We start from the raw sequence: 72,089 nt of genomic DNA on the forward strand, positions 1-72,089 counted from the left end.
TAAGAAAACATTGCACGAGCTCACTAGAACTTCCAAAACAAAGTGCCACACATTGAGTATCTAAAACCAAAGAAAATTATGTTCTGACCACTCTGGAGACTAGACATCTAAGACCAAGGTAGCCCTAGTGATGGGTCCTTTTAAGGGTCAGAGGGAAGCAAGGCCTCCCTCATTGGCTTGCTGATGGTTGCTCTGTCATAGTTTCTTTTCTCCTGTCAGTGACAAAAGCCACCTAAGGAAGGGTTCATTCTGACTCACGGTTCCAAGGTACACAGTCCCTCGTGACCAGGAAACTATAGCTTCAGTAGCTCGACGCAGCTGGTCATGTGACATTCACAACCAGAGAGCCGAAGGGAGTGCATGCTTTCACTCAACTCAGTCTCTCTTTTCTATGCATTATAGGACCAAAACTCACGGACTCACGGAAAGGTTGCATCTTCCTACCTCTCCAAGAGATTTTTCTCCAAGGTAATTTTAGACTTCCAAGTTGAGAATCAATAGAAACCATCACACTATAATCACACTGTCATGTGACACTGTTTTGTACTGCTGTACAAATGTCCTTTCATTCAAAAACTAAAGATATATTGGCCTGCAGGGCCGCATGCTTGCAAGATTCATATCTTAATAACACCCACAAAGACCCCATCTCCAAATACAATCAAATGTGAGAGTGAGGATTTTATCATATAAAGTGGCAGGTAGCAACACAGTTCATCATGTAACAGATGTATTTCTTGTTTCAGAATGCTCGTATTTGATAATCCACTGAAATGCTCCCAGAAGGACTAGGAAGGCAGATATTCTGCTGTTATGCAGCACTTGCCTTTACCAAGTCCTAGCTCCCACTCAGGAGCTCATATTTTATACTTAAACTGCATCCACAGTAAATTCTCTGTGATGAGAATTCTAAGTTCTTGATAGCTCCTCGGCCAGAGAATTACAAAAACCTGGTTGTGTCAAAAATCCTGTAGAATCGGAAATCACTGTGGCTAAATTTTGCTAAAAGATATACATATGTGAGAGAGAAAAAAATCTTAGTGAAGTAACCAGACGGGCCCATTCCTGAGAACGAAGTGGCTAGTTGTGCATATACTGTCTGCACTCCTATTAGATCTGAATAATTCTCACAAAAGAAGTGCATCCTTACAGGACTCTGCTCTCTGTTTCTAACTTTCATTGAGTTCTCATGGCCCAGACTAAGAACAGGAAGCCTCCATGCAAATAAAATCTTCAGCTTAAGTAATATTATTAAATATTAAATAAGAAGCGTAGCATCATAAAGCAAACTGTTCACAGTATGCTAATTGAGTGAATATTTGCACAATGTTATTAAGGGCCATTTGATTATCCAAAACCCACTTGTATATGGCATTCCATTTCAAGCAAGCTCTTTTGCTGTTGATCAATTGCCCCTAAACTTTAGGGTTTTTATTTATTTATTATATGTATGTGTATCTCCTTCATACGTTTCTATGCTTCCCATGTATGCAATTGTCCACAGATTCAAGAGGAATACATCAGTCAGATCCCTTGAAATGGGAATTAACGCCTGTTGTTAGTAACATTGGATGCTTCAAACAGAATCAAGGTCCTCTGAGAGCAGTAAGAACCCTTAACCATTGTGCCAACTTTTCAGCCCCTAAGGGTCAATTTTTTACCTCTTCCAAAACAATGTCAAGAAAGTAATGGAAAAAACCCAGAGTCTGAACAATCAAGTCAGCCCCATTCAGGTTTTTATGTTTGCAGATGCATGTGTTACAGTTAAAGTTAAGATCTATTAATTATAATAGATAATAATAATATATAATTGTAAAGGCTGTTGAGCCTTTCTATCATGTTTTTGTCCACAGATACTGAATTTCTCTTTTTTCTGTGAGACATGTAAGGTATACAGCTGTTTGAGAGCACTGTTTCCCGGTCATCTTATATTCAACATGAGCAAATCAAATTCATCAGTTTTTCTTTACTCAGCATTTGAACTCTCGAGTATCCTTTTCCAGTCCATAAATCAAAGTTCTTCCAAGAAGTCTCCTTAAACACAGGGGATGTCTCTGGGAACCATCTTCTAAACTTTTCTCCCCTTTACTGTTCATAGCCACCCAATTCTCAAGTTCTTCTCATGCTACCCCGTTCATTTAACTTAGTAGCTTGCTGTGATATGCCAGGAACTGAGGAAATCAATAGGGAAATAACAAATAAGAAAGGTCTCTTCCACCAAATGACTCATAGTCAATTTTGAAAAGAATGTCAACTATCAATCAAAGTAACAGAACCTATGTTAGAACTAGACTCTGTTTGGGGAGTTCAGAATCAATGTTCTTCAGGAAAGTTTGGAAGAGCAGAATCATTAAGGGGCTGAGGTGAATCATGAAAAAGAGATGGGGCAGGATAGAGAATTCAACAAAGAATGGAAAAAGGCAGACACAGGAAGCTGCATGGTAAAACTGGGCAAGAACCAAATAGCAGGGTACCTGGAGCACAGTGTATGAAGGGTTTGCAAGATATAAAACTACATAACAAAACAGAGGCCAGATCATGAAGGATCTGGTGTTTAAAGCTAGTAGTGATTCACTAAAGGCGTCCAAGAACGGACACAATCAGACATCTTTTCTAGAAAGCCAGCCCTTCCTGCACACAGTAGATTACAGTGAGTGGATACATGCAGGAATATTGAGGGAGAAAAATCAGATTGGCACTATTGGAAAGATATGGGAGAAAGAAAAAACTACCTTTGTCTGTGGCCTCCATTCTCCCTAGCATCAGCTAAAAATAAAGATGAAAAATGTAAAAGATGTTTGAAAATCAGAAAATAAATACATAGAATTTGATGCCCAGTGACTGTTCCAATCAAGACATTGTAGGTATTGCCAAATAGTCACAGAAACACTAAGCTGAACAGAGCTTCTTCCAAAGTATAATGATTAAAAAACATACTTTGGAATGAATCAAATTGACATAAACTTAGAAGAGCAGATCGATATAATCATGTTGCTAGACCTCACTAAGCCTCCATTTCCTCATCAAATATCAGGATTAATAATCATGCCCTTCAGGCCCTCCTCTTCGGATTAATATGTCTCTCAATCCTCATCAGAAAAAGCTTCTATTTGCAGTAGGTGATGATTAACACAGAGACCCACAACTGGCTAAGATACAGAAAAAAAAAAGAGAGAGAGACTTGGGAATGTTCATCCCTAAACGGAGTATCTATATCACACCTTCTCTTCCCAAGGCTTGGGGATCGTTGAAGAAGAGGGAGCAGAAAGAGTGTAAGAGCAAGAAATGTGGATTGTTATACAGAACAAGGCACTTGCACATATGAACTCAGAGTGGTGGTGACAGCGTGCACAAGACTGTGCAAGCTCAAGCCAGACTGAATTCCACCACAGACAGGGAAGTTAGGCACACTCTCCCACCCTTTGTCAATAAGCTTTTGACAATTAATAGCTGCCAGAACAAGGAGAATCAGTTTTCTTCACGGGTGTAGCCCCTGCTAAGTCGACAGCCCTCCAGTGGAAAGCTGCACATCCAAAACTGTTAGAGTAATACAAATTAGATCTGATGCATTAAAAAAAAAAAAAAGACACAAAGTTGGGTAGATATGAAAGAGGGTGGATCTGGGGAGGGATAGGGATGAAAACAATCAAAGCACAATGTACAAAATTCACAAAGAACTAATAAATATATATATTAATAAAAGATTTACAGGCATAAGTAAGTCTTCCTCTTACAATACTATGAGGAATGAATGTGCTAATCCATACTCTCAGCACAGTATCAGGCATAAGGCTGAACACCTATAAAGACCAAGTGCTTTTTTACCAACATGTGATTGTTTGACACTGTAACAAACCACGCAAAGAACACAGAACTTCAGATCAGTTTTTATTTGCTGTTGTTTTGCTTTGGGTTTAGTTACTTAATTTTAAATGTTGCTTCATATCTTTGAGTTTTCATTTCCTTTAATCAATGAAAACAAAAATGTTCTATTAATGTAATGAGATATATTTGATGTGAGATAACAAACATAAGAAGAAGCTTTAATATTCTAAAATGATGTATGTATGCAAGGAAAAAATGAGTCTGACCTTAGTGTGGTGCATTCTGGGCATCTCTGACCACACAGAGATGAAAATGATCTATAGCACAGAATCACATCAAAGGCACTTCAGACTGATAAAACAGCCTGAATTTCAGAGCCAAGACTGTAGGTCACCTATCACCTAGTACTAGCCCCTTACATGCCTGGAGCCTCCACTCCTGCAACAGTTTAAGAGAGCAGATCCCATGCCCTCTAAACCCTTCCCCTGCAGCCTTGTTAATATGAATCCCTTGTCTTAAGGACATCTCAAATGTTCAATATTTCAAAAACTAGGTCACCAGTTTCTTAAACTGTGAATTACAATGCTACATTGGAACATATAACTCAAAGTGAGAATGATGAAAAAACTTGGCAGGAATAAAAGGTTTCTGAATGTGTTGCAACCAAAAATTAATGCAAAATCAGGTGCATAATGACAGCAAGGTACTCTGGAAGCACTTAGCCCTATCCATCACGTAACTTCACTGCAAACTTGGTTCTGAGCACACAACACAGGCTGCATGTACCGTTGCTCTAAGCAACACCAGCTTATAGAGTCTGAAACACCCCAGATCAAGTTTGAGACTATTAAAAGTTATGAAGTAGAGTATTTGCACTTCATGTTCAAATTTTTCTGCTCTTATGGGGACATAATAGTTTCATTATGGAAAATGAAGCCTTCTAGTATTATTCTACTGCCATTCCTCAACAGGTAAGTATTGAGCTACACTGTTAAAGTGTCTGATTTTTAACATTTATTGATTGAATTGCTGACTTAAATTTCATCTAGAAATTGTTAAATAAATTTTGGTCTTGAGATTAGGACGTAATTTCCAACAATTTCTGAAATGGTCTTTTCTGTGCTTCTGCCATTTTGTATTTACATGAGATGACATAACATGAAATTCTCAACATTGATAATTAAAAAAATGAAAACACAGATTAACTCTGAAAGGCACTGAAGATTTGGTACATCCTGCAGGACCAAATATTCACCTAAGATTTTGTTCTTTATGTAAAATTAAACAAGCATATCAATGTTATTAATATATAAGTTTGCTTTTCTCTTTAATAGATGGGAACATTATATGTATACCAAAGAAATATTTTAAGCAAATTTCTTAATGAGTCTTTATTAGTTAATTTTTGCTTTGTATACTTATTTCATATCTATATACCCAATTTTCAAAAAGTATTTCTTGGGCACAAAAGACTCACAAGTTGAAAAGACTTAAGAAGCCTGCTCAAAGCCAATAAACTTCACCGAAACGAAGCAAAGATGAGATTTACTATGGGTCAAGAATATTTCCACCCGAGAGTCAATGCAATCTTACATTGTTTAATTTATCACATGCTTTAATCTTTGATGGCATTCATAAATGTGCAGATTAAATGCAATTAGCCCATCAGAACTCAGCTATCAGGCTTCACCCCAAAAGGGATTTATGAAGCACCAGAAGAGGGCAAATCTAGAAAGAGTCTGGTGAGAACCTGGGGGGAAATAGCTAGCAGAGAGCCTGGGCAAAGGCAAGTGAACCGGGGAATGATTAATTTTTTCCATGATTTCCCAGTCAAATATAATATGGCTCTTGGCTACTATTCCCTAGTCTGTGAGTTCATCAGAATACAGGACACTGGGATTTTTCAATATCTTCAGGAAGGTTAAAAGAGGAAAAGTTCTCAAGTAGATAATGCTATGAAAAAATTACTGTTGGGATGAAACATCAGGACATCAATGTCTCCCATTCTGTTCCGAGAGTCAAGGGTCTGAACTGTACACCCAGTACAAAAGTAAATAGGACTTTACCACTGTTTATATTGTTGCTTAAGTTGTTTCTCTGATAAAAATCTGTCTCTCAAGGAACCAAAAGCATAAGATTATTTTAACATAGGGTTCCTCAATTTTGGTCCTATTGCATTTGGGGTCTGATATTCCTTGCTCGGTGGGGGCTGGGGGATGGTGCTGTTTTGGGAAGCATAGAACGGCTAGCAGCATCCCTGGCCTCCAGTTGGGCATACCCAACCACCCCAGTATGACAACTTAAACATTTCCAGACATCCAAGGTATCATTCAGGATGGCAAAACTACTGAGAATCTCCCTGTCCCAAGCCAGAAAAAATTGTCTTACCTGTTTTCTGAGAATGCTCATGATATACAGTTATAAAACATAAGAAGTTTTCTGTGATGAAAAGAACTTTTTAACATGATGTGTTCCTAGGACTAGTGATTGGTCCACAAGAACAATAGCCAAAAAGTCCAATATTACATGAATGTTATTCATAAAAATTTGCTAAAGGTGATAAAGATCAGAATGAACGCTGAGTTTCTTACTAACATTCTTGTCACAGCACAAGGATGGTCCTTTCCTCATAGACCAGGATCTCTATGATCCAGGGCTCAGGTACATTGATGACCAGAACTGCCGATCAATAGTTTATTTCTGGTTCTCATTTTCCCAAGTGGAGCTAGCTTTCTTCCTTTCTTTCTTCCTTTCTGGCTTATCCCTTTCTAGAATCGAATTCACTGTACTTTTACTTTTCATTTCTTTATTTATTATACAGGGTTGATTGAGTGAGCCTCATTCTTATATTAAGAATATCAGTCTTTACAACCTCAACCTTAAAACAGGAAGTAAGCTGGATATGGGAGTACATAACAGTAACTCCAGCACTTGGGAGGAAGAGGCAGGAACATCACCCCCAAGTTCGAAACCTCCCATCTACATGTGATTTCTAATCCAGCTGGGGCAATATAGTAAGAGAGTGTCTTCATAAAACAAAATGAAACAGGAAGCAGATGTTTGTCCTCTCATCCCCACAAGCCAGGGAATCAGTGTGCTGCTAGAGTAAAGCGTGAAAACTCCCACAAGCATAATGCTATGCTCATCTGTTTGTAAGCATTACTCGTCTGTATTTTGCTTCAATATTGTAATGAAAACTTGTAAGCTGTTTTTTATCACCATATCTTCAAAGTAACACCGGGCACAGATTTCCTATTCCATAAATGTCAATCATTTAATTAAAGACAGCATTGGTTAAATTTTTGGTTCCTAGAGAGGGGCAGGTAGGCCACAGCACAGATGCAAACATCTCAGAAATGAGTCTGACCATAACAACCTATAAAATAAGTCGGTCCTGGCTCCCTTCCTCTCTGTATGTGCAACCCCAATGTCTAATTGAATGGCTGGACTTGTGGCTTTCATTATAATGCTTAGATTGGGATTTAAAACTGCAGCTGAAATAAGATTGCTTAGGCCAGAGAGATCGCTCCAAAGGTAGAAAATATATACACTGCCAACCTTGATTTGACAACCTGAATCCAAACCCTAGGACCCACATGATGGAAGGAGGGGACCAGCTCCCACAAGCAGTCTTCTGACTTCCACATAGCACCGTAGCATGCACACACCCATACGTGCATACATACATAAATATCTCAGAATAGATAAAGATGCAGTTTTTAAAGGAAAATATATTACTCTACATGTAAGTAAAGTAAGATCATCTGCCAAGAGATGAGCAGGGTTGGACTGAGCTGCGAGGCAATGGAGTCATTGATTAAAACATCATCCCAAAATGAAAGTAACTGTCAAGCTTTCAGACATTGGTGTGACAGTACAGGCATGAGGTCAAGCCGGCGAACGTGTTGACTCACTATTTATTTCTCCAGTGGCTCATTTCTAAGTAAGGGCCATGAAAGTGAGCTCAGGACATCTCAAACAAAGGCTCTTTTGGTTTCATAAACCAAGGGAGCCTGGCAGGGAATCAATAAGAACTCCTTGGAATCAAAAATGTTTTGAGTACTGGGTCAAGGAGGGAAAAGTATCTTCATGGTTTCTGCCTTCCCCAGACAGGGCCATCTCAGGAGACATGGCTAGAGAAGACTTCTGAAGATCCAACAGTGAGGGAACTGGACTTGAAATTCAGCTATGGGAGATCCACGACAAGCCAGAAGTTCCAGAGACCCTCACCATCTCGCCCTCCACCAACCATAATGCACGGGCTTGGGAACTGAGCCATGGGTAAGGAGAGCAGCTTTTCCCATGAAGCCTGACAACTCCTCATGTGCGACCTGGAAAAGCCACACACAGGGTTTGGTCCAAAGGCTGGACTCATCATCCATTAGTACTCAGGAAGTCATCTGAGTGGAAATCAGAGTCACCTGCCTGTCACTTATTCACACAGCCTTGAGAGCCCTGGTGTAGCTAGAGTTTTCCTGCCTTGCCCACAGTCAGGACAAATCTCTGTCACCAGCCAGTCCCACAGCCGCTCAGACCCAACCAAGTAAACACAGAGACTTATATTGCTTACAAACTGTATGGCCATGGCAGGCTTCTTGCTAACTGTCCTTATAGCTTAAATTAATCCATTTCCATAAATTTATACCTTGCCACGTGGCTCATGGCTTACCAGTGTCTTCACAAGCTGCTTGTCATGGCAGCAGTGACTCCCTCCGCCTTCCTCTTCTCTCAATTCTCCTCTGTGTTAGTCCCGCCTATACTTCCTGCCTGGCCACTGGCCAATCAGTGTTTTATTTATTGACCAATCAGAGCAATTTGACATACAGACCATCCCACAGCACCCTAGTCTCCTGAAGAAAGAAGCCCTGGGAGAAACTCCGCAGTCTGGAAAGTCCTTTCTAGGCACATCCCTCCTAATTTCTATCCTGTCAAACAAAAAGAGCTTGATGGTCACTGCATACATACCAGGGGCTAACCTGAGGCAAAGAGACAAATTCTGAGACAGTATGAAATTATTATCTAGGAAGGTAGAACATGTTTTCAGATGGAAAATTGGCATTGTTGTGGTTGTCACAATAGATTAGAATTAAACAAAGCCTAAATCATCTTCATTATTCTAATTAGCACTCTTAATTTGTGGTATTCATGGATATTGAATATTATATGCTCAAACAGGCATGCCTTCAAAAATATAACTTCTCTTCTAGAGTACCTCAAAATCCACAAATATACTAGAAAAGAGTCCTTAGAAAATGTATGGGCTAATGGTTATAGTAATAAAATAAAGGTAATCTCATGTAACAACTCAGTTTCTCTACGGACACAATAGACATTATAATGCTATAAACCCTGCACAGTGTTTGGGCAGGAGAACCTTAGTTTTTGTCCATTACATCTGAAAAGAAAGGAAGAAGTGGTTTAGAACATCTGCCCTGAAGAATGTTTCGGGACAATGCATAGGATACTTGAAACCATAAATCACATTTTAATGGGATTTGTAATGAAAATGCCATGGGAGGATAATAACCTAAGGATCTGTCAACCTGTGAAACTGCAGTAGTAATTGTCAGTGGTTCTTTCCAAAGCCACTGTCCTGTAAAAAGAGGGCGTGCAGAAAAAAAGCGTGGAATCCTGGTATTGTCCTTGGTAGTAGGCTGACACCCAGCACATGTGCCTGGCAGCTGGAAGGGGAAACTGCGTAAATATTTAGATAGGCAAGAAAAGAGGCGTGGGGGGGGGGGGCATTCCAGTGCCTAAGCTGTTCTTTTCTTTCCTGTTACTCTCTGCAAGAGCAAATGCGTGTGCTCTACTGCTTTGTCCAAATACTGTGCTGCTGCTCACGGAGTTGGGAAAAAAAGAAGTAAGAAAAGAAGTGGGAAAAAAAATGAAAAGAGAAAAAAAAAAGAAAGAAAGAAACATGGCCTCAAAAATGACGAGCACATAAGTCAGATACGTTTGGCTTGCCCAGAAAGATTTTTCTAAAGGTTTTTCTCTGTTTTTAACCAATGGAAATTTTATTTTTCTGACAGTTTTATGGACACTGTTTTCTGCAAATATCATCTCGAGCCCTGGCTTATATCTGACGTCCACTGGAAGCCAATTCCACTTCATTTCACGGTCATCCACAAATGAATGATGTCTTTGGCTCCACAGCAGTGCTGCTCGCTTTGGGATAACAGCATGGTTGTTATCTCTGAGGACTCCAGCTGAATGGGTGAGCTCTCAATGAGTCTCAAGCAGCATCCCATTACATCAATGAAGCCATTAAGCATATGATCCCTAGAACCACCATGTTGCAAGTCTCACTTGGGAGAACATTTCCAACAGAACTGATTTCTGAGTATTATCCCTGAAGGAGATGATGCTCTTGCCATAGATGTTAAGGTAAACATGGATGTATCAAAAATAGACAAAAGATTCTGAGACAATATGCAAAATATGCAAAAAATCAGTATTAGAGACTGACTAATCCAAATCAATGATTCTTCTCCCTTAATATGATTTGATAACAGTCTTAGCAGCCACGATGCCAGTCGATACCAAAACAATAAGCAAAGCTCTTTCTAATAGCTTCATCTTCATCACAGTGATTTTAGCAATTGCTGTGTTCACTGGAAGGAAAGGCCCTTGTGTCTCTGTATACGTTGTCTTCTGATCTTGCCACAAAATTAAAATGGAAACCCACTCTTAACACAAGCCCTGAGTATTAGAATTAAGGATGTTGTCTGGCTTATACTTTCTCACTTTTATTTGCCCATGTTCTCTGGGTATTTATTTTAATGCTCTTTCTCCAGATTCCCTTGATGGCAGAGGGTTGTCTCTCATTTCCTAGCACTGAAAAAAAATAATACTTTGATTGACGTTAAAATATAGTTTATCTAAGTAAATATTTGGGGCGCCTTAAGGTATGATCAGACTTTAAATCCCGTTTCGTCTTCTTGTGAAGCTGACATTTGCAACATTTATTTTAAAGTTGTCACAGGTCTATCTTAAGTTCAACTGTACATTCTAAAACCACATCTTGCACTGCAAGCAGGATACATATTTAGTCATCAGAATACAAAGTCAGCGATTGTCTTGAGAGGGGTGCAAAGCATGCCTCCCTTCTAAAGGAGGAAAGCTCCGAACAGGTTGGGAGGCTCAGCACGATCTCACAAGGGACATAAATTTGAGATGGGATTTGCAATTGGATACAATTTCAATGCACTGCTCTCTAGTCATCTCATTCTAAAATTTCACATCGTATAAATATTCAAACATTCTATCGAAATCTACATGACAGGCTTGCAGAATTCACGGCTTTTTACTTGCCCCTTGTACACATACAGCCCTCATTAAAACTGTGTACAGTTCAGAAATGAAGGGCGGGTGGACAGCTCAGTGGTGCAGCATACATTGAGCACGCAGGAGGTCCTGGGTTCTATACTCAGCACAAAAAAATAAATAAAAATAAATAAATAAAAGAAGACATATATGCAGTTGATTCTATTTTTCCACAGGACAGCATTATAAAGTAAAATAATTTTAAATGTTTGTAATTATTTGGAAACAGGCACTGAAAGAAAAACTTTTTTCTCTATCCGAATATGTGCATGCGCTCTTTCAGCTGACTTGTTAGTTTTCAAGGAATCTCTGCTAATCTTTTATTGATTCCATTATTCACCAAACTAGAAATCTCTGCCTAAAAGTGCACCTTTCTGGAATAAGCTTGAAATAGAAAGATTTGCTTGGATAGCCTCATAGAGAGGTGCCAGCTAGCCACAGGCAGACAGGAAGTCCACCATGGTGACATTGCTTCCACTTGTTTCTGCTTCCTGCCTTCACAAAACCCCAGAGTCACTGACAACAGCGTCTCATTTATTTCAGCACATATAGCACTCTCTTTTAGCTGCTGCAAATTGCAGGTACTGTATTTGATATAAAAAATGCACTGAAAATATATTTACTTTATCCCAGAATATTGTATTCATTTTAATCGTAATTCCTTGGGGTTCTTAAGAACAAAGAATTTAAGGCAGGAGGATGACACGCATGCCTTTCCTTTCCTACCTCTTAGCTAAGTCATCTTTGTCCATTCATTCAGCCAAAAATAACTACTGAACACTGTACCTGTTACAGACACTGGTATACAGGGTAAGACATAGGAACAAAACAATTCCCTTTTTGAATTCCCATCTCAGTCACAGAAAGAGATGCTAATCAATGCTCATTAATAAAATATCTAGCACAGCAGAAGGAATTAGATGCTACAGAAAAAAAAAATAGAAAACAGGCCAAATGGTTGGAGAGGTGTGTTATTGCATAGGCTACTGTTCCTGGAAGATCTTACCCCCTGTGTTCCCAAACCAAGGAAAATAAGTGAGGGGCTGATAAAGAGACAGCTCTTGTTGAAGTGGCATCTCCCAAGCAGCAGCTGGGGAAGGGAGGTCAGAGGGGGGACACTAAGAGGCGCAGACAAGGGGAAGAAACAGATGTCTCTTTCCACGTACATTTCCATTGTTCTTTTCGTGTTCACACTCACTCATCTCATTCTTTAAGCCCAACCTCTTTCTTGTTCTCCTTCCTGAGTTCAAAGTTTAATTAATCTCCCACGAAAATGAAAGAATTTCACTTTATCCAGTGTAGAGGCAAAACTGAAAATGAGGTGTACAGCATCCACTGATTTATTTTGTTTTGTTTTGTTCTTTAGCAATGTTTCCTGTCTGGGCTGCTACCTTTTAAGTCCCTATTGCCAGACTCTCATGGTGTCACTTTGTCTTCCCCTCTCCTTGGTTGAGGAATACAAAAAGAACATGCTCTTCAGTATGTGGTGGCCTTATATATTTAGAAGCCAGCCAGACTGGCCAGTAGAGGAGTGGGGAAGAAAGGAAATGTTGGTCTTGAATTGACTCAGAACAAAGTGAAGAAGAGATTCTCAAGCCTTATATGGGTGGTGATCCTGCTGGTGTGGATGGAGCCACTGTGCAGAAGTCAGTATTTGGCTCTTCTGTTCATCTTTCGGGAGTGGTCTGTTCCATCTGTGTATATCTAGGCAGTGAGAAAGATTGGTGATGATGATAGAGACAATAGTCAGAAATCCACCTGTGTTAAAATGCTACAGATTCACTATTTAAATAAGAGACAGCAGATCTAGAAGTAGGGTGAACATGCACAGAAACCCTAGTGTTGTTTCCTACCCACAGAAAGATTTGTCAAGTAACTTTCAATATATCATAGGGTAATAAACTTGTGTGAAGAATACAAAAAATATTTCTGTATGTAAACTTTAGTAAAAACTGAATCACAAGAAGCTATTCTAAGTAGGCAAGTATGTCTCAACATTTGTAAACCAAGTAAATACATCAATAGCCATAGGACAGAAAAAGACATTATCTTAGCTCTAAATGCAGAGAAATGTTTGCCAGAGTCTAATGCTCCTGTAGGATGAAATCAGTCACTAAGCTATCAACAGAGACGACACTCCTCTCCTTTAGAAAGAGTATTCTCAAAACACTAAAGTGAACAGCACACTTAATGGTGAGAAACCCCACTAAGACCAGGCATAGACAAGGGTTCCTATCTTCGCCTCAGTATTTTTCAAGGTCTTGGAAATTCCAACAACATAGTAAGGACAACAAAGGAAAAGCAGGGAAGGAAGGAACAAAATTGTCCTTTCCTCACAAGACATGACTGCCTATGTAAAAAATTAACACACACTAGAAAAACACCCAAGAATTAAAAACAAATATAGCAAGGTTTCAATATACAAGGTCAATTTAGCATACTCAGTTACGTCCTATATGTTTGTACTGAATGAGTAGATTGGAAACTAAATGCAATCCAGAATTTATATAAACATCTCCAAAAATGAATCCCAAGGTGTAAATCAAATATGTACAAGATCTATATGAGAAAAGTATAAAGATATGAACAAATTATTTAATAACTAAATAGGGCCAGGGAGATGGCTTATATAGCAAAGTGCTTGCCACACCAGCCTGAGAACCTGAGTTCAATCCCTTCCATCAGAAGGATCCCTGACACCAATCTAATCAAATCATCAAGCTCCGAGTTCAGTGACTGACCTTGTCTCAGAAAAAGAAAATAATGATTGAAGAATAGACCTGATGTCACCTTTGGTCTCCAAAGCACACATATACACAGAAAGAAGAGACAGAGACATAGAGAACTAAATAAATAGACATTTAATCTGCATGGATAGAAAGACTCATTATCAAGGTGTTCATGTTCTCGAAACTGACCATAGATTCAAAGCAAGTTCAAGTAAAATTCCATCAAATAAAATATCCAAAAATGGACAAAAGAAATTCCATTTTTATATCAGCAATTTGATTCCATAGTTGATACAGAGAAACAAAAGAACCAGAAAAGCCAACAATATTTAGGAAAAACAAAGTAGAAAAGCTGGTGCATAATGTCTTACTGTGAAGCTACAGTCAAAGAAACTGCTGTGGTGTTGACTAAAAAAGTTGTCAAATAAACTGGATGATGGTGGTGCATTCCTTTAATCCCAGCACTCGGTAGGCAGAGGCAGGTGATCTCTGTGAGTTTGAGGCCAGCCTGGTCTACAAAGCGAGTTTCAGGATAGCCAGAGCTGTTACACAGAGAAACCCTGTCTTAAGAAAACAACAAAAAAAGTGCAAATAGTTCAATGCAAGGAAATAGAAAGAAAAGGACTAGACCCATCCAAATACAGTTGATTGATCTTTGACAAAGAAACAAGACAATTTTTTCAGCAAATGGTGCTGGAACAATGGATGTTCACATACAAAACAGTGGCTCTGGACTATGACTTGCATGAAAATTAGCTCCAAAAAAGTCACAGATCTACATCTAAAATGCAAGAATTCCATAGAATTTAACACAGGAGAAAAACCTAGTTGACATTGGGAATGACAATGATTTTAAAGACAAAGCCAGAGCAAATATTCATGAACGTCATTCCTAATAAGCTATATTTCATTACAATTAAAAATTATGTAATACAAAATAAATTACCAAGAGAATGAGAAGATAGAAAGACATACCACAGACAGGGAGATGATATTTACCCAAGACATTTATGATAACTAGATATTATCCAAAAATACAGACTGGACCAAAGGCCTTAGCATTTTACCCACTAAAGAAGATTTGCAGATAGTAAATAAGCATATAAACCAAAAAAAAATCTACTTCAAATGTCATGAGAAAAATGCAAACTAAAACAAAGATATACCAACACAAATACACTAGATTTCTCAAAACCCAGAACAAGGTATAATGTGTTGACAAGCACATGGGATAACAAGAATGTTCATGTGCTGCTCAGAGGACTGCAAAGTGGAAGACAATTGGGTCATTTCTTAGAGAGTCACACATTCATAACAGAGAACATACAGCAGTGTGTGTATGCATGCTGATGCTTACCTGGGTTTCTCCATTTCATACAGGCTGGAAGCCTAAGCCAGGGAATAGTGCCACTTGTGGTGGGAGGTATTCCCACCTCAATTAATTTAATTAAGATAATCCCTCACAGGAATGGCAAGAGGAAAATCTCCCAGGTGATTCTAGATTCTGTCAAGTTGACGATTAAGACCAGCCATCTCAATTAGTAACTGAAAGAAGCTAATAAGTGTGGGCTATGTTCCATCTGAACACAATTACCTGACATCAAAATCTAAGACAACAACATAAAAGATTAGTGCCAGGAGTTGGTGCAAGGCCAACAGAGCACACAGATACATTAGGCAGTGAAAATATCGACATGTTATGAGGATAGACATGTGACATTACATATTTGCCCAAATCCATAGAATGCACAACAAGATTCTATCCAAGTCTAACTAGAGACTTTGGGTGATAATAATGTGTTATTATAAGTTCATCAATTTTAACAAACTTACCACCCTAGGAGTCCTAATCAAATATGATGTGTATTGGTGAAATTATTAAGGCCACTCCACGTAGTTAAAAGGGAGGTTTATTTTGTGGGGTAACTTACAAGTAATGGGATAGGTTACAGGGTCTGGGAAAGGTGTAACGCAGTCCAGTGGTGTCCTCTGGAGAACTCTTCTCAGTCTACCTTCAGTGTCCTGGGTCCAGGAACAAAGAGAGCCCACGCATCTGGATATCGGGTCTTCAGCATCCTCTCTCAGCCTGGCCTTGTAGACATGACCCTTACTGAAGCCTCAGTGGAGGTTGAGGTGAAAGCTGGAATGGCTGCCCACTACAGATGTGCATCCTCTAAAGAGGACGAGACATCAGGAATGACTTCACAGAGAAAGAGATCATGTGCAAGTCAACAAGAACAGCCTCAGAAGACACCTAACCTGCCTCTCCTTGACCTTGGCCTTCAAACATCCAGAGTCATGAGGAAATACAGTTCTAATTTGAGTTCATGCAGTCCATGGGGTTTTGTGGTGGTGACCCTGACAAATTAACACAACTGTTACCTAAGAATGTAATCAAAGTAAAATAATTGGTTCCTGTGGTGATTTGAATGAAAATGATCCCCATAGGTTCATAGAGAGTGGCACTATTAGGAGGTGTGGCCTTGTTAGAACAAATGTGGCCTTGTTGGAGGAAGTATGTAACTGGGGTGGGATTTCAGAGATTTAAGCCAGGCCCAAAGGCTCACTCTCTCTTCCTGCTATCTGAAAATCCAGATGTAGAACTCTCAGCTATCTTCCCAGCACCACATCTGCCTGCATGCCACCATGCTTCTTGCCATGATAATGGAATGAACCTCTGAACTATAAGCCAGCTCCAATTAAATGTTTTCCTTTATAAGAGTTTCCATGGCCATGGTGTCTCTTCACAGCAATAGAAACCCTAAGACAATTCCTTTTCCATCCTCACCACAAATGGTTAATCATAAGAAGGCAACAAGAGCTTTCAGCTGGTTTGCATTTCTCAGCTGAAGAGGTAAACAGTTTTGGGGGCAATTGTACATCTTGTTGTTGACACTGTGAAGTTATGGACTAGGATCTTGTGACAGATCCACTTTTCCTGGTCTCTGAGGATCCCATATGTACCCCGACCCTTTGATCTGATGTTGTGTCACTCAACCAGCCTTGAGAGCTAGGGCTGAGACTTGAATTTGATTTAAGATTACAAAGAATTGATCATCTATGTCTCCCCTTCCCTCACATGTCCCCTCTGTGAATGGCTGCTTCTTTGCAGTGAGAAATAAGAGGAAACCCGCAGGGTAGAGGAAAGGGTACAAAGTGCTTTGGATCAGAGTCAAGAGGGGCCATGGACATCCCAAGTTAGTTAAGAGTAAATGGTGCTAGTTGGAACTCTGAAAAGCTGGAACAAATCAACCTTGAAATTTGAGGTGATTATGGTGGAATAAAAGGGCAAATGGCCTGAGATAGTAGCCTGTGTTTCCCATGGCCTATGTGCCATGCAAGTAATCACTAAGTGCCTGACCCACAGTGAATATCTGGGATGGCAGCCTGATAGCTGGCTGCCCAGCTGGGGTTAAATGAGTACCAGCCAAACCTCTGACCCTTGCATCATGAACACAACAGAGATGAAGAAGGAAGAAGTCACAAGAGCAGCCCAACAGCTCAGAGCTGTGCAGCCCGTGCTTGCAAAATGTGAAAGCCATAAAAGCAGCCAGGCAGAAGGCTCAGCGCAGAGAGGAAAGGATGCACACACTGGCCCAGGACAGTCAAAGGACTGGGGCATTCCCCAGCTCCCAGTTTCCAATTCCCACCCATCACAGGGACAGTTCATTAGTGTTTTCCTGCCACCGTCCTGGCAAGGACAGGGGTGGCACACGGCAGGACTGCAGAACTATTTGTAAGAAAAGCACCAGCCTACACAAGCAATGTGAACTTTGGGCAGATTGAATATTTATCTAAGAGGCTGTTTTAGCCAGAAGGGATTTAATTATCTTTAACTGTCAAGTCGACGTTTTCACTCCATTGGCCACAAAAGAGATCCCTGTACAAGAAAGAAAAGCAGGTACATAAAACTTTCAAAACTCCTTTTGTTCCCACATAAGTTGTGTTTTATATATATTCTTCTTATCTTTTTCTAAATAAAGGAAACAAAAATGTACAGGACCCACTAATTGACCTATCAGAAGTCCCAGTGAATGGAACAACAAATATGTGATTCCCACAGAGAGTAGGCATGTACAGGAGCTGCATGAGATCCATGTGGCTATTCAGTGGAGGATTGCTGGTGTATGCGAGAACTGAAATTTATAGACAATAAAAACACTTATATTAACAATTCTAAAGACTGTCTGATTACTGCTTTATTGTAGAGAGTTTGGATATTGCAACTTCAAAGTGAAAATTATCTTAGGTTGGTTCTAGCTCCTTTGGTAACCATTGGTTGTCCAATTCCTTTTCACTACCAGTTAAAGCTTTTTGGATTGTATTAGTTTAGTAGGCACAAAACCAAACTGAAAACCAAGACTGTCAACAGATGGTATCTGAAACTCATAGCAGAGATTTCCCCGCTTGGCTATAACCAATCTACCAGATATTCCTGCCAATGTATTTGAAAAATGCCTCATAACTTACTTTTGCTATGTACCTAGAAATACTTCATGAAATTGCTTCCACATTGAAATACACTATCTGGGCAACTTGAATCAAAGTTCCCCGGCCATGGCACTCAAATCTGACTCATGAACAAACTTTTCTTCTCCTTGAGGTGAGGGTTACATTTTGCTCTTGCATGTGTGGTCATGGCAGGGGCAGACAGGAAGCAAGAGCATTCACATTCCAAGTTGAGTTACAATTTCTATACCACCACTGACACACATTAGCCTGCTTTGCTGGCTGCTTTATAGAGTGAAGTGCAAAACATGTTCTTTTAAAAAAGGGGGGGGGCATTAGAAAAATTGTCACTCTTCCTAATTAAAATAACTATATATCTTTAATGCACCCTTCAATGTTCCAAGGATAACTGAGCATATTGCTTGAGTTGTACACTCTTGATTTCCATTTGAGTAGATCATTATTGCAATAAGTAGATGCAGATGCTTAAGTTAATTTTATTGTTAATGCTTCAGGGCATTTTTTAGGAAAAGTGCATAAAGCTTTTAAAAATCCAATAAATTATATTGGGTCTTAATTTACTTCATGTTATACCTTCCATTGAGAAAGGACACAGAAGTGCTCTTGAATTTAGATTTTTATTTTATCACCAATTGGATAAGTATTTGAATTACTAGAATGGGCAAGGCACACTCTTGGAATGTTACTTATGTGTTAACAATTCCTCATTAGTTGGATAAAGAATTACATCTTGACTAAAATGGGTAAGACGCTTATAAACTATCTTACTAATTCAAAAATAATGACAACTTGAAGGCATACATTATGCCAGCCTCATGTCAACAGAAATGAAAGTTTTTCTGGAATCATTCTATAAAAATGCTGATTACCCACTGTACCCTCCAGCCACAGAATCTTGATGCAATTGTTGGCAGAAATACCTTCAGTTCAGTTAATTATGTATGATAACATCTGGGAGGGATTAAATAAGTATTTATAAAGAAAAACAAAATGGGGAATGATTAAATGTGCACCGTTGATTGTGGAATATTGATTGTTTACACCTTAAAATTCAATTTATTCATTTCCAATCCAGGGAGACAGGCCCCACTGGGTTTTCCTTCTCTCCTCCCAGAAGTGCCTGGAAGTCAGATTTGAAATCCTTTGTTCCAGGTACACGTGTGTGTGCACATGCACACAAGCACACCTAACAACTATGTTTTGAAGAGTTAGAGAAAGGTGCTCCAAAGAATAGTATCTATCTGGACAGAGTAGAATGTTATGACGTGGTTGCATGGCCGTAGCAAACCATGGGCATGTTCAAATCCTCTGAGAGATGGGTTCTTTTAATTAATAATTAATTAATTAATTAACTTACTTTTACACACAGGCTTGCCACAGTGCATACACGTGGAAGTCAGAGAACGACTTTAGGAGTCAGTCCTTGCCTTCTACCGTGTAGGCCCTAGGGAGCAAAGCTGGATTATTAAGCTTAGTGGCAAGTTCATTTAACTGCCAAGCCATGTTGCACAAGAGGAAGTTTGTAAAAACAGAATTTGAGGAGACTGTGTCCAATATTTTGAATTGAGAATAGTTTTCACAATGATTGACAGCAAACTGTGGCACAAGCCCAGAGTTGAACAAATGGTTGCTAGGCAGACGTCCTTGTAGAGTTACTTGGCATAAGATGACAGTAGCCTCTATACACTGTTGCATAGCAGTCCCTGATTCGACTATGATTTCACAGGGCAATCAGGTGGAAGAATCATTCCCTCAAAAACTCCCAGATATATGGACATTTTTGTGTTAGAGCTGTCCCAAGCATCTCCATTTTGACTTCGGCAGCTTTCACATTTCTTTCACAACCAGAAGCATAAATGATGTCATTTCGTGAATTGCTCATGTGGAAATGAGCATTCCAACATACCCTGCTCACTGCAGTGCCAGAAACACTCTCAACTTTCTTTTCACCCACAACTGATTCTTCCACATTAGCTGCCTAGACTTTTCTCTGTATATTCCCTCTGTCCCAAGAATGACTTTCTCATACTCCCAATCCACTTTCTTCCAATTGGCTTCCTCAGAACATATTGCTGCTCACCTTCTAACTTCTCCCAAATATAGGTGCCATCTTGAAGCACACCCTCATCGTGTTCCCCCTCTGGACATAATTGCTCTTTGAAAGGAGATATTTATTTTGTGTGTGTGTGTGTGTGTGTGTGTGTGTGTGTGTGTGTGTGTGTGTGTGTTTGTATTCAAGTACATACACCCACCTAACCATGTAGGAGTCAAGAGATAACTCTAGGTAGTCAATTCTCTCTTGTCATCCTATGGGATCCAGGGGTAAATCTCAAGTCATCAGGTCTGCATACAGGCACCTCTACACCACCTCACAGACCCCAAAGAAGATTTTTTTAAAAATGCTTTGCTACTAATACAGAAATTTAAGCTTAACTCACCCTCAGACACACGTGCTTTTTCAGTTAGTTACTCACCTACAGAACATTCTGGTCTTGTCCCTGAGATCAGCACTCAGCTCCCTGTTCCCTGTCATGAGAGAAGCAAAGGAAATGACTTAGCCCTCTTGCAACCTGTCTTTGGGTTTGGTTCGTAATCTACGTCTTTGTAATCTGCAGGCCTTGTCTGCAACCAATGCTAACTGTATCACCTACAAACACCTATTAAGATGATTGCACCTTTACGTCAGTATTTTCAATACAATTCACAAATAAATTTGGTCCTTTTATAATAAACGTTAAAATGCATAATAATTTCCACATCTGTTACTACAGCTGCATGTCTGTGGCAGGTATTTTTCTTTCAATATATCTGGGAAAACCCTAGCTGCAGATGTTTATAACCTGAAAACATTTCTCTGAGCCCAGTGAGCCTGTTTTTCTTTGCTGCTGAATGGCAGTCCTTAGTCTTTATATGACATGTATATGGAAGAATTTTTTTGTAGCACAACCACTCTAGCAGAATTTCCAGTTGCATTCATACTGAAAACACAGTGCCTGTTATTGATTAGTTGAGTTCTCTGAGACGTTCTGTTTGCTGGCATTAACTAATCCCTACAAGCAATCATCTAGGGGTTGTCCTTAGCTATTTCATCCACTGTTTACTGGAACATCGTAGTCATACAAATAACAATATTCCTGGGCCTTCTACTACACTTAGTTAACAACCAACCCCCCTTCAAAGTTGCCTTCTTTTGTACACAGCAAGGATATACACAATGGGACTTAATATAGAAAAATATTAACATTTATCAAATGTAATACCATCAATACAATAGGTTGATTAGTGTGCAGTTATTACTCTACAACTAATGGGCATAAGTAAAACATTCTAAAACGATCTGTTTAGACATTTCTCCAAAATAACTAATAGTTTAAAATCATTATAATATTGAAAGTTATTGACTTCTACCAGCGTTCACAGCAGCTGGAGACCTTCAAGCTCATGAGCCTCCTGTACTAAAAGAACTAAGCAAAAACAGCTGCCAATCAGGAGTCTGCTGGGATTTCAGTCTTTTAAGGAGACAGCCTAAGCTTTGTGTCTCTGACCACTCCTCCATTTCTATAACTTAAACATCTTCTCACTACTGACCCCCTCTGTTAATAAAGCTCAACCAATCAAAATTTGGGGAGGGGGGTTTATGAGACAATTGAGATTTTATATGATTCCCAAATCTGTGTAAGTCTGTTCGTGCTACTAAAACAAAATACCCAAGTCTGGATAATTTATAGATAGCAGAAATTTTTGCCAGCATTCTGAAGGCTGGCAATGTCAAGAGGAAAGTGCTACAGACTAGTGCCCCTAGGCACTTCCCTTTGTTTCCAAGAAGGCAGCCTCTTACTGCGTCCCACAGGGGGAAAAAAGAGTCCAACACTGCTTCATCACATGACAGAAGAGTTGCAAGGGGCAGGCAGGAATCTGAAGCATCCCCTACAGAGATTTCAGTCATATTCATAGGGACAGAACTCTCTCAGCTTAATTACTTCCCAAATCCCTAGACCTTATGCCCATCACCTTGTCACTAATGTTCTAATGTATGCATTTCAGAAGGACACACATTCAAACCAATACCAGCCCTGTGTGTGATTTTGAACTGTTTCATTCCAAACATGTCTCAAGATGGAGATATCTTAATATATATAGGAGCTCTCAAATTAGCATGCCATGTAGCTTTCCCTGTAAAGACCTGTCCTGTGAAAACAGTATGACTATAATTCACCCTTCCCTACCCACATGATACCCTCAAGTACACAGGTTTACAGAGATACAGACATGTTTCTAAATTGAATGGCAGTGGCAGGAAGTAGATTTCTTATGGCAGAGCTTAAGGCAGATCTGCAACGTGAACTCGGTCAACTTTCTGTCTCAGCTCCTCTGTGTTAATGTCAATGTTAGTTTTGAATCAAGAAAGGTCATTAAAGTGTGCTGTTTCAGGAAGGTTTATTGGGCAAAAATGTAAGAACAGAACACCATAACATAGTCTGCTCATCCGCCCAGTAGATCTTTTCCTCAGAAGGCTAAAGAGCAACTCAAGAATAAACATATTCCTGAACTTTCCTTTCCCAGGAGGCTAGCACCCTTAACCCAAAGATGGTTATTACATATGATTTTGTATATATTCAAGTTTCCACAATTAAGTGGAATCTTGTTGGGAATTTATAGGAATTAAACAGTGTGGTGGTAATGTAGCACATTCTTAGAACAATTGTTCCACCTGTGCAAGCTGTGTGTCACAACCCCTACAACTAGGAGAAAATGCAAAGACATTAATTAGTGGATCTATTAAAATATTTTATTAGCTCTTTTGCTTTATGTTTCTACTTCAATTGGTTTAGTTAATAATGTATGCTAATTTTTGCACAGTCTGATCATACGGGTATTAATGAAACTAAATCAAGTAGACAATGTCAGGCTTATAGGACAATGTTTCAGTCCGTCTCTAGGTCGTTTCTGCAAAAGATGGCAGGTACAATCATAAACCAAGGTGACAAAATATTTTTAAAAAATCAAGGACATGTTTCTCATTAATGGGAAAAACAGCCTTTCTCTCATCTCTGGATCACACAGCAACAACATTTTGGGTCATTTTCTTAACATTACATGCTCAAGAAAAAAGGATCATCATATACAATTTAGAAAAATATCAAGGAACATTTTTAAATGAAGAAAACTTACCAGCACCCCTGGTACTGAGATCACCAAGCACCGTGAATCTATGCAGCTCTGGGTGGAAATCCTGACTCTGACGACCAGTGGGTGTGTGGTTTCAGGGAAATTATAGTCATCTCCATGTTCTCTGTATTCACATGCAAAATGGAGTTACTGAGCAATTTTCAGAGACCATTCTTAAGTGGAGAATCAAAACCTGTGTTGAGTTTTTCTTCACTTGTATGCTTGTGTCTGCAGCAGAGAACCTAACGTAAACACTTTGTTACTGAGTTCCTAAACTGGTTAGACATCACAGCAACAATGTCTCTCTCAGTATGAGCCTTCAGATAACAGCTGGCATCCAGGAAGAGGGCAATAAACGGGGAGGAATGGCAATAGCATCCTAGAAACCGTGGACTCCCAATGAGTGCTTTAGCTGCCTTTGGGAGAAGGTGGCCTCCGGAGTTCCTTGGGACAAAGCTCTGCAGCTACAACTCAGGACTTATCAATGAGTCCTCTCCATCTGGATGGCACAAATCAGCTTATTTTCTGGGCACAGATTAACATCATTGGAGACAGATACTCTGCTTGGGACTATAGAAGAAAAGAGTCATCCTTGGGTAGTCTACTGTCTAGACCTCTTTGTCCGGACTCCACTATAAGAAGCATTCTCAATCATAGCACTTAACTGTATTACCACTTAAAATGAACTGCAGTTGACCTGCATACCTACCTCCTTCCAGCACATAATTGACATCTCTTTGAATTATTTACCTATATTTCTCAACTTCACAATTATCTGAAGCTATTCACCCTGGGGATCCACCCTTAATACTATGCCTCATCACTCAAATGAAGGCCCTGTGAGGAAGAACTGCCATAAGATCCTCAAAGCACCTGTCTCACAGCCTGACACACAGTGTGAACTCAACTCATAACAAAAATCAATCAATACGTGGTAGGGGATGTAATCCTGTTGACACACTGAGTAATGTCCACTGGTCCGTTTATTTTTACAAAATAAAACATTTATAAAAATGTTATTGTTTGTGCTGCTGGATTTCTAGGGATTGATTTATTTATTTGTTTGTGTTTATTTGTTTGTTTGTTTGTTTTAGTTTTTCGAGACTGAGTTTCTCTGTGTAGTTTTGGTGCCTGTCCTGGATCTCGCTCTGTAGACCAGGCTGGCCTCCAACTCACGGAGATCCGCCTGGCTCTGCCTCCTGAGTGCTGGGATTAAAGGCATGAGCCACTGCCACCCAGCCTAAAGGTTGATTTTTTATCAGTTGTGCTTTTCCTTATTTTAGAGAAAATGGCTGGTATTTTTAAAGCCTCTTCTTAAATTTGTCTCAATTAGCTTGGAATGGGAGTATATACCAGTCCTCCTCCTGCACGAGGGAGGCTGAGGCATGAGCACTGTGAGTTCAAAGCCAGTGCAGAATATCTAGAAGGATCCTGTCTATAAGGAAAGAAAAGAACAAAAGTTTCTAAGCCCATGAATAAAAAGATAACCATTTCTTCATACTGTATTTTGAGGTGTTTTAGTTGTTTCAAATAGTTTTGTAAGTAATGCTTTACTAAACATTTTATATTTTTAATTCATTTGCATACTTGTTGCTTTATTTCTGAATATTTTCTTTCAATTTCTACTTTAATAATATATTTAACTTGCAAGATTTTCAAAAAACACTCATCTACACAATGGCAAATAAATAAGAAATGCAAGATCATGTAGTATATTATTTGGAAGTCTGTAATAATTGGTTTTTAATTAACTCAAATTTCCAAGTGAAAAATGATGTCTAAAAATTTTAATTACACTACATGTGGCAAAAGACAACTTCAGTTTAATAAGACTTTTGTTCAAGTAATATGATGACTTTATGTGGCGTTAATTAAAACTAGAACATGCATTGTGCACTAAACAATGCAAATACCATTTTTCTATGATGTCATAGATGCTTTGCCAATGTATTTAGTGAAGAGATCAAGTGCACAGAAAGTTGTTTGTAAGACTTAAATATTTACTTTTATGTCTCTTTTTATTCTGCTCTGACTGGCAGATGCAATCCATTGCCACAAGCCTGTACTAGCAAGAAGACCCTTTCCCACAGTATGCTTATTACCCATAAACCTTCCTACTAATTAGATCACATGTAAGAGAAATGCATGACCTTATCCCCATCTGACATCCATCATGGACCCAGTTGGAAAAAAAAAGAAGAAAAGAACAAATCTGTAAGCATGTCTGAGAAGAAAACGTTTTGAACTTTTCAAAATTTAAAATCTAGATTCTTTGAACAATGCTAAAGTCTATAATGCAGCTATGAAAACAATCATCAACCATTTATCCAAAGACAGTGTAAGTATATCATATGCAAGCTAAAGAATGTAATTGAATGTAAAAGTTTATGAATGGCCTTAAGAAAGAAATGTGTTAAGAAAAACTAAAACAAGAAGAAAAGACAATACTTATATTTGTCAGTCTGTGATAAAAGTATAATTATAATAATGAACTATTGTGAGTCTCAGAAAGAATTAAGTATAATTTCTGTGCAGAAAATGGTTCATTGTCTTTCAAGCTCTATGAACACAAAAGCAACTCTACTACTTTAGAGGTTTTAAGTTTGGCCAGAAATAAAAGCTGTTACAGAATTTTATTCAAACATGTTATGCCTGGAAATAGGCCAAAATTACCCAGATTAAGGACTTGGGTTATAAATCAGGACAGGATGCCAAAAATAGGAATATTTCACTCAAATGTGTATATATACATAAATATTTTTCCATAAGGCAATTATTGAAAACCTAGTACATGTATTTAACAAGACATCTGACATTACAATTCCAAGAAGCTTAAAATAACCTATAAAAGTAAATTACTATTAATACAATCATAAATTTAAGCACTATAGTTTGTGAACACATATATGATTCATGAGTTATAGACAAAAAATTCTTTCAACGGTTTGAATATGCATTCTTCTGTAACTTACTAGAGATCCATTTGGAAAATGTCTGTGATGATGGAACTCATGCTTTATAATATCAGTTCTCAGTATTTTGCCCATCAGAGAAAACTTCCAGATATTCAAAGTCTTCTGTCATGATTAGAATCAAGGTAAGGCTGAAAAAGATAAATATAAAACAAAGCAAAAGGGACCCTTGATAACACTTTCAGAATTTTATCTAAGGTAATCTGTAATATGTAAGGGTAATGTAATATGTAAGACTTCATTTGCTTGGATTTTCACCTTTTGTAAAAGTCAAGATTTTCTTCTACTTGCTTTGTAATCACACAACATTAGAATATAAAGTCATCGAGGAAAGATAACACCAGAGTATAATGCAACAAAGAAGACATAACAATCAAGAAAGCCAATATATGCTACTTATTCTAAGGAAGGCGTCAACCTAGCAGAACACATAAAGTACAGGTTAGCAAAGGTGGGAAAGTTTGGGGAAACCAGACAAAGAAATGTCTGTCATGTATCCTTCAAGGGTGGGCTATGATTTGTAGAAGAAAGAGTTTTCTTAAAAAGCAAGTAAGGGAGATAACATGAGAAATACTTTGGAGTGATATGAATATTTTCCTCATGGAAATCTACCTGTGTATTTCCAAGTACCTACAGTTGCCACCTCTCAATAGTTTGGTAAAAAAATCAAATTCCATTTCACCTGATGTTTGCCATGACTCAGGAAGACATACTATTTTGGTTGACAAAGGGGAAGTAGTTGCAGGATATCTGTTTACACTGTAAAGATGTGTCTTTGCTAAAGTGCCTTCTGATGTGTTTAGTAAAGAACTGAATGGCCTTGATTAAGGATTCACTTACTGACCCAACCTTGCCAAAATTTATCGTTAATTTTTTTTCTTCACAATTTGCATTCTATCTGGAATAAGATGGAATCTCAATGCTATTCATCCAGCTTTTGGTGGGGGGGAATCTCAGACTCTACCACTAAGTCTCCTCTGTCTGAACAGCATTTTATGATTTTCATTCAAGCCCCTTAAATGTACATACTCATCAAGAAATAGTTCCTTGATAGAGTATGCTAAGGAAATGCTTGGTATGTGCAAATGATGAATGACCAAAAATATTTATATATGACTATTGTCAACTATGAAATAAACAGTGGAAAGTTTTGAATGATTGATCAGAGGTACAGAATAGGTAAACTATGAACACATAATGACATGATGAGTATAGGAAGCCATTAAAATGAGTGTATATGTGTGTCTTTATTGGCATTGAATTAATATCAAAATATGCTGTCTGGGGAAAAGGAAATGTAAAAAGCATGTCTCATGTGACTTTAGTTTTTTTAAATGTAAGCATGCTCATTTGTATGTGTGTTTTATGGTAAAAATCTAGGGAAGTTAACAGCATAATTTTAACAGTGATTATGTTGTAGTGGTGATTTATATAATTTCTGCATCATTTCTTCCTTATTCACTGGGCTTTTTAAAATGAGTTTCTGTTTTTCACAGTAAAGAATAAAACTTATTTTGAGGGAAAAAGTTTTTAAAAATTAAAAAAGAAAAGAACTGAATGGCCAATAGCTAGACAGGAAGAAGTTAGGCAAGACTTCTGGGGACAGAGAGGACTCTGGGAAGAAGAAAGGCAGAGACACTAGGAGATGCAAAGCAAGCAGGATATGCAGGAGAAGACATAACAGCCACAAGCCATGTGGCAGAATGAAGATTAATACAAATGAGTTCATTTAAGTTATAAGAGCTAGTTAGGAGCAAGTCTAAGCTATAGACTGATTTCATAATTAATAAGAAGGCTCCATGTCATTATTTGGGACCTGGCGGGACAGAGAAAGACTCATTACAGAATGGGACAATGCTATTGAAGTCTTAGGTTGCTATTTTACAGGTACAGATTCCCTTCTGTCATATTAATTGTGTTCCAACAAGTAGGATTCAAGATGAAACCCAATTATTTTAGTGAAACTAAAAAGAACCTAGAATTGATTGGAGCTACCAGATATTGAATAAAAACATTTACTTAAGATGATAAGGCTGAAGGATCTTGAATTCCAGGCCAAACTGGGCTAGAGATCGAGACTCTGTCTCAAAAAACCTAAATACACACACATACACACACACACACACACACACACACACACACACACACACACACACACAGCATAGCTTCATGGAAAAACTGGCATTTACCTTATTAACTGATCCCAAATAGTGTCTGAAATTTACTCTTCAAGATTAACTTGTGGATATATATATATATATATATATATATATATATATATATATATGTAAGTTTTTCAAGACAGAGTTTCTCTGTGTAGCCCTGGCTGTCCTGGAACTCACTATGTAGACCAGGTTGGCCTCTAACTCTCAGATCCACTTGCCTCTGCCTCCTAAGTGCTGGTATTAAAGGTGTGAACCATTACTGACTAGTACTTATGGATATTTTTAATTATGATAAATAAATATAAAATATTGCACTTACTAACCTCTGATGACCAGTTAAATAATGTGATATAAATGTTTTCTCAGATTAGAACAAAAAGATACAATTTAAATTATAAGGAAGAAATTCAACAAATCTTAATGTTTTAATCGAAACCATAATACTTTTTACTCCAAACCTTAAATAATGACAAAAATGGAAATTTAGACTCATCTACCCAAATATTAAAGATAAGCTGAATGCACCATCTGCAGGTAACCAAAACTATAGTGTCTACAGCATTTAAAGATCTAAACACATGATAAAAATAAGTGATTGTCTAGGAACAGAATTATTTAGGGCACCTTGGTACAAATTGAATACAGCTATAAAAGAGTACCTGTGTTTTCAGCATCTCTGAACATATTAGGCCACTTAATATCACAGCCTGGTGTGTTGTTTGCTTTTTTGATAGCCAAACAAGACAGACTGATTGATTGAGTCACTCACAGGTACTCGTTCCTCCAACAAATATTTATTGAAGGGTTATAATCTCAAGCACTGGGCTATAGGATTTTTCTCGAATCGCTTAATTGAAATTCAACCAGAATTCTCACTTCGTTATAATGAAGATTAAGTCAGCTAATATTTGCATAGTGTTTAAGAGAGTCCGTGGCACATAGTAAGTACTGTATAAATATGTGTTAAATAAATTATGCTGGAGTTTATTGTAATATGTTCTTTGTGTAAGGTTTTTGTTGATGTAGAACTCCTCTCTCAAAGGTTTCTATCAGCATAAGAGATCACAAACATCCTGAAACGTCAGGTAGAAACTGAGCATAAGAAACAAATAAGAATATGGGTCCAGATTAACATTACTTGATAGTAACTTTCCCTGGTAAAATAAAAACCTCATAGGACTGGTATAGATGTCTTATCTCACCTTTTAGCATTTATTTCTCATGTTCCTATGAAATCCTAAACCAGATTCTAAGTTCTTCTTTAGGTAAAACAACTCATTGACTTCTCACATTATGATGTTGTCATCTCTTCCCTTTACAGATGGGAAAACTGAGGCACCAAGAGACTTAGTAACTAGCCAAAATCAATCAGCTAATAAGTGGCAAGGAACCTACATTTATGGCTAAGCAATCCGCCCCAGCATGCAGGTTCTGACTCAGTTAAAACATCAGCACTTGAGGGAATAAACACTCACAGGCATCCTCATAGCTTCAGTCTTCAATCAGAAGTGTTTTGTGTGCTTCTGTCTACTCATCATGTGTGCCCATGGTAAAGGGGCACAGATCCTACCTTACCAAAGGAAACAAAGTACATTTGAAACCTTCCTAACCCTACGGAATGTTGAAAAGGAAAACCGAGATGACAAATGAAATATGGGGGAATAATTAGTCTTCAGTGTCACGTGATCATGATTAACCACTTATTGGTTAAAAGACCTGGTTGGAATCCACTGTGGACCCCAACGGGTAGATGAGACATACCTAGACCTACTGAGCTGGCCCAGGAGTCATTCCAACCTTTGATCTCTGCCCTTGTCCACTGCCCTAAAAGAACTCATTGTAAATAAAGACAGGTCAGCAAGCTGCAGATGGCGTGGAAGAGTAATTATCATTCAAGAGGAGATGGTGATTCTGGGCTAGATGATGTAGGATTATGATGAGGTCATTTTGAAGGGTATCTTAGAATTGAAAACCTCTTTTAAAAATATGGCAAGGGAAGCCATTCATAAGAACATAAAGTGGGTCCCTTTCCTGATGGCCAAATAAATATTTCACCAATTCATCAACATCATCATTAAATCTGGACAAATGATAATTGTTCTGTCTTAAAGAGGAAGATCCAGAAAGACCTCTGGCTGCCCATATTCCAAGCAGACAGAAAAATGACATCCCAATTCCTCTCACAGTTCATCTCTATCCTGTGGCTAAAATAAGGAAGAAATGGAAAAGATGCAGGCTTATTTATAAAGAGGCCTTGCCAACTGGGGCATACTCCTTAGCGGAACACTTCCAGCGCCTCTCTGATGCTGGGCGTGAGCTCCTAGGTTAAAGAAGAGCCACTAAACAGAGAAACTTCAATATGTTTTCATCTATCCAAATGCTCAGGCTCCACAGGCCTGATACCTGAGCGTTCTGCAGTCCTCCAGCAAGCCTTTCTATCAATCATGGTGATCTGCTGCCCCCCTCTGGCCACACTGCACCAATTTCCTTTAGCTCCATCCAAAGTCTGAGATGAAATCACCAAAATACACCTGCAAGAGAAACCTAGCTTTGCTGGTGCTCACAATAACTGTTGTAATTCTCCAAGGCAAAGGAAAACTTGGCGGGCTGGCCGCCTGCTCTTAAACTCAGTGTACTTAAGGTGATGTAATTTTGCTTTATGTATTTTTAAACATTCCCCATGGAGATAACTGTACTCATCATCTCTTTACAGTTAAGATGAGTAGCCTACCTAGACTCTGTTCAGAGGAGTAAGCAAGTTACTCAGGAGACACCATTCTGTAAGACTCACATAGCCTTAGAACATTGTGCAGGTAAAGTCTGTATCAAGAATGCAAGTTAAACAATATTACCACCTAAGATCACAAAACTATTGTTATTCATTGACCCTTACCCAAGTGTCACGTGCTTTTAACTAAAGACAAGAGTTCTACGTATTCCTGAAAAGCTTCCAGTATCCCACTGTGCTTTTCTTTCCATATCTAGGGTCTTCTTCCCTGTGGTCCCTCCCTCTGGGGTGACGTCTAATGAGGCAGTATTGCCTGATCCCTGGTGTGACAGCACACATGAGGGTCCCTAGAGTGGGTCCTTAAAGAGTTGGGCAAGCAAATATAGTACACGCTCAAAGCCACTGAGAGATGGGGCTGAAGCAAAGGAAATGGGTGGTCTCTGTGGGTTTTTTTTTTACAGCAACTGTAGGGATGTCAGATCCTAAAAGAGCAAGGTGGCAAGCTGAAAGGCCAAAAAAGATCCCCGTGGGTTAGAAGACAGTGACAACGGAGGAAATATGTGCATGGCTTTGAACATTAGTTCAAAGCGTGAACTTAACGCTATAGGTATACACGGAGCCGACAAGTCACACAGAAAACTGTGTGAGATACCCTAGTTCTTCCTTTATCAGTCCCTCAAGAGTTCTGAAATTCGGAGACCTCCTGCATTAGAATATATAACTGACTCTTACTTTTGAGTGGTAAAACTAAAATAGAAAAACCTCTAAAAACCAAGAAGATTTGGTCTTAAGATTAAAAAAGCAGATCAAGGATACAACTATTTTCAGAAAGTCTTACAAGCAGCTCAGTTTGTATCCAGTAAATATTTTCATGGGAGTGGAGTGGGGCAAGAGAGAGGGTGGTAAGGTTATTGTTGGTGAGGTTTTTCATTAGTAGTAAGCCCCACGGAAATCAGTTGTCCAGTCCTTGTGGCTGAGTACACCAAACATGAATGTCAGAGCCTGTGAATCAAAGGGCACCCTAAAGGACATTTCAAATGTCCGTGTTGTGTCTCAATACCATCAGTTGGGCAACACCTAGTAAGATTATCTAAGTAAGTGACAACTTGATACATAGTCATTTCCAGTGGTGCAGAGAGGTGACATTTCCTCATGCATAGATATTTTCTCTGGCAGATGAGATGAACCGGATCAGGAATCGACTGACACTGAAGTCACAGGACAGAATTCCCTGTCACAGCACTTACCACTTTGGTCAGAGCTGTCTGTTAAGCATCTTTACTTCTCTGTATGGACTAACATTTACCTTTTCCTCCCCAGCGCTTGTCATGGCATTTGACGTAGAACAGGAGTTCTTGAACCCAGTTGGGTGTTCCTTTTAAGGCCATTTTGCTCTCTGGTTTCATAGAACAGTAAAAGCCTGTGAGTTCTGATCTTTCATAGTCAAGTGATTTTTTTTAAGTAAGTGAAAACAGGGTTTGATATGGTGAGCACTGTGCTTTAGTTGAGTCAAATGTTGTGATGCTATCTTATTTCAAAGGTGAGGATTCTGGGAACATGTCCATAGCAAGCTTACAATTGGTGTCCTTCTTGGACACTCTTAAAGAGGTAAAAATAAATTATCATTGTGAAATGATAAAGTAAAAATAGGAATCAGTTTAAATAGAGGCTGTCCATAGTAAGAACGAAAACATGTGAGCCTCAATCTTGGGATTTAACAAGGATTTTAAAGCAGTTTTCCAACCCTTTCTAATGCTCCTAAGGAAAATACAGGATGGCACCATCTGAAGCTTATCCCCTCCAAAGCATACAGGTTGAAACTGGCACAGAAAAATCAATTGTGGGCCTAAAGATATGTCTCAGTGGTTAAGAGTACATGATATTCTTTCAGAGGACCCAGGTTCAACTCCCAGCACTCATGTGGCAGATCACAACGATCTTCAACTCCAGTTCCAGTGAATCTGGTGCCCTCTTCTGGCCTTCTTGGGAACTAGGTAAGCATGTGGTGTACATGCACACAAGCACTCACACATATATAGAGAGTTACATTAAATTGGGGGCAAAAGACACTTGGGCCACAGCAGTAATATTTGGCTCATTTAGTCAGACAAGTATTTTAGGTTTTCCTATTTCCATCCATACCATCTAGTTAGGACAGAGAAGCTCCAATAAGTAAGCCCTCTACATAGTAAGACAGTTGTGTAACTTGATCTGCTTGAGGGGCCCCCTGGCAGTCGGATCAGAATCCATCCCTGGTGCATGAGCTGGCTTTTTGGAGCCCACTACCTATGATGGGACACCTCACATGGCCTTGAGGCAGGGGGAGGGGGTTGGACTTCCTTTACTAAATGTACCTCCCCATGGGAGGCCTTACCTCTCTTCTAGAAGGGAATGGGGGATGGCTTGGGAGAGGAAAGCTGGGGGGGGGTCAGGAGAAAGGAAGAGGGTGATCTTTGATTGGTATGTGAAATGAATAGAAGGATTTTCTTAATAAAAAAAAAAGAAAAGAAAATGATGTCATAGTCCTATGTGGATGAGTGATTCTCTTCTGATATTATGTCAATATGAAAGGAGGTAATAATGAATCAATGGCTTTAAGTAACTCATTCCCTTCCCCAACCCTTTGTAACCAGCAAGGAACTTAACTCACCTGTCTTATGAGCAAACAGGAGGTGCACAGCCTTGGATTCTGAGTAGGTCTGGGAACAGCCCTAGAGATGTCTGCCCCATTCCATCAGCACATTTTTCCAAATGACCAACAGCCCCACCCACCCCCCATGCAGAGACCTGCTTTTCCAAGAGCATTTTTTTGTCTATGACATGTACCTCGGGAGCACAGATAGTCTTAGGAAGAATAACAAGTATAAAATCATTTTTACTTGGTTCTGTTTTTCGGCTTCCTGCTCTTTAATGCTTGTGCCAAATCAGCCCATTCATTGCCCTGTGTATAAGAAAAAGACATCTGCAAGATTGATGGCGCCCCTGTCTCACTGCCCTCCCTCTGCTAAATTAATAAGAAGAAAGGAAACTTTAGGTCATTAAAATTCTCCGTGCAGCCCTAGTCTCTTCCCACTCTCCACTTCACACATTTTACTGCCTGCAAACAACTGTGGACTTTAAGTTTCCAATCTAACTTCCTCGGGAGATCCAGTGAATCGCTCTGTGGTATGGAAGCTTTCCTCTCTCTTTGGACAATTTATACAGTTGCAGGGACACAACAGATCTCATTTGGGAGCCGCACACCATCACCCACATATTAACTTGTCACCTTGAGTAATAAAGATCACAAACTCCATTGCATTTTTTTCTTCACCATGTTGCCTGATAATATAAAAATGTGTCACATCCCTTTGATTTGTAACTGGTGTGCTTGTGAAATAGCCTTTTGCAAACAGCCTGATGAAGTCAAGGAAGCTGAATGACAATTTTTTTAATACACAGGTCTATCTCCCCATAAATATTTATGTACATAAACATAAAAGTGTTAAATGGAGTGAAATCTCCGTAATTGTACAAATAGGAAACAGTCAAAGCATGCATGCTCTTGGTTGGGTAGAAATTTCTAGGCTGGTGCCTGTGTTTAAAAGCAGTGATCCCAATAACATAGGTAGGTATGGCAATCTGAGAGCTTTGAATACCGACGAAGATATCAAAAAGCACCACGTTGGTCATATTTAATTAAAAATTTACTATCTGCTCTTGCAGAGCTTTCCTTCATTTGCATGACTTTTGTGATGTGCCAAATGTCTTTATGCCTGCATTTTAATCATCTGGTCTCTAATGAATGAGTCAGTCGTCAGTTTTCCAAACACTTCACTAAACTTTAGGTGGGGGAAACAGGGTGGTAATTGATGACAGGTTTTGTCTGGATTTCTGGTGGTCAAATTTCTAGAAAAGTTATAGTGTCTTCTGGGGAAGGGGCATCAGACGTTCTCATGACAATTCACTGGCTTAACCCTCTGTGGAGCAATTTTTAATAAATGGGATAGCACAGATGTTTTCAAGGATATGATAGAATACCTCTGAAATAAAATAGTAAACATTATTTGAGGTTTTTTTTTGTTTGCTTGATTGATTGATCAAGTTTCTCAGTACTGTGAATTGAACCCAGGACCTCATACACAATAGTTAAGTGCTCTACCACTGAGCTATATACCTAGCCCAGTAAATACTATTTTTTATATATAATTCAAGAGATTCACAGACCTTTACTCTTCACCAACCTGAATGATTTCTAACAATTTCTGTTCTGGGTTATGAGTACAGCTGTTTTTAAGCCACCACTACAGTGGTGGGGTAGCGAACAGGCTGAGGGAAAGGCACAGTGATAGAGAAGAGATGTTCTATCTTCACTAGAACGAGTGAGGGGCAAGTGTGACTCAAGCAGCACATCGAGAAGAAAAGATTAGAGAACAGAAACCAAAATCAACAGTCTGAAGACTGGTTCACTTGTTTGTTTGTAGAAAGAACAAAGACATAAAAGGCCCTTCTCCATAGAAGTGTCCGACATCTTAATACCCATAAACTTATGAAAAAAAATTTCCATCTGTAATTCCCTTAGTAACATCAAACAGCAGCTGGCTGTGGGTAACTGAAACCATGGGAAGCAAAGCCTCCTCTCAGGAGGCACTGTGGGGCTTGCTTTTCAATTTTTTCCCCTGGAATTCCTAAAGAGGATAACTTAGTATATGCATAGGCTATATCACTAACAAGACACTCTATTGAATTTATAGTGACGAGGAAGAATGGAGGGAGAGTATTTCTGCTGGCCTGGCAAGATGGCCCAGGGGGTAAGACATCTGCCATGAAGGCCCAACCATCTAAATTCAATCCCTGGAAAGGTGGAAGGGGAGAATAGACTTCCTCAAGTTGTCCTCTGACCTCCACAAATGTGCTAGTGCACACACACACACAGGCCTGCATTCACACATAACACACACACACACACACACACACACACACACACAGAGGCCTGCATTCACACATAACACACACACACACACACACACACACACACACACACACCCCATAATAAATCCCACTGATCTTATGAGTTTCAATAGACTTTATAAAGAGAGAAAACAGAAGTGGGATTAGCAACAGCTTTACAAATGGAAACACATGAACTATGAACCAATGGCTGAGGGGCCCCCAACAGGATTAGGCCCTCTGAATAGGTGAGACAGTTGATTGGCTTGATCTGTTTGGGAGGCATCCAGCCAGTGGGACCGGGTCCTGTGCTCATTGCATGAGTTGGCTGTTTGAAACCTGGGGCTTATGCAGGGACGCTTGGCTCAGCCTGGGAGGAGGGGACTGGACCTGCCTGGACTGAGTCTACCAGGTTGATCTCAGTCCTCAGGGGAGTCTTTGCCCTGGAGGAGATGAGAATGGGGGGGAGGGGGCTGGGGGGAAGAGGAGGGGGAGGGAGGGGGGAGAACAAGGGAATCCATGGCTGATATGTAGAATTAAATTATATTGTAAAATAAAATTTAAAAAAAAAAAACAGCTTTAATATATGAAAGAAGTTATGAGTGCCCTATGAAAGAAGATGCCACTGACCCATAGCCAGGGCCTCACTGACAGATTTGAAGTGTGAGAACAGAAAAGAAAGGAATAGTACAGAGAAGGAATCCAGCATACTGCTAAAACCAGAGGCATCAACTGAAACTTGATGTAACAGCCCCACAGTGTAGAGGCTATCACTCTGTTTCCCTCACCACTCCCTATTCATGAAAAACAAGAGATTTACTCTCTGGAGAACTTGAATCAGAATTATACAGCAGGCTTAAGCAGAGACTGCAAAGGCAGGGAAATGGAGCTCTGATCAGGATGCCTGTTGAGTTTCAAAAGAACAGTAGTAGCTTCCAGCTGCCTCCCTCAGCTCCCCTTGCACGTCCAGAGTACCTTAGATTCCATCATAGAACAGTATGTTAAGAAGATTCCTCCCTAGAAAACCATCAAATGATGCCAAAGAAAACACACTTCAAATTGAGAGCTCCTGATGAAGAAGCCGGATCCCTTCTGATTATCTTACAGCAAGTCTCTTTTGCTGTATTTGTGCCACAATAGCAAATCCCCAAGGCTGAATAATTAGAAGAATTTTAGTTTCTCACAGTTCTGACAGCCGAGAAGTCCTAGATCATTGGGGGTGGCGGGTCTGGTTGTGTAAAGAGAGCAGATCCCTGCTACCAAGGTGGCATCTTGGTGCAACATCATCTGGAGGGGAAGAAGTCTGTGCTCTCACATGGTGGAACGTGAAAGACCGAGAGAACCAAATGATGCACGAAGCCTTTCTATGGAGACTTTAATCTCACTGAGAAAAAGAAAGAGGAGCTCTTAGGCCTAATCACCCCCTTAAGTCCTGCTACTTAAACCCATCACATTGGCCACAGCTGAAGAGGACATGTTCAACCTGAAAAAACCATTAGCAGATAGCTAATAACTCCTGGGTCCACAGCCTTTGATATATTTTCCATTGCCTCACCCTTAAATATAAATAGACAGTCAAGTATGACAAGTATTTGAGAAAATTCTCCCACAGAAGTTGTAATAAAAATGGAAATATAGAGGAAATCAAGTCATGTAGGGTAGAACAGAACATTAAAAACCATTATTAACATTTTCTGACAAATGAGATTATGTCAATCGCAAGGAACAAGATTCATTGTAAAGGAACAATGGGAGATGGAAATTTCTTAAAAATGAAAATCAGGGCACATAAAAAACCAAATTATCACTGAAAGAAAATGAGATTGAGATTTTGTGTTTAAAATGTTATGCCTTCTTTTGGTCATATTTGGAAACTAGCAAATTAAATACTTTAGTTCTACTTATCTCCATCAACTGAACATTCTGTGCTTTAGAGGGGGTGAAAATTCAGGTCATTAGATTATATATCTGTGATTTGTTCTCTACTCTCCAGGCCTTCCTGCCCCTGAAATTCTTAAGAAAACATTCTGTACTTAAGTCTATGTGCTGCCTCGTCACTTGGATTATAAATTTCTGGGAAGCAGAAATCCAACTTCCCTGCTTCAGACATAGTTTCCATAGCATTGGGGCTTATGAGATATTTTCAGAAATCTTGTTTGAAAAGATGTTTAAGTCTCCCAAACATCTCTAAATCTTTTAAGACAGAACAAACATGGAGGAGATGCTCAAATGTTCAACATATTAAATGGCATCCACTATAATAATAAGAAAAGAAACACTGCATTTTTAAGTTAAATGATGATATTAAATGGGAGGAAAGAGAACAATTTCACTAGAAAGGTAGAAATAGTGAAGGCATTGAAAGCCCTAATCTCCTCAACAAAATGGTCCTTATGCTCATTGAAAGTTAAAATTAATGTTCTCGATTTTTCTAGTAATTGCACAGCAAATGGCAATCAGTGATCAGTCATGTGCTAAATACTTCGCCAGATGTGTCTGAAATGAAGACATGTGTGGAGGAGCAAAACACAAAAGTTCTCCTTAGAAAACACAAAGTACAGCAAGACTAGACTACAATCAAATGTAGTTGGTCCTTTTTCCTGAGGCTTATACAAGTAGACATATTTCAGTCTGGAGTGAAAAGGGGTAGATTGGAGCATCATTTCTAGAGGAAGCCAGCTTAAAATGATCCTCAAAACACAAGTTGAGACATATAGAGTAAGGAAGATATTTTGAACTAAAGTGATAAGCTATTTTGGCTTGCCTAGGGATGCAGGGTTGTGGGTGATGGAGGAGTCACACAGGGATAAAGCAGGGAAATCCCAGGCACACTGGAAGAATTGGTCATCCGATTCTTATCAGAAATGTTTACTTGAACAGTAAAAGAAAACATGGATCTTTGGGGCCGTAATGGATTCCAGCAGACTGGATGTGGACATGAGCAGTCAATGGAAATGCAGAAGCCAATCAATCTGTGGGGTATTACATGCCATAGAAATCTTGAACATAGTCCTGAGTCAAGGAAGAACTACAGATGATTTTTTTTTCACATGAGGGAAGCATTCAGCTTTGTGTCCAGAAAGATCAGCTAACTAATTGTCTTGTAGAAGTTAATTTAGAAAGCTAAGGCAGGAAGGAAGTGAATTGGTTAAAGGGATACAGTATTAATTTCTGAAGAAAATGAGAAATTTGGCATTAAATACATTGAAAAGATTTGGGCACGTAGCACAATTCGATTGAAGCATTTACATATGAAAGAATCATTATTATTCCCATATCTCTAGTTTAATAGCTCAATAGACAGATATTTTGCTCATTAATAATAAAAATACAAAACCAAAACCAGGCTGTGAACAGAGAATTTGGGAGAAAGGAAGATGATATCGGTATTGATGGAATATCCTAACCACAATAGAAGGTATTTCCAATACAGTGCTTTTTTTGTGGGGGGAGTGTTTTCGAGACAGTGTTTCTCTGTGTAGTTTTGGTACCTGTCCTGGATCTTGCTCTGTAGACCAGGCTGGTCTTGAACTCACAGAGATACGCCTGCCTCTGCCTCCCCAGTGCTGGGATTAAAGGCGTGTGCCACTGCTGCCCTGCCCAATACAGTTCTGTGTCCATGGCTGAGCTTTAAAGATGGAAGCAAATATTCAGTCATTAGCATCAAGTTTGAAAGTGATAAAACAATAGTATTAGTTAATATTTAAGTGGTTAAAAGAGGAAGAAGACCCCAAGGTTACAGCTAAGAGATCCCCGTGGAGAAAGAGAGTCTCCCAGACCCAAAGCAGCCAAAGAACAAAGGCAGGGAATGGTCTCAAGAAAGAAATGATTAGTCAGTGTGTTACTCAGGGTCTGTCCTAGTTAGTTTGGGGTTTCTATTTCAATGATAAAACACCACGACCAAAATAAACTTATGGAGGGAAGGGTTTATTTCAACTTATAGTTAATAGTCCATCATGAAGGAACGTCAGGATAAGAACCTGAAAGCAGGAACCAGAGCCCACAGAGGAATGCTGCTTACAGATTTGTTTCCCATGCTTTGCTCAGTTGCTTTCTTCTACTACACAGTACCACCTGCCCAGGGGAGGCATATCCCACAGCAGGCTGGGCCCTTCCACCTTATTCATTCATTAAGAAAATGCCTGGGTCTCAGTGCTTAAGAGAACCTGTTGCTAATTCAGGAGACCTGGGTTCGGTTCCCAGTGCCCACATTGGGAATCTAATTCTAAATCCGGAAGATCTGATGCCCTCTTCTGACCTCTGAGTACACAGTGTGCGTACAAACACACAAACAAAATATTCATAGACATAAATTTTTTAATCCTTATTAAGGGAAAATGTCCTTCAGACTTACCTATAGGATGACTAACAGAAGTGTTTTCTCAACTGAGGTTTCTATTCCCATATAACTTTGACTTTTATCAAGTTGAAAACAAGACAGAGTCCTCCAGAAAAATAGAAAGGTACAGAGAGAGATGGAGTCAGGGTGCAGTTAATATTGGGGTGTCGTTAACAATTTCTTGAGCGTATAGAGGCTGATAAGTTCCACAATCTGGCATCTCCAGGCTGCTGACCTTAGAAAGTTGTGATATAAATCTAGTGTAAGATGAAAGATTAAGAATCAACCATGCACCAGACTGAGCTCCGGGAGTCCAGTCGAAGAGAGGGAAGAGGGATTATATGAGCAAGAGGGGTCATGATCATGATGGGGAAATCATGATGAAACCAGCATGGGACTGGACTAGACACTCTACATATTGGATACAGTTGTGTAGCTGGGTCTGTTTGAAGGGGCCCTGGCAGTGGGATCAGGATCTATCCCTGGTGCATGAGCTGGCTTTCTGGATTCCATTGCCTATGGCATCTTAAGTCTAAGACACCTTGCTCACCCCTGATAAAACAGGGAGGGGTTTGGTCCTGCCTCAACTGAATGTACTAGGCTTAGCTGTCCCCCCATGGGAGAACTTACCCTGTTGGAGGAGGGGGTGGGGGATGAGGCAGGGTGGGGGGCATGGGAGGAGGGATGAGAGGGGGATCTGTGCTTGGTATGTAAAATGAATTTTTAAAAAATAAAAAATAAATAAGTAAAAAGTGGTTCCAGACCAAGTCCCAGTACAAGGACACAGGTCAACCAAGTTCAGTCAGCCAAAGTGTCATTTCTGCCTTTCTCTGCCTTTTCTTTTATTCAGGCCCTCAGTGGATGTTGTGAAAAATCTATGTGGAGGAAGGCAGTTTGCTGAAGATTAGACATTCATCTCACCCCTATGGATGAAAGTATATTTCCACAAATGGTTTGGTCAGCTCCTGTTTCTTAGCAGTTGTACAACAAACTCCTTAGAGTCCTCATTAAAAAAAAAAAAAAATCTGCAAGAACTGAAATTACCATGTTTTCTAGAAACAGAAGAAATTCAAGTGTCAAATGCTATTTTTTTTTTTTACTCAATCTGAGCATCAGAATTATGCTTTGAGTAAAACTATCCCCAGATAGTTCAAGAGAAATAGGTTTAGGGTGTGCTGCAGTAACAAACTACTCCAAAGAGGAGATGCATTTGTATTCATGTTACCTGCCCATGCTAGTAAAAGGGGTTCCTGTTTACCTAACCCAGGCTCAAAGAGCAACTTCCATTGTGAAATCCATAGAGTAAAATCTAGCAAGAGCTTCCATCAGCCTGCAAGTAGTAGTTATTACCTTTGCTCATGATATTTGGCCAGAACTAGTCACATGGCCCCACCTCAATTCAAAAAAGACTATGGGAGTCCAATCCTGTCAGGAGGTTAAAAGATAGACGATATGTGAGGAACATTTTGCTCATAGCTCACACAGAAAGATCACCGTGATAAAAATGTCAATTTCCCACAGGTGTGTGCATATGCAGATCTACATGCTGTATGTGTGTTTACATGAGCAAACTGTGAGAGAAGCATGTGTCCAGCTGGGGAGGGCCTTTGCTAATAGTTCTTGTGTCGAACCAGTAACACCATTACTGTAGGTGCAAACTGGAATATTCTCATTAAACATGAGACCTTAAGCTCATCACAGGCATCTCTCCTCTCTCTCTCTCTCTCTCTCTCTCTCTCTCTCTCTCTCTCTCTCTCTCTCTCTCTCTCTCTCTCTCATTGATGGATAATATCAGACAACAATCCTCATTCCCTCCACTTCAATTCCATCCCCATTCCCACCACTACTATCCTTTCCCAATTTCCTGTGTCTCCTTTTTTTTCAAACCTCCTGAGTTCACAATGCTGCCAGCATGTGCACAGGTATAGGACCGTCTACTGGATATGGTTAAGCTGCTGGGTCTGCATCCCTGAAGAAAACTAGTTCTCCCTCTCTCAGTAGCCAGAAACTGACAATAGCTTCTCAGGTAGGGGTAGGACTTCTTGATTCTCTTCCCCTCTCCATACTGGGATTTCATCTGGCTTGATCTTATGTTGTAAGTCGTGTGCCTACAGTCTCAGCCACTGCCAGTTCATATGTGCGACTGCCTGGTTGCGTCCCGAAAACATTGCTTTACTACAGTCATCTCTGGCTCTTACAATCTCCCTACCCCCTCTTCACAGTGTTCCCTGAGACTTAGGAGGAGGGGGTATGCTGCAGATGTCTCATCTATGGCTAAGGACCCTGAAATCTCTTATTCTCCCAGGCAGAGCCTATAACGTTATTTTATATAGGTTTATTTGCACATGCACACAAACAAATCATACACAAGAAGACATCCTATCTTTTTAAAGGATGTAACAGAAAAATAAATGTAACTCCTGAAAGAATAACTGGGTGCTACCCTGTTCAGGAAGTACAGCTCCACGCTTCACCAGCAATGGTTTCAAGAGAGAAAGAAAAAACCCGTCTCACGAAGCGCTTCTGCCGAGTCTCCTCCCTGAAGAATTCCCTGTTGCTGGATCTTTAGTGATTGGCTCCTTTCCAAGCATCTTCAGATTATGCGGGGGTGGGAGTGGAGGGAGGTGTGGAGGGGAGGTGATGTGTTTTGACCTTGACCTTACACTAAGAATGCCCTTAATTCTATTTTTTTCCATGCCTGTTGTTTCTCAAAGCCAGGTAAGTATTCTTGTGCTGATACTAGTAATTAATTTGATCAGTCCAGAATCCTTAGCTGCACACAAGTTAATCACCAAATGAAATTATCAACAGCACACTTGGAAGTTGCATTTCTGTACTCACACAAGGGTTTATATGTAACATTTCTTTTCCCAGTCAACTCCTTCCATTCTCTCTTGTTCACTCATCTCCATTCTTACTCCATCTGCAACTGTTTTCGAAACTCCTGCATCTATTGATAATTCCATGACAACATTGGTTTTCTACTGAAAATGTTTTCAGAGTCAACAACTGTAGAGTAGCCGTACTCCTAAAGCAAAGACTTAGATTTGCAAACAAAGCTTCTGTTGTGGTCTCCCTCCTAAATCAAGACACTTCTGGATGCATCTCACATTTCTAGACTCAGCTTCCCTCTTCCCTTGAACTTGTAAACTGGGTGGACTTTGCTGAACTGCACCATGGTACTGAATCCTTGAAGAACACAAATGCCCGGTAGTAAATCCAAACTAAAAAATGAACAACATTCACACCTGATGCCAACATTTCAAAGTTAGGCAGGTCTTTTCCTCTCGTGAATGTGTCTTCAAGGGGTTTGACTGATGTAACTAAACTGTGGGGTCCTCACTTGCTCAAGGACTTGAAAGCATCCCTAGCATGACTGCATTCACAAAATTTAATATTTTTTCTTAAAGAGAAGTTTCCAAATTGTATAAGCCTCAGGCCCTAAAACATTTCAATCTACCTCTAAATATAGTATTAATATATGTATGAATACTATTTTTTTAAAGGATTTATTTATCTATTATGTATACAGTGTTCTGCCTGCGGGCCAGAAGAGGGCGCCAGATCTCATAACAGATGGTTGTAAGCCACCATGTGGTTGCTGGGAATTGAACTCAGGACCTCTGGAAGAGCAGCCAGTGCTCTTAACCACTGAGCCATCTCTCCAGCCCGTATGAATACTATTATTAATATTATAATATTATATTAGTATACTATAATAAAATATAATATTAAGACTACCATTAATACTATTATATACTTAATAATTATACAATTAATTACTAGATAATTATATAAAATAATTATTTGTACAATATATAATACTGTATTTAGAGTATATACTTATTAACATATACTCTAAATATTGTATATTTATATATTTCAGCACAGACAAGGAAGAAATAGAGTTGGTTTTTCATTCTGAATGACTTCCGCCAAAAATAAACAAATGTTTTTACCCTGGCCTTAGACTGAAAATGCCCTTAATTATTTCTCTCAAGTTTGCCATTTCCCAAAGACAACAGCTGAAAGTAAGGTGAGCAAATCTACAAACCTAAGTCCTAAAAGAATAAAATAGCTTAAAGAACTAGTTGCCATGGAAACCAGTACATCATAAAGTATTGCATGTACACACACAGAGAAATGATTAATTTATATTGCTTTTAATGCAACTGTTCATACATTCCCTCTTTCTAGCTCCCCACCCTCACCTACTCTTTGAGGTTGACCTTAAGGATTGTAAGTCAGTAACATCATCCGCTGAAGGTCACGGAGCTTCCCCAGATACAAACACACTAGCAAGAGCAGAAACAAAGGCTTTAAGGAAATCACTGAGACAGAATTTCCACGGGGAACTCAATGCCGGTGCGTGTGGAAAAAGTCTTAGAACAGCCAGTCAGTCAGACCACTGGGAAGCAACTTTCGAGGTCTAAAGAACATTAGAGTTCTCCTTCCAGGAAAAAATGCACATTTACATTCTTTTGCATATGATTTCAGAACTTTCTTGGAACTCTATGCTTGGCCTTGAAATCTGATTAATCTCTAATCTTACAGAGATCGTGATGTATTATATAGTATGCTGTATTCCTCAGTCACAATGGAGTGATACCTAACAGCCATTACGAAACTGTCACTCATTACCGATGAAAGCTATTCTTTCCTTTTAAAGAGGTGCCATGCATCAACACTGATACTTAGCTATAACCTAGACTTTCAATTTCATTTATCTAATATATCTATTTTGTGTTTAACTGTGAGAGATTAGTTCTATAACCTAAATATGTCAGAAGATTAAAAAAAAAAAAAGTAATTCTGGCCTGGGAAGCTTAAAGAATGCAAAAATGAGCACTGATCAGAGACACAAGAGGAAAGTCTTAAAAAACCAGTCTGCCTCCACAAATCTCATGTGTGCCCAGTGAAATTTATTATGATGCTTTTAAGGATCTTGGCAATGAGAAAAGAAACAATTAACAGTTCTATGAACAAAACAAATTAAGTCTTTTGTCAGGATTTCAATAGTCCCTCACTGGGCTGTCAATCACCTCCTTAATGTCATGAATGAACGCTAAGGGGATTCACGCCCCGGCATTAGCCAATGTTCAATCAGGAAGCATCTGAAAGGTTTCTCCTTAGTCACTAGAATGTCACATCTGCTGCTCTGGGGAATTCCTTGATTTCTATCCTTGTGTAGCCTGGGAGCTAGATGAAATGCTCCCCAAAACAGTTTCCATAGTGCTTTCGGATCCCAGGGATATGTACCAAAACAGGGCATGGCTGATCTTTTGAGCTTTAATTTTACATATGTAGTCTTTAGTATCAGTGAACTTGTTTAGGACTTTCTATAGATTCTATTTTCTTCTAGACAGACTAAGATTAGAGAATGTTCAATGTTCACATTCTATACTTATGATTTTACATTCTGTAGAATGAAAGTAATTTTGTCTTGATGAAGTGAAGATTCCTTTCATTATTGAAATGTGTTTTCCAGGAGGGAGATGCAATTATTCTTTGAGCTTACACACTCACATTTATTTTTACATAAATGAGTTCAAACAAAACATTGGTAACTTCCAAGGAGATCTTCTTTTCCTTCCAATACTCCCAAAGCCGTGACAACAGAAGACCAAAACAAAGGGAAAAAGTCATAAGCCCTCTAAATGAAGGAAGAGAGATGCTCTTCAAACAAAAGGTATTGAAACCATCACCCTTAAAAAAGAAAAAAAAAACAAGAAATGTGAGAAACTTCATAGGACAAACATCTAACGTGAAGTGATATCACTTAGATAGGAAAGAGCTCGATATAGTACAGTCAAGGTATGACCGAAAGCCACAGCCGGGGCTCCACCGAATTGTTCAGAGTGTGTGGGCACGTTCATGTGCCATGTGAGAGCATGGGGGCAGAGCTGGCATTTCACAAAGAAGAACCAGAGGTGCTGACTGTCTAGCGCTATTCAAAACACTCCCACTCCCAGAAAGAATTTTCCAGGCCAAAACACAAACACGCCCTTCGAGTAACCCCGACAACAAACTGAATAAAGGAGAAACCAACAGAATGGGGGGGTCAGAGAACACATTAGACTGGGTTCTGGGGCCACAGGGAGAGCTTACATTGATATTAAGCACGTGGCAGGCATCACTGAATGCCGTTTAAGCAAGGAAGTACTTTCCTAAGTCCTAGGGACAGGGAGCAGGATGCCTTCACATAGCTAGCTTTGGGATCCACTCGGAGTCCTGACTCCTGGAGGATCCCTTTCACACTTGCCTTAAACTAGACTCACAGTAATTTCCACTTTGATCTCCAGCAACTAGAATGGGAGCTCTGGAGAACCCTGTTGATTGCTTATTTTCAGGTCCACTTTCATATGCCATCACACCCCAGTCTCCGGGGCTAGTTCTACGCTCTTCAGAGAAGATTCCAGGAGTCAGCACAGTCCACGGGACTGTATCCCAAGTGAAATGAGATCACATGCCTTTCCCCACGTCCTTGTTTTAAACTTTCGATCCTAATTCTTAGTAACTAGCTGCTAGGACTCAGCCTGTTAGTTTTATTCCAGGTGATCACTTCTACCTGAATTGAAGGTGTACAACTGATAGCTACCCAGAATCCTGTTTCTACTTATCCTGGACCCTATTTGGTTTCTGCCCATACTTCAGCATCCTGCTCCTCAGCCCTAAGGCCACAGGAGATATTCCACTACTTCCCGGCAGACTTTCCTAATGCCACCCTCTGCTCCCTAGGTGCACACCCACCCCTCATCATGTTGCTAGACATGTCTGCATCCATACTGTGCTCATCTGACGGGACACCAGAAGGAAAACGGGCTGTTGCCTCAAGAGCAGTGATTTGAGATTCGAGCAAGAGTGTGAATTCTGATACAATAGTTAGCTAATGGTGGAAATCGCTTTGAGTCTCTTAGAGCAAGCCTTCCCTTCGAAATGTGGTCGTGATAACAGTGATGACCACGGTGCTTGATTTGGAACTCTGTGATAAACAAATGAACAAGATATAGACATTCAGAGGTCGCTAAGGGCTGCCATCATCTTTATAATGGTCTGACATTCCTGATGACAGCCAAATGCTGTGTGGCAGGAGAGCAGGACAGAGTCAGTTCAAAATTAGAATGTAAAAAAAGCCAGTTGGCAGAGTGGAACTCCAGCCACCACACACACACACACACAGCTAACTGACTGACAGGTAACAGTAGAACATTTAGTGTTCAAATGCCAGAGAAAGTCAGGGTTGTGTAAACAGCCTCTTAAGGGCCACAACCCTCACACACAGAGCCATTGAACATCCAACTTTCCTCTCTGCTCCCTGACCCCTTTGGTAGTACACTATTTCTTAATAGATTGTTTCTTTTTCTGCTGTTATCCAATCCATCGTTCCTGGGACACGAGCAACTGGAAATCCTGGTGGTTGCTCCCAGAGTCTGGTATCTGCCAATAACTTTTATACCTATCACCAGACATGCGAGTCTATGACCTCACTACCCGGTTCCCTGAACCTCTGTTCCACACTACTGTGTGTGCCTGTGTGTGAATCCTGGGCCTCTGTCATCAAATGAATGGGCTTTGGGCCAGGACTCCGCACCAAGTCCAGTGACTGAATTAATCACGGAACAAAAGACTATGGCACAGGAAACGGTGGGTGTGCAGAATGAAGTCGAGGCTCAGAAGCATTCTTGGAATGCTAAAAAGGTAGGGCAGAAGGGGAGGGGAGGCTGAATGGAGAAGCGGGATGGGAGAAAATAGCAAGTGGAGTAGGAAGGTAGATCAAAGCTGGTCTTATGCTCAGTTAGCCTGGCAGTGTGTGGCTGGCCTACATGGAAAGACCTTCCTCCAGGTCCTCCTTTGCTTTGGCTCTAGAGATCTCTCCGGGGAGGTCCCGGGAAATTTTATAAGTCACCCTCCCAAGGCTCTCCCTCCTGTGGTCTTAACTGGTACGGAGGAAGGAAAAGACTCCATAAAATTAGTTCCACTCTACACCACAGCTGCTTCTCTTCATAGAGATTTACTTTTGACACGTCATTTGTGTTGCTTTCAAATTACTGTGGGCTTTAACTGGGGGGTCGGGGGAGGAAAGAATGGAGGAAAAGATTGTTTGGGAGTGTCCTGCTGTAGCTTGCAGTAGCGGGTGGAGGAGAGAAGTGCTGATGTGAAGTTATGCCACAGCTGTTTTGAAAAGCCTTGAGGAATACTGTCTTACCTCCTGACAGCTCGGACAAGGCAGAGCTCAGGTACACCCAGGGAACAGCTGTCTGCTGGCAAATTAGGGGAAAGAACGGGAACAAATTTGGAAAACATAATAAGATTGAGTGCAAAGGAATGATTTGCTTCCATCCCATTTTATTTGTTATAAACAGTTTGCAAAACCACACTGACTGAATCACTGTTGTCTCTCTGGGGGCTTTGCACCGGCGTGGCTGGTCAGTGCTTCTCGTGGCTCAGTGCTCGCCCAGGTCCCCTGGGGATGATGCGGAAAGGTCCAGACACTGGTGTGGTGTGTTTGTGGTGAGCTGAGATTCGGCATAATGAGCTCCAGGTGATGCCAATTCCACGGGGCCAGGAGGAAACAGAACAGCAAGACTGTCAGCCACACGGCACTTCAGAAGGCAAGCACTGTAAAAACAGTGTAGAGCTGTCAGCTGTTAGAAATGGTCTATTAGTAGGGGATGAAAGAAAACTACATGCTGATGAGATTTTAAAGGAAATTGAATGGCTCAAGAAGTCATTAATATTAATGATTTTAAATTACTCTTGTGACCTCTTAGACTTCTGATCATACACCATGGGCTTAAAAGTACCCATTACAATTATATCAGAAATGACTCCGTGTATGAATATTTCAATTTCTGAGACATTTAACTACGGCTGGGTTTTTTTTCTTTTATTACTTCAACCAACAGAAAAAAAATAAGAGATTCCTTAAATTATTAAATCCTGCAATTTACTCGCAAAGTTGAAGAAAGGCTCTCTCTCCCTCCCTCTTTTTTGGTAAAATGTTTAATTCAGAGACATTATAAGTCAGGAGAAATTAAAGCAAAAAAATAATAATAATCATGGGAATGCATTTCGGAGAGTAAATGGGATGCAGAGGGAAAGTGCAGGGCTAATTCATCATGCGTGCCCTAGCTGGTAGAAAAAGAACATTTGAGAATACTAAACTGCTGTGTTTTCAATTCACCCCATAGCAATTCCAACATCACTGCTAGAAAGGAGAAAGGGAAAAGCCTTGGGGAAGAGGAGGAGGAGATCTGTACATGATGGAAGGAGGAGCCTGGGAGCCTGGAAGCCTGGCTTTACTGCCCTGGGAAGTCTTAGAGGAAGAAAGGAATAATAGCAGACGCTGCCCTGTTCTTCCCTTCAGCTAATGTGCAAAGGCCTGCAAAAAGACGGAGCCCAAGCCCAGCCTTATGCTCTGGCCCCATTTCTAACCGATGATTTAAAAAACCGCCATCACAGCCGGGGCGGTGGTGGCGCACGCCTTTAATCCCAGCACTCGGGAGGCAGAGGCAGGAGGATCTCTGTGAGTTCGAGACCAGCCTGGGCCACCAAGTGAGTTCCAGGAAAGGAGCAAAGCTACACAGAGAAACCCTGTCTCGAAAAACAAAACAAAACAAAACAAAAAAAAAACACCATCACATCAACCTGGGAGTGGCAGTGCAGAATGGGAGAAGCGGTGAATCACAGAAGCATAGACAATAGGTAGGCATTTACACACGTGATAGAATGATACTGGCTGATAATGATGGAAATGCCTGCTGTAGAGATGAAATGGTGTGGACACTGGAGGCTGTGGCTAAAGCCAGAGCTGGCATCAAATGCATCCTGAGTATATTTCAGGGGGGCCCATGGGATAAAAGTTCTGGCAAGTCTGGGTCTTCGGGAAGGTACTCTTGGTAGGAGTGAACAGATCCCATTTGACCTGAGCAGATGGAGGAGAAAGCAGTGCCTGAAGAAGAGAGGTTGGTATCAAGACCTGCCTGTGGCCTCTGGCATCTCCACAAAATAAACTGACCTTACACTAAGAGCGGATATAAGTGTTATTCAGTCATTATTAAATTGGAGTGTTTAATTTCCCCTCTCAATAATAAGACATTGATTCTCAAAATATATTTCAGGGAAAATGATGCCATAAATTTCAGAGTTTTGGATCTCAAGTATTAATCTCTCACCTAATCTAATATAAATATGTCTAATGTTGAGTCGATACATTTATACAGTAGTATGTCTAATTTCAGTTTTCCGTACATAGATATCCATTTTTCTAAAGTCCTTTTTTTAAAAAAAAAAAAAAGGCTATCAATTTTCCATTGTGTACTTGTCAAAGTTGGGTGTACCATGTGAATATTTCTCTCTATTCTGCTTGTCTAAGCTGTTCTTATATCATGTTGTGTTGGTCCCTACAGCTTTATAACATATTTTTAAGTCATATGTAATGTAATGGCTTCAATTCTGTTCTTTCTTGGATGAAGATTGCATTAGTGCTTTGTTTTTGCAGTTTCACACAAATAATATATATATTTTCATGTGAGTAGTGCTCTTTCTGTTGCTATATGAATTGTTTTGAATCTGTAGGTGTTTGGGGTAGAGAAGCTGGGGGGAACCCTCACAAGTAAAAAATGCCATGACAAAGGGATGGCACTTTTTAAATGTGATGTCAAAGGTATCAGTCACAAAAGCAAAAATAAAAGAATGGAATTATATCAAATTAAAACCTGCACAGCAAACAAAAGAAAGAAAGAAAAAAAAAGCAGAGAGAAGAAACAGCCTACAGAATCAGAGGAAATGCTTGCAAATCAAACGTTGTAGATAGGATGAATACCCATAATACGTAAGATCTCAAACTATTCAATAAAAAGAAATTAAACAACCTTATTAATAAGTGGCCAAAAAATAAATGCATAAATGGTCAAATTCAGGTTTTCCTCTGGCCTCCACATGCTAGGTGCCATGGCATGTGTGCTGGTTGGTTTTTTGTCTACTTGACACAAGCTGGAGTCATCTGGGAAGAGCGACTCTCAACTGAGTGAGTGCCTCCAGCAGACTGGACTGTAAGCAAGCCTGTGGTGTGTGTTATCTTGATTTATAACCGATGTGAGAAAGCACAGCCTACTGTGGGCAATGACCCAGCCCTGGGCAGGTAGCCCTGGATCACATTTAAAAAGCAAGCTGAGCAAGCGATGGAGAGAAAGCTGGTAATCAGCCCTCCTCCACGGACTCTGCTTTATTTCCTGCCTCCAAGTTCCTCCTTATGCTCTTGGTTTCTAGGCCTTTGGAGTCATACTGAGTTATACCTCCCACTACGCAGGTCCCCAATTTGCAGATAGACCATGGGCTGTAATGGCGTCCATAGTTACATGTGCCAATTCCTCTTATACAATGTCCTCTTCATAAACCTGTGTACCTCCTATTCATTCTGTTTCTCTAGGGAAGCCTGAGTAATGCCTATGTTGATCCTAACAATCTTCTGTAGTCGGAAGATTTCCTGTGTCTTGCCTGGTCAACAGTCAGGACAAATCTCTCACCCACAGTCCTGCAGCCTTTTATAAAATAATCACACAGAAGCTGAATATTATTTATAACTGCTTGGCCATTAGTTCAGGCTTATTACCTACTAGCTCTTACACTTAAATTAACCCATCATTCTTATCTATGTTTGGCCACATGGCTTGGTACCTTTTCTCAGTTCTGCCTTGACATCTTGCTTCCTCTGTGTCTGGCTGGCAACTCCTGACAACAGCCTTCCTCTTCCCAGAATTCTCCTCATCTGCTTACCCTGCCTGACTACTGGCCAATCAGCATTTTATTTATCAATTAATCAGGGCAACACATATTCACAGCATACAGAACAACATCCCACAGCAATCATCTCTTGAACATCCTGATCCTCAGCTCAAAGTTGGCTTGCTGAAGGTTGCATTTGGTTGAAACGGGTCACCACATTCCCCACTCAGAATCATTTACCTTGTTCTCACTGTTGACAATGTTATCAACACAAAATTTGGTAAAATGAACACATACCTTCTTGGAAATTGTTTCTGGACTGCCCCTTCATGCCTTTTCCTGGTTCCTAAAAGTTCTCTTCAGCTTTCATCCTAGCCGAACACACTCAGGAGAAATGATAAGCTACAGCTTGACCTTACCACACTGCAATTCTGGCTAATTGAACAGAGGGATTAGCCTTCCTTTGATATTTAGTAAGGATGAGCCACTTACAAAGTTCATGTCATTGGCTCTACCCCACATGAAAAAACAATGTCTGTCAGGAAGTGTCAGTTCCCCTACTGTTCACATCATTGTCATACTGTAAACAAACAGGACATTTAAGGAAATAAGTTGAATAGGCTTCAGAAACTGCAGTACAAGCAGTACTCAGTTTGCAGATAGATGTGTTCCCCAAGTTGACTTACAAATTAACTAATTGGGAACTCAGAATTCATTATCCCAAGAAGCAGTATTCTAAATGATGGCCGCCTTCACAAATGTCCATGAAACCCTATAAAATCACAACTTAATTAAAATGACACTGTCTGAAATAATGGACTTTTATTGATGCGGAAATGTTCTGTACAGTGTATAAGAAAGAACCACCATAGGCCCATGACTGTGTCTCACTCTGTGGTGGTTTGAAAGAAAATGGCCCCCAAAGGGAGTGCTGTTATTAGGAGGTGTGGCCTTGTGAAGTAGGTATGGCCTTGTTGGAGGAAGTGTGCCACTGTGGGGGTGGTCTTTGAGGTCTCTTTTGCTCAAGCTTCCCTCAGTGTGACTGACAGACACTTCCTGCTGCCTTCTGACCAAGATGCAGCCAGCACCATATCTACCTGCAGGCTGCCCTGCTCCCCGCCATGATGATAAGGGATTGAACCTCTGAACTGTAAGCTGCCACCTCAATTCAATGTTTTCCTTTATAAGAGTTGCCGTGGTCATGGTGTCTCTTCACCACAACAGAAACCCTGAGACACACTCCAAACTCTTCTCATCTATCTACCACCTTTGCTGCTGTTGCTCATTTTCAAGATGTAAACAATCAAGCAACCTGCTCTTCTCTGGTCTTCCCTGCAGAGCCAGGACACAACTATAATGCAGAATTAATAAACTGAATCTTCTACTAGGTAGTGTCTTAGTTTGGATTTCTATTGCTGTAAAGAGACACCATGACCAAAGCAACTCTATTATTATTATTATTATTATTATTATTATTATTATTATTAAGAAATTTTCTATTCACTTTACATACCAACCACAGATCCCCCCCTTCCCTCTTCCCACCCCTCCAGGCTTCCCCCCTAATCCATCCCCCATCCCCACATTTCCCAAGTCAAAGTCTCCCATGGACAGTCAGCAGAGCCTGGCACACTCAGCTGAGGCAGATCCAAGCCCCTCCCTTCTGCACCAAGGCTGTGCAAGGTGTCCCACCATAGGAACTGGGCTCCAAAAAGCCCACCCATGCACCAAAGATGGATCCTGATCCCTCTGTCTGGGGGCCCCCAAACAGTTCAAGCTAAACAACTGTCTCCAGTATCCAGAGGGCCTATTCTAGTCCTATGGGGGCTCCACAGCCATTATTCAACAGTTCATGGGTTTCCACTAGTGTGGCTGGTCATCTCTGCACATTTTCCCATCATGATCTCAACATCCCCTGCCCACAGAATCCCTCCTCCCTCATCACATCTCTTATAAAGGAAAACATCTAATTGGGACTGGCTTACAGTTTCAGAGGTTTAGTCCACTATCATCAAGGAGGAAGCATGGCAGTGTGTGAACAGACATGGTGCTGGAGAAGGAGCTAAAGGTTCTACATCTTGATCTGCAGGCAGCAGATGGAGACTGTGTGTCACATTGAGCATAGCTTGAGCATATGAGACCTCAAAGTCCATCCCCCACAGTAACACAGTTCCTCCAACAAGTCCACACCTACTCTAAGAAGGCCAAAACTCCTAATAGTGCCATTCCCTATGGGCCAAGCATTCAAACATATGAGTCTATGGGGGCCATATCTATTCAAAGAGCTACAGATATTAAGTGGGGGGAAAAAACAGAAGCTTCAAGAATATTTCCTGATTCCAGAAGCCACAGAGAGTACCTTCCTCAAATAGCACTGTATTTTTGTGATTTGAGGATGCTCATGTTTGAAAGAAATGGGAAATCTCGGAGGAACACCATGATTGTTGATGCTCTAAAAGAAGAATGGGTGAAGAATTCTCCTGAATTCTACTTTGTTAAATATATGCACAAAATATTCCTCTGAAATCATATTTTCACAAGAACTTCTAATGAAAAATTATTTCTATGGGTAGCCTAATGCAGAGACTCTCAAAACGCAATCCCTTTGTCAGCAGCAACAGCTCAAACACAGCCTGTTAGGAAGTCTACTTTGGGATATTCCCTGAACCTACAGAACCAGAAGCTACACTTTGGAGCCAAGCCATTCATGTTGTGACACACCCTCTATTAAGTCTGTGCACACTAAGGATTAAAAGACATTGAGCTAATGATTTTTAAATACAAGATAAAACTCAAGCTTAATTTCATTTTAAAAAAAATGACTAAAGATACTATGGATCTAACTGCTCTCTGCGTATAGCATAAAATATTACTTTTATAAAACACATAGAAATTCAACTTTTGTTTTGTTTTGGTTTTGGTTTTTCAAGAAGGGTTTCTCTATGTAGCCCTGGCTGTCCTGGAACTCACTCTGTAGACCAGGCTGGACTTGAACTTAGAGATTCAACTGCCTCTGCCTCCAAAGTGCTGGAGTTAAAGGTGTGCACCACCACCGCTGGGCAGAAATTCAACTTTTAAAAGTTTATTTTAAAATGAATAAACTGTGTCTATGTATACGAGCTACTATCAAGTCTATTAAAGAGGATTAAAAAGAAATAAACAGTGAATAAAATGCAAATGCAAAATTTACTGTTTCAGGAGCTAAAGAAATGGTTCAGTGGGTAACGGTCTTGTCAGGCAAACATGTGTACTTGAGTTCACAGCCAACAGCCACACAAAGCCAGACTCAGAAGCACATGCATCTGAGCTTCTTATAGAAAGATGGGAGATGGAGACAGGAGAGTCTCTGGAAGATCAGGATCCAACTAGCCCAACACATGTAGTGCAAAAACACAAGAGACCGCTTCAAATAATGCTGAAGGCAATATTGACACCTAAGGTTGTCCTCAGACTTCCACTCAGGCTCCACAGAATGTGCATACATGACTTTACACACACACTCACACACCCACACACAATTTACCAATGTATGGTGTTAGAATGAAGGAAAGTCATTAGGTTATAACTAATCTAGAGAAGTTATTTACAGTTTTATAAAGAATTACATAAATAAACTATTATGGGGAAACCAGAAAGTCAGACAAGGTTCTGAGGCTGCAGTATCAGGGTTGGCTCTTGCAAATAGCACAGATAAAATATCACCACGCAGGCATATATTTTAACAAGAGAGGCAATGTGATGAGGAGGGGAGCTACATGTAATCGATGGAGGGAAAGGCTTACCAGGAAAGAAGACTCCATGAGGAATGCCCAGGTGCAGTAAGCACAGGCCTCAGCTTTCTCCCAGGGGTTTCTATGAAGCTTATGGCTGTGATTAAGTAAGTTCTCATCTCTGGGGCGTGAAGATGCCAGGAGGCTCAAGATAACTGCCCTTGCCACAAGCTGCCATTTACAGGCCTTCCAGTGTGATTTACCACTACATGGCTTGCCCAAGGGATCAAGAGGAATGTGCAGCATTTACGGTAGACACTGGCTAAATAAGGTAAAGAGACAATCCTAGGTACTGCACTTGCTAGACTAGATTTGATAGAATCTAATATTGTGGTGGAGGCAGAGAGGGAAGAATGATTGTCTATGGCTGTGAAATTATCACCATACAATATGTAGACTGGTTTAGAGTGAAAGCAGGTGGAATCGGGCAAATAAGTCAAGATATGATGGAATTAGGACAGGTAGAAGTATTAAGACCCCAAATGACTGTGCAACAGAAAAGGAAAGGGAAGAGTTGTATCAGTCGGTTTGGTCCGCTAACACCTGATGGTCTGTTGTACACAGGGACACATTGTCATTTTGTAGGAAATAAACAATGCAAAGACTGCACTTTGGTAAAATAATAATAATAATAATAATAATAATAATAATAATAACTCAAGTCTGCAGTGTAGATCTACATCACCACTATATATTATGAGTAGCTGGAGAGTTCACCCTGGTCATGAAGACAGGGTCGGGGTAGGGGTGGCTGGCCAACTCTGCAACTATCCAGGTCCAGAACCAGGATAATGAGTTGGCCCATCCCCAAAATCCACCCCACGTATGATCTGCTGGAACACGTGAAGGGGCCAGTCATGCAGGCTCAAAGCTGCAGGATCTCCATGACACAGGCCAACAGCAGGGTATCCAAGAGGAGTCCCGTGAGGGCCCAGCATCAATAGTGTAGCAAAAGCCAGAAGCCTCAAACCAGACCAATAACAATTTGCAATGAATGTAAAGATGTATGAATAAAAGGGTTTACTGTGTGACTCACTGTGTCACACTACAGCTTCCATAATGAGATTTTCTTTTCCTTTTCTTCCCCCTTTTTTTTATCTTAAATTTTATTTTATTTTTGGATGGAACTTGCAAGGGCAGAGGGCAGATACGAAGGGATGAGGAAATGAATGGGATCAAGATGAATCATGTGAAAGACACAAAGAATAAATAAATAGAAAGTTTAAAAAATAAATAAATTATAAGCAGTAAAGTAATTATCATAAGGATAGATGAAGTATTATGAAAGTATATTTACTTTATATAGATGAATCTAGAGCTATTTTATAAATTATTGGTTTAGCCTCAAACCTCCAAGTATGAAAAATACCCTGTTAAGAGAATGAAAAGTCAGGCTATACTTTGGGAGAAATTTTTCCAAACCACATTCCAATCAAGGTCTAGCATCAAGTATGTAAAGAAGTCCAGAGGAAGAGAAAGAACTATCCAGTTAAAAATGAGGGAAAATAATGCACAGACTAAAAAGATATTCAGATTGTGACTAATATGGGAAAGAGTTTAAATCATTAGCAAATAAGGAAATGCAAATTAAAACTACAGGGAAATATCATCGCATACTTCTTAGTGGCTAAAATTTAAAAAAAAATCAGTCAAGACATCAAATGAAGGCAGAGATATGGAGAAATTAGATAATCTATACTTTGCTATTCCGAAGCTCTGGAAAAGAGATGGTAGTCTCTTCAAAACTAAATATGTAATCACCCCATAACCAAGTAATTGGATCCCCAAGTGTTTATCTCAGGCAAATAACAACATGTATCGTTCACAGAAAAACTTAAACTATGTATCACATCTCATAACAACCCAAACATGTCTTTCAACATGATAATAGTTACACAGATTCTGGTAGATCCATACATGTCATGGACTCCTCACATTAGAAAAAAAAAAAGTGCATGTTTATGTACACAGCTCCATGAGTGGCAAGTCTTCTACCACTTATATATGGTATGGTTCTATGCGTGTACTATCCATACAACAACAGAATTGTAAAAGCAGAAAATAAGCAAAAGGTTTCTAGGAGCCATCCCCAGCATAGTTTGGGAAGGAAGAAACAGGAAGTGGATGTAAGATAAAACTGACAGTCGTGGCGGGCGCATGAACATACACATGTGGTAAAATTCCACAGAGGTCAATACACAAGTCCGGTGTGATGTGCATGCTGCAATCCCAGCATTTCAGCAGTTGAAGCGGGAAAATTAATCACCATAAGTTCCAGGCCACCTTAAGCTACATGGTGAGTCTTCAGTCAGCCTGAGCTACACAGTAAGACCTGTCTGTGAAAGTGTAATCAATACTCAGATGCCCCAGAGTAAAAAATAAACTAGGAAATCTGAGTAAGACAGTTAACTGATATCTCGGGCTACATCTGGGTATGATGATAATGCATTACAGTTTTATAAGATGCTATTTTGGGAAGAAAAAAAATTAGGTGAAGGGTACCTAGGATATCTTAAAATACAAAATTTAAAAGGTTAATATTTTAGCCAGGCGGTGGTGGTACATGGTAAATCCCAGCACTCAGGAGGCAGAGACAGGCGGATCTCTGTGAATTCGAGGCCAGCCTGGTCTACAAAGCGAGTTCCAGGAAAGGCGCAAAGCTACACAGAGAAACACTGTCTCGAAAAACCAAAAAAAAAAAAAAAAAAAAAAAAATATTTTTAAAATACATAGGATATGCAAACTACTTAACACCATGTCTAGCCTTGAAAAAACGATGTCTGTTTATGTTTTATCTGCATCTTCGATTTGACTATAAATACCAAAAAAAAATCTTAATTAGTGCAACCCACTTAACCTCTGGAAATCATATTAATACTTTGAGATAGGGGAAATTAGAAATGTCTCCCATAGAATATGGAAATGTCAGTCACCATGAGTGCTAAACTAATAGAAACCACATATGCCATTAATTCCAAGTATCATGTTAGAGTGGAGAAATTTTATCCTGGTATAAAAAGTAGACTTGATGTATAGGCTGCTCCTTAACTGAAAAGTTATTTTGAAACTTTTACAGTAACCTCTATTTGTGCTTATTAAAAGAACACACAATCAGGGGCTTCTTATTGAAAATGACACAAAATACATTTATGATCCCAGCCAATACCATCTTTCAGAGAAACCAGAGGGCAGACATGCGCAGAATCATTACTGAAGTCTTAAAAGTCACTCCCCATCCTGACTGTGAGGTTCTGTGTAAGAAAATTAAACTCTGGCAACACCAGAGCTATATTTAAAGTTTTAAAAGGAAGAGAAGCATGCATAAGGTGAAAAATAAATGAACTATTTTTTAAAGTGCTGGTCAGTGATTTTCTAAGTGCTATAATTCAATCCAGACTCACATATGTGAGTTATGTGGTACTGAACCAGATTGATTCAAATGGTAACCTCTTGGAAAGTGAACAGATACTGAAAGAACAAATAAAGACCTGCTATTCACACCATAAAGAGGCTGTGGTAATCAATTAGTGAATGACCGACATAACTTTTCATAGTCTTGTAATGAAAGAAGCTATATGGGCATAAATCACCAGTGTGGTCCACTTTAAAGCCCATGGTATCACATCAGACTATCTAATGGGCATGCTTATTATATGTCTAAACATCTGTTGGGATTCTTGGAGTTTTTAAGTCACGTTTCAATACCCAGCCCTGCGAACTCATATCCTAATAATTCACCACAGTGACTAAGTGGGAATTCTCCCTTTTTAAACAATGAGATATTAGAAGCTTTTTACATTTCTTACACAAGATATAGATATATATATATATATATATACATATATATATATATATATATATATATATATATCTGAATCCCAAAGCTAATAAAAATGCTCTTAATGCTTCCAACTAATATTTTCAATACTCAGTAAAATAATCAATTTGTCCAATTTTAAGGAGCATGACTCCATAAATGATGTATTTGGCATGGAACCTGATTTAAAATGCATTCCTTTCTCGAGTGATTGAACCATTGTAATGAGAATTTATAATTTGTAGTATATTACAGAAGGAAATGAATTGAACTTCTCTATCAAAATTATTCATGGATCAAAATCTTTCTTTGCTCTAACACACAGAAACTGGCAGACAAATGCAATTACATTAGATAGGCTGTCATCCAGAACGAGTGGAGAATGCTATTCATCCAATCTGAACAATTTAAGCTTACCCTTCCACCATAGCTGAGTACAAATACCAGGCCATGACCATCGTATTAGTACCACAATGCGATCCCAAATGTCATTGCTGGAAATCAATAGAGAGAGTTGTATTGGGTCCAGGCTATTTCATTTGGACACAATTGTCAAAATCAATCCGTGTCTAACTTAATTTGTAACTTGATTTGTACCTACAATGCTTTTGTAGATTAGACAACTGATTAAGAAGTTCCGATTTATTCTTGAGGGAAAAAATGGAACTTTCAAACAAATATCGTTATTACTTTTCATAGACATTTACACCAAGTACTTCCAAAATACATAAATTATTCATTAAAAGTAATAAAGGAGAGCACCATTTTGTGAAAAGTGGCTCCAATAAATATATTGCTTATGACAACTGTGTGACATTTAAAAATTCCTCAACTTATGAGAACATGCAGGTTATAAATTTAAACTAAAACGCTTTGCCTTGCATGTGGGGCTGAGTTTATGTAGAGACAGGTGCTGTTCACAAAATGTCATGGTAGCTGAACTTTGAGATTGTCTCTAATGTAAATGAAGTTGATTGCTTTCTTTTTTTAAGACAAACACAGCTCATTTCACCTACAGAGACTGCTAGTATGCCATCACTGAAGCTAGACTGCTCCAAAACAAACTCCTTTGACCCATGATCTCCATGTAGTCAACCCTAAATTATAAAAGCCAATGTTTCCCCTGAGTTTTAAAACAGGAGCTCTATAACCTATGGAATTTTTAAAAATGAAAATCTGGAAGCCCTTAGATGAAGGAAGTTCTTACTGACTCGAATTTGACATTTTGCTCACAAAATTGAGTATGTACTGGATAGTTATCTCTGTGTTAATTCTCACTGCTTTTGTCACTCAAAAGATATCACTAGATTCACTGAAATTCATAAGTCACAGAAAAGGTGAAGTTCTAGAACTCTGGACCAAAGTTATAACGAAAGCTACTTCTTTTCAGAAATGCTATTCTCAGTTCTTCTCACTCAGTCAAGTGACCATTTCTTCTCCTGATTATCAATATACATACCAGCAGATTAAAGACTGACTCCCAGCCCTAATTCCAGGACTGCTTCCTTCCTATACCATGAAGCACTGGTGATTCTTAGCTCATTCCTTGTTGAATAGCACCCACCTTCTGGTTGTTTATTTACTAGAACCAAAGTTGAGTTCTTTCAGCTCGCCAACCCCTAGCCCTTACCCTCAGAGCCATAAAGCCTTATCACAGGCCAGACAATGGGTACTACCACGGTAAAAACAAAGTTCAATGTTTGTTATCAATGAATCTATAGGAAAAAGGATGGATTATTTTATCCATCCTGATAATAATGCATCAGAGACTCAGGAAATTTAGACGATGTTTACTAAACGGCAAAGATGAGATTCACCAATTCTATTATCTCTGCACCCCATGGTCTTAGCTACACTGCATTCTGCCTCCTTTTATGCCCCAGACCCTCTCTATTATAACCTAGCCAACTCTTTTAGAAGTCCTCAACACACATATCTAGGCTCCATCTGGAAGGCCTTGTCTTGCTTGTAACCTACTAGAAAATTATGGCCCGTCTTAAACATTCAACAGGTTAAAAACCTTCTAAATGGGTTGACAAATCTGTTTATAAGGCAACTCTTTGCAAACACCACAAGCAGCAGTATGTCTTCTACTGTTTATAGTCTCCAAAGGGGTGCGACACTAGAGGACAGCTCTTATTGGACACAAATAGGGAGAGGCTCGATTTGAAATAAGCCCTAGCAATTTATTTCTCATAAAGTAGTTAATAGTTTGGGTTAACATCTTCACTGGGTGGTAACAAGATAAGTAGATTGCCTCCAAAATGAGCACATTTACATTTACACTTCCAAAAGTAGGTGTGAGCTAATCTTGGGAGCCATATGCATTCCAGTGGGAGAACACTGGCGATGAAATCGGACATAGCTAGATAGGAAGCTGTTCATATTGCCTAAGAACTCTAAATCCTAGGATATGATAATCAGTTTAGCCTCAGTCTCTCTGTGTTTGAAACAGGAGGGAAAATAGGGGTGCTGAGGAAACAACTCAACCAGTAAGGCACTGGCTGCCGGAGTATGAAGACTGAAGTTTAGATCTCCAGAAGCCATCTAGAAAACAGCCAGGTCTGGTAGGGACAGTCCTGGGGCTCAGTGGCCATCGGTCCATCCAAGTCACAGCCAGCTCCTGACTCAGCGAGAGACCCTGACACAAATCATAGAGGAGAGCAGTAGGCAAGCTCACGCTTATCCATGCCAAGTGTGACTACTGAAGAAGACTGCCCCTGAACTTGGAGCTCCTCTTTGGACTTGCCCAACCTTGTCTATCTCTGCCCTCCACACAAATATGAACACCCAAACCAATAGGAGCAAAACAGCCAGATGGTTGGGCCTTGGTCAGATTAAACAAGAAAATGAGTAAGACAACCTAAAGAGGAGTCCCGGAGGAGTGACATGGTTGCCTTCCAAATCCCCCCTCCACCATTTCCATCAGTGCTACAAACTTGAAACCCTCAGAATTAAGTCCATTCCATAATCCTTAAGGAGGCTTCATGAGACCAACCAAATTATTCGTCACCCTCACTGTGTTACTTTATCCTGACAAACCCAGACCCCAATTTTTAAAGACGAAGCAGCAGGAGACTGAACAGCACATACAAACACAGTATGTCCCTTATGAAAAACTGTCAGATGCAAACACCATAACTCATCTGTCCACAATCAACTCATACTTACACCACTCCATAATACAGATTCCTCCAGCTTAAAAGGAAAGTTGAGGTGACCCCAGGTGCCCTTTCAGCAATAACTAATACAGGGCAGTAGAAAAACATCAGTGGGTGACCCAAAAGTGCTTCTCGACACATATCCACCATGGCGACCATCTCATAAGCAGATAATAAAGCTGCTGTCCATGAATTTACAGTATGTAATTGGGAGAGCGAGAGAGAGCCCATCTTGGCCTCGGAACGTGGAAGCAGTCCAAGTGGTTAAAAGAGGAGGGCTCCTGGCAGAAGGGATGGTGTCCTCGGGGACTCAGAAACCTTTCATTGAAGCCAGTGTGCCTGCAGACGTGGCAAGCCCACACGTTTAGATTGTTGGCAAGTCCAGTGGAAAGCCGAGCCAGGAACAATACCAAGTTTCAGCGGAGCCTCAAAACCTGATGGTCCCTCCACATGTTTTCAACATATGCTTAGCCCAGCAAGGTTTATGGTGACAGCTGAAGAGCCTCTTCAGAAGCTGTCAGAGACGACATTCGTAAAAGCCCTAAAGGACTATCACATGCCAGTAAGGGGGTAGCCTCATGTTAGCATGAAACGTGACTGTGCGTACTCAGCATGGGTCTGGAGAGTTGCAAAGCTACTCTGAAGGAGCTGGGCCACTTCCCATTGGCCAGTCCAGCAGCCAGGCTCTTTGGAGCTGGAGACTCAGGTCCTCTCATCCCAGATGCCACAGACTACACTGTTACCTTTCCTCACAAGTCACCTAGGAAAGACGCAGTCATCATTATAGCGTCTGAGTTTGCAGGTCTCTAAAGAAAGTAACACGACATTTGCTTCACATGGCTCATCACTGTGAAGAGTGTTTGGAACAGGTAAGTTGGTATTTCTAAATCATATAATTGAAAAGTCCTATTATGGGCCAGAGAGAAAAAAAAATAGCCTAGAAATGACTCCGTGAGAGCGTATATGCTAGTCAGATGATGACATTCCCTATTTGACACTTTAGTTTGCTACATTATTCTACAAAATAATAACAAACCACTGCTCTGGTACCAGAAGAATTGTATTTTTAACACTGCATTGATTTAGAAAAAAATTAAAACAGTAAAAGAAAATAAATGAAGAGACTGAGAACACTTAAAACATTTTTAAAAGGAAAAGAAAAGAATAATCATTCCTTCTAAACAATTTGAAATAAAGAAGCTGTCTAATAAAAACTCATGTCTATAAATGACACCGTCAATACACATATTTCTTGAGGAAAGATCCAGAAACAAGTTAGGACAGAATAATTTTTTTCCAAGACAAGCTTCTAAAAATCCATCATGCTAGTTTTATTATGAAAAGTCTCTCTTCAAAGCACAAGAAACCCATGACCGTTGGCCCTCACCAACGACAAGGTCACTGTTCCACCTGTTCAGTCTCTAAAAGGAGAAGAATTTAATTTTAAAATCTTGTCAAGACATTTTGAAAAGAAAGAAGAAAGCATCCTGTAGATATTCAGGCCTGAGAATAAAGTCCAGCAGACAAAGAAAGTGAATTTAATTTTATAATCAGTGCTCAAAGAGCTTCCTACAAATGGATGAGTGTGTAAAGTTGTTTCCCTGTACTACCATTCACCATGGGCAATGGAAATACAATCACTAAGAGGTGTCCCACAGCCAAGACTAAAAGAAAACTCAGTAATTCGCTCCAAAACGGGACTAAAACCTTGGGGATGTCTCTGGAAAGCAAAGGACTGCCTAGTGTACCTGACTTTGGTGGAGTTCTAGAGCCGAAGGACAGCATGACTCATCTCCTGAGCTACAAAACTGCACAACTGCCTCAAACACATTTTCAATTAAGGGCTAAGCAGTTTTCTTTTATCAATAATTTGTCTTTATTCTTGAGAACTCATACATGTACACAAAGAAATATGATCATATCCACCTTGCACTTTCCTCTGAACTCTCCTATGTGTCCCCTAACAAACTCCCTTCCCAACTTCTTTTTCCTTTCTTTTTTTCTTTTGTTTTTGTTTTTGTTTTTGTAATAACCCACTACATCCAGTTAGTGCTCTTTGTATGCGCACAGGTGTGAGGCCATCCCCTGGAGCATGGGGAAACTCCAGTGTCCTCATCCTCAAAAAGAGAATGACTCTCCCTCCCAGAGCAGCTGCCACCAGCCATTAGCTCCTCGGCAACAGGCAGGGGCTGGAGAGTCCTTCCCACCCCATCTATTCAGAAACTTTGCTTGGCTTGACTTTGTGCGGGTCTTATACAGGTAACCACAGCTGCTGTGAGTTCATGAAGTGCTCTATTATATCCAGAGACAGCATTACCCAGCACTTCCCTCCACCCTCTGGATCTTTCCTTCTGCCTCTCCTCCAAGACTTTCCCTGAGCCCTGAAGTGGAGAAGAGATAAAGATGTCCTGTTTAGCTCTAAGCACTCAGCACTCTTAGAGTCAGCAGTTTGTCCCGTGTTCCTTCCTATTCCGCACATTCTAAACTTTGGTAGCTAATTGTCGTCTTTCCTGGGACCTTGAGAAATTAGTTCCCTTCCATTTTAGGATTCTTCTGTAAGTCTATCACAACTAAAAGAGGTCCATCCTCAATGCTGCACTGTGTGGGCTCCATATGCAGCTCTGCTCCTGTTGAAATGTAGTTCTGGGACAGGAGACTTGGCTACCACCCCTCACTGCAAACCCAAAAGTTCTTTTGTTTTTTTTTTAAATTAATTTTTAAGTTAGCATACAAAGTAATGTAATGCATGATGACACATGATACATATATTTCAATATACTTGGTTCTCCTTCAGCCCCCTTTCCCAGTATCTCCCCACTCAACCCCGCTATCATCCGCACCATTTCATGTTACATGTGTTCTGTTAACTTCCCTTTCCCCATCCTCCACCCCATAAGATCTATTCATCCTCTTACATAGTCCCTATTATACCGTCATCTCTCTCCTCTCTCTTCTCTCTCCTCTCTCTCTCTCTCTGTCTCTCTGTCTCTCTGTCTCTCCCCCCCCCTCTCTCTCTCACACACACACACCTATTAATATAAATTTAAATCTAGGTCCCACATATGAGAGAAAACATAGGGTATTTATCTTTCTGAGTCTGGCTTATTTCTCTTAACATAATGATTTCTGACTCTATCCATTTTCCTTTATTTCTGAATAAAATTCCATTGTGTATATGTAACACACATAATGTTTATCCAGTTAGCTGTCCATGAACATCTAGGCTGGTTCTGCTTCCTAGGTGTTATAAATCATAAAGCTATAGACATGGATGTGTAACTGTCTTTGTAGTGTTGTTGGCTTAGAGCCCTTTGGCTATACACCAAAGAGTAGTATAGCTGGGTCTTACAGTAGTTCTATTCTTAGTTTTCTGAGGAACTGGTTTCCAAAGTGGCTGCTTCAGCTTCAATTCCCACCAGTTTCAAACCCTCCAGCTTTCATACAGGGCAGTGCTAACAAGAAGCTGTACAGTCCGGAAAGGCTGAGCTGCTGAGGACATGGCCATTTAAAGAACAAGATTCGACAGCCATGTCAACAAAGTCACTGTGGCTGTTAACCTCAATTTTTCCCATCTGCTCTCAGTAGGCTTGACCATATTTTCTGGGTGCTGAATTCTTGCCACTTACTCACTTTGCCCAATTATTACCAAAGTTTAGGTTAATTAGATCTTTAAAACAAACTTAAACATAACCAGTTATTTGGAGGCCAAATGAGATAGGAAGCTGAGCTCCACAGGCAGAATCTCCTGCTCCAACTAGACTGCAGACAGGCAGATGGAGAAGCAGAATGCATTAAAGACGGGCAGACAGATGAACAGAAGGGCCATAAAGGTCTGAAAGGGAATACAAGCAGGTAGGTGGGCATGGAGATAGACTTATAATCTCAGAATTTAAAAGACAGAAGCAAGAGGACTGTGAATCCAAGGCTATATAGCTAAGACAAAATTAATTAATTAATTTTTAAATGAAGGAAAGATCCTTATTTTCTTGTGTTCTTCCAAATAAACAACTGAAGAGGATCATTTGGTGGCTAGCTTGGTCGTCCCTCCCCCACCCCCAGCTTTAAGAAGCCATGATTCTCTTAGAAAAATCTGTCAAATGTCATGATGTTATGGCATTGTTAAGAAAAAAATGTTAGCACTAGACACTAATCGGACAAGCCATTCCTCAGAGCTACAAAGTTTTCCTACTGCTGTTAGGAGTCACAAAAGTTTCAACTATATTGGGAAGACTTTTATTTCTTTTCTCTTTGCTATGGACAATTGTTCATCATTTTCTCTGCATCTTACTGGGATAATACAAACAGCAACTGCTGAAATCTTGCTCAGAAATACTCTCAAACATAATGACCTCCACATGCATGCCCTTCACAGCTGCCAAAAAATCTTCACTTATCTCATGTAATCGTCACAACTCAGTGCGTTGGGGGGATCTGGTGTTCTACTAAAAACCCAGAAGCCCAGACACACCACATGTCTACCTTAGAACGAAGCTGCTACTTTTAGTACAACTTGCTCCCAGTATGGACATCATCAGGTCTCATTTCCCAACTACACCCACATACTTCAATGTGGTAACACACCTCACATATGTTAAAACTCTTTATTTTATCTTGGTGAATTTTTTTTTTTCCTGGCCTGAGTATCTCAGTAAACTTTAACTCAGGGCCACAGTTCCAACACGTGATTTCCAGGAAGTATTTATCTCTGGTTTTCTTCCATTTATTGAAACTTATGTCTAGCCATCCTCCTGGTGGATGATGAGAACAGAAGCCAAAATAACAATAACAACAATAATAATAATACAGTAGATCTCTCTCTCTCTCTCTCTCTCTCTCTCTCTCTCACACACACACACACACACACACACACACATACTTATTGACAGGAGATGTGTGCACCAAGACTCACAGTAGATTCCTAAAACCTTAAATAGACAAGTCTATGTATGAGCTCTGTGTTACCACAATGCCTAGTCTGATAACAGAAGGTACAATTGAATAGTGAGAGAATAATGTGTACAGTGTAGATGTACTGACTTAAAGGATACTCCCTGTCTTGGTAGACAGATGAGATGTGCAAGATTTTAGCATGTTACTCTGACTGGTACCATTTAAAGCTTAGGATAGTTTATTTCTGGAATCTTGTATTGGTGAAATTATTAAAGCCACTCCATGTACTTAAAGGGGTTTTTTTGTGGGTACTTAAGTGAGGGATAGTTACAGGGTCTGGGAAAGGTGTAGCGCAGTCCGGTGGTGTTCTCTGGAGAACTCTGCTCGGTCTACCTCCAGCATCCAGTGTCCAGGAACCAAGAGAGTTGGTGCATCTGGATCTCGGGTCTTCAGGGTCCTCTCTCGGCCCCGCCTTGTAGGCGTGACAGTTACTGAAGCCTCAATGGGGGTTGGAACTTCCAGACCAAAGCTGGAATGGCTACCCACTACAATCTTGTATTGTATTTTTTAACTATAATTGATGCTGTTAATGAAAACTGTGGAAAGTTCAACACAGCAAGACAGCACCTTTGAAATGGCAACTACTGGTCAATGTTATAATAGACCTTATCTAACAGATATCATAGTCTAGCCTTACAACAACAACTCAGCATATGGTCAAGTTATGAGATTTCTTATTTAGTATCAGAAAAAAAAAAATTGAGGCTCAGCAAATCTGAGAAGCTTTGCTGAGCCCCAACTCAAGTGACAATGGCATGGGGTATAAAAGTCGATTCCAGCTGCATTCAAAACCTTTCATGAGGGCGCATCGTTTTAAGGCTCTAGATTCCCAGGATCCAGTGTGACATTTCTCTTGTCATTGTTACTCCTTCGGGGTGCGATATTAATTTTAAATGAACCGGAAGAAGATGCCTCTCCCCTGCTCATGTTGGAAATTCATTTTCCCACGTGATACTCCCTCCCCTTCTCCCTCCCCATTCCTCCTAGTTTAGTGGCCTAGAAGAGTGGGTGTTACACACACTGCTCCTGGAGAACAATTGTCCCTCATAGGCCTCAGCATCCTTCCCCAAGGCAATTTGCTCGTTCATGCACTTCTCTGAAATCTGCTGGTCTCCTGGACACATGCCCAAAGTCTTTAATACTTTAAATGCCCAAAATGAAAATCTTCCATTTTGACTCGCTCGAGGTGAAATACTCGCAAGTGTCATTCACTCCAGTCTCTGTCACCCATCCTCTGGGAGAACTGTCTCACTTTCAAGGTGAAGTGTCTGTTCTGCATGTCTCCCCTCTGGCTCCCTCGATCTTACTTCCACCCGATCTTTCTCACTGCCACTCTCACTTCAACAAACTAAAGCCTCAGAGGCAGCCTCCTGTCTCTCTTGGACTTCCGCTTTGTCCCCTCATCCCTGTTCCCCGTACTACAAATGGGTTCAATCTTCACAATCTGTAAAATCATTCCTACCAGCTCACTAAAGTTCAAATCACCCTCTTAGGTCTCTGTTTACTGCTGGTTTATGTACTTGAAACTTAAATTGAGTAAAGCCTTCATGTAGAACGTTGTAAACACACACACATATATTCATATGTATACATACATATACATATGTATGACAGAAGCCAATAATAAATGCGTATATTTATCATATGCAACTACAGATCTGAGCTCTACATGTTTCTGTGATATTGCTAAAAGCATTGAGAATAAAGCGACACCATGGAGTACATCTTCACTTCAGCAAACTATTATACAAATGCAAAGCAACTGCTTTTGAATTCAGCCTAAATTCACTCCACTCTGTCCTCTAAAGTATCCTGGCTGCTTTGGCCACCACCAGAAATAGACCCTCTTCTGTGTTCATTCAAACAAGAGGGTATCTTCAAGTTTAGACTATGTGAGAGCCAGGCTTTTTGCCATGAAATATTTCTCTAAACTATGGTTTTTTTTATCATGGTTCTGATATACTTTTGCTTCTGATAAAATTCACTTTTTAAAATGTATGAATTTGTGAGGACTGGAGAGATAGCTCAGCAGTTAAGAGCACTGGGCGTTCTTCCGGAGGCTCACAACCATCTCTAACTCCAGTTTCAGAACATCTAACAATCTCTTCTAGCCTCTGTGGGGACTAGGTACACAAGAACATAGACATACATGAAGGCACAATATCTATACAAATAAAACATTTTTAATAAATGCATAAAAGCATATATGTGCAAGGAGTGATATCACCTGTGATCTCAGCAAAAGGATTAATCAGGGCCCCAAAGTGGCAGAGTTGGTGAAGGTGCTTGCTTCTCTCTAAGGCTGATGACCTGAGTTCAGTTCCTGGAACCCACAAGTTAGAAGAAGAGAACTGATGTTACAAGTCATCTTTTGAATCCTACATGCAAGCTGTACATGTGCATGCACACTCATACACATCCACACACACAAATAAATCATTAATGTACAGCAAAACAAAAGAGTATACGTTTATGCCAATTAAAAATGTAGATGACTGCTATTTTGTATGAAGCTTACTAAAATTTAAGCAAGAATTCTTTTCAGATCAGAAATCCTAATAATACATCTTTGGTGAGAAAGAAAAGAATATTCAAAATTATTAAGGGTGAAAGTAAACTATAAAGATTTATTTTGTTTTATTTTTGTTAGCAAAATAAGAAAAAATAAATATTTTTATGTGAGACGCAATGATTCTCCTTTGAATGTACTTTTGTGAATTTATCCACATTTTTCCATTTGTTTACATTTAAAAAACATATAAATAACTAAGAATAATATGAGTGGAAAAGCCTGGTTTGAAATATCAGCCCCTTCAGAAAACATTAAATCTAAAAGAAGATTTAATTTTTAGGAGTCAACATAAAACTCTCCCTTAGCCAATCATTACCAGGTAAGTGTATTACTCTGGGTGGGCGTCTGAGAACATAAAGTAGCAAACTTGCTATCTCTTTCCTGCTCGCTCTCCTACTGATCCTCCTCCAGGGGGCAGTACAGCTCTGACGATCAGCCTGGCCTCTGTTGCCTCAGCTGGAATCCCCACCCTGTAGCTTCCCTTATATGAACTAGGACAGCGGTTTAACCTGAGCCTTAGTTTCTCATGAAAAAAAAAAAAAAAAAAAAAAAAAATGAAGAACAGAACCAACAGGATTGCTGTACAGACGAAATGAGAAAACTGACAAAATGTGACATGTTCCATCTATACTGTGCTTTTATTCTCTTTATTAGCACTATGCTAACTTTATGCTAGTTTCACTGAGTATAATTTATTGAACTTATGTACTCCAAAACAGATAATATATATGGTACATGTTAGGAATATAGATAAAGACACTAGAAGCACAACATATCCCTTATCTCCATAAATTCAGTCAGGTGGGAGAAATTAGACCCGTAGAGTTAAGTAGAATAAATACCTTAAGACCCATAGAATAACTGAAGTACAGGGAAAGAGGAATATATCTCCAATGCATTTGGAGGAGGGAATCGTCTTGTCATTGTGAAAACAGACGGATAAAATTAAGCTGGAAATGAAAGCGCCACTTTCCAATATCATGCTAACTCATTTCCCCATCTTGAGTACATCCTCGGATGTTTAGACAAAGGCACGTGACCAGGGTTCAGCCACTTGAAGCTCTTTCCAAGTAGTGGATTCTTTTCTTCTTTTTGATTTTTTTTTATTCAATTTACATGCCAACCACAGATCCCCCTCTCATCCCTCCTCCCGTTCCTCCCCCCCCCCCCCCCCGCCTTCCCATTTCCCACCCACCTATTCCTCATCCCTTCCTCCAACACGGTAAGTTCTCCCATGGGGGGACAGCTAAGCCTGGTACATTCTTTGAGGCAGGACCCAGTCCCTCCCCGCTGCCTCAAGGGTGAGCAAGGTGTCTGACCATAGGTAATGAGATCCAGAAAGCCAGCTCATGCACCAGGGATAAATCCTGATCACACTGCCCGGGGCCCCTCAAACAGGCCCAGCTACACAACTGTCTCGCTTTTGCAGAGGGTCTAGTCTGG

Source organism: Peromyscus leucopus, chromosome 12, assembly GCF_004664715.2.
Source record: "Peromyscus leucopus breed LL Stock chromosome 12, UCI_PerLeu_2.1, whole genome shotgun sequence".
In the NCBI taxonomy this organism is placed as follows: domain Eukaryota; kingdom Metazoa; phylum Chordata; class Mammalia; order Rodentia; family Cricetidae; genus Peromyscus; species Peromyscus leucopus.